Source organism: Acomys minous, assembly GCF_964271855.1.
Source record: "Acomys minous genome assembly, chromosome: 18".
In the NCBI taxonomy this organism is placed as follows: Eukaryota; Metazoa; Chordata; class Mammalia; order Rodentia; family Muridae; genus Acomys; species Acomys minous.
This window is the reverse complement of record NC_140501.1, coordinates 23,845,561-23,917,649: the sequence shown is the minus strand read 5'-3', so window position 1 is coordinate 23,917,649 and position 72,089 is coordinate 23,845,561.

Below are 72,089 nucleotides of genomic sequence, written 5' to 3'. Positions count from 1 at the left end.
TAAAAGTATGTATGCATCACAGTACTCAGAATTTCTCTATTTTTTTTTTTAAAGAAACATTTGGTTTACTTGAATCAGGATCTCAGCAAGGTCCACACACTGCACTTCTTGTTTTAATTTTAAGACTTTAATTACACTTTATCTTCCTAAATGTAAGAGTCTGAGTCTATATGATGTTACATGTATGTTTTAAGGGTTATTTGGAACTGGAAAAATCAACTGGTCTGCTCTTCCTTCTCAGCTTTACCTTGTTTCCTGCTGTCCTTTGTGCAGGGTTGAGGTCACTTGGGATTTTCCTCCATATAATTTGGCACATTTGTTTGTGTCCTCTTTGTTCAGACCATGTTTCAGCAGTCATGTAGGCACAACGTTACTGCCCTGGCTTCTGATGCTACTAGGAAGCATAATCTACAGCAAAGGCCCTGATGCTCTCTCTGGCTCCTCTAATCTCTCATCCCCCTCTTTTGCACTATTCCCTGAACTTTAGGTGTGACAGTGTTTCCTAGATGCTTCCATTGGACTGGGCTCCATAGCTCTTCATTCAGATGGGCGGTAATTTTCTGTAGTGGTCTCTTTCTGTTCCAAAGAGAAGTTCTGTTGATGAGAAGCAACAATTACACTTTATTCGTGGGTACAAAGACAGATGCTTCTGAGTTGATGTTAGGGTTTATGTTGGTTTAGTATATTAGTGGTACATTCTTCTACAATAACCATGACTTAACTAGTACTGATTAGTTAGCAAGATTTCTGGGACTAGGCTTGGTATCCCTCTTGCTTTATTGGGTCTTAAGTACAATTCGAGAGCAATTCTCTTTCTTCAAGTTACGTGAAAGGTTACCATGCAATGCTGGACATTGATGTGGTTGATAGGCATCACAGCAGGGTAGAACTGTTGGTTGCCTGCCTCCTTTGGAAGCTCTCATGATGCCTTCAGGTACCATGATAGCTAGTCCTCAAGAAGGGCTACTCAGATCATTTCCAGACAAGGGCCTTTGGGACTCAATTCTGAAATGCATGGTGTCTTCAGCAATAAAGACTTACTTTCCACCTCTGGTACATAAGCAAGGGCAAGAGCGATAGACTGTATGTTTTGAGAGTCTCTTTGATACTGTTGGCCAACAACTCAAAAGAGGGCTTTTCTTTTTTAAAATATATTTTATTAATTTATTCATATTACATCTCAATTGTTATCCCATCCCTTGTATCCTCCCATTCCTCCCTCCCTCCCATTTTCCCCTTACTCCCCTCCCCTATGACTGTGACTGAGGGGGACCTCCTCCCCCTGTATATGCTCATAGGGTATCAAGTCTCTTCTTGGTAGCCTGCTATCCTTCCTCTGTCCAGCACTGGGATTTATTAGTGGTCTTTGATTCTTGCAGTGCCATTAGTTCAAGTGAGAAAAGCTCACGGAAAGTATCTATGTATGTTTATGCACTGAATTATGTGCATAGTAGTTTTTTATAACCTTCTTTCGCTCTTTTCTCATTCTCTTGTATTTATCTCACTCTCCCTTTCTAAAGAAAGCCATGCCTTTTTCATTTCCCCCATCAGGCCACTTTTATCCTACTCATGACCTTTAAGGAGCCCAATCTTTGTTATTTAGTTGTGCCATCCTAAACTGATACACTAGAATATGCAGAAGATATGGATTTAACATGAATTTAGCCAATACCTAAGACATTGCAACTACTAAGAACACATACACAGAGTTGAAATGAATGTGACACAGACCTATTTAGTTGCCAGATAGAAAGGCATACAGTTAAAAACAAAAACAGCAATTGTGCAGAAACTGTTTTTGAATTTTGAATTTTGAATAATTATAGATTGCTCTTGGATATGTAGAGAAGTGAATGTGGCTTTACCTGGTAGCTCAGCCATATGGCTTCAGGGGGGTTTCTTAAGAGTCAGTGACTTCTCACCAACAAACTGATTACTTAACATTTATACACTTCAACTGAGAAGGTTCCAATACAAATCAAATCAACATTGTATATTTATTGCCTCAGTGTAATGAAACAAATGATGTTAATGAGATAACAAGATACACCACAGCGAATGCCATCCCGAAGAGTAAAGAAAGTTTAATCACATCAGCATCAACTCCGTTCAGGGGTCAGTAGTCTTGTGCTGTAATGGGTCTGATGGTGAATAGCATAGCCTCTGTAGGTTCTCTTGTCTGTGTTGCTAATAATCACCTTCTCCATTGCAATGTGAAATCAGCCATAGATAATACATAAATGAATTAGCGTACTGTGTCCCAACAAAGGTTTATTTCCAAAGACAGATGACAGACAAGACTTGGAGGATATTATAATAGATACATAATTAGAAAGAATTTCAGCCATTATTTTGAAAGATCATTTCTTATTTGACTTTGAAATGCACCCTTGCTGTAAAGACAAGAATGTGCCCTATAGTTGTAAATGTACTTTGTTATAAAGATAGATGACATCTGTGAACACTGGGTTGTTCAAAGATATTCTATCTGCTCTGCATCACCAGCAAGAGAGGCCTAAGCTACAAACTACTATGTTAGGTGTGGCTGGATTTCATTTACTTAAGTTCAGTGTGTGTGTGTGTGTGTGTGTGTGTGTGTGTGTGTGTGTGTGTGTGGCCTAAAATATAAATTACACTCCCAAAGTCTCAGGCAGCAAAAGAGTGAGGTAAGATAGGATAACTTTTAGAAGCACCTTTTCATTTACATTTATTGTTCCAGGCTCTAGGAATACACACACACACACACACACACACACACACACACACACACACACACACACTGCTGTCAAGGATCTTCCATCCTTCTGTGGGTTCAGGGAGCTGACATTAGTTTTATTAGTGAACACCACATGCACCGTCTTCTTTCTCAAGAAACCATTTAAACTTTTTTCCAAAGCCCCTGTATTGAAGCAGCTACAATGTCACTCCCTTCTGGTGACAAAGGTTGAGGGAGGCTTTTAGTGGTGGGCTATAATTTCATCATAATTCAAATGTTGCCTGTTCAATTTTCAATCTCATAACTCCACAGTTCTTTTCCTTCAATTAGCAAAATAAATCACTGCAGAGCGGAGCTGACAACTGGAAATTTCCAACTTGAGCCATCCATCTCTTTTTCCAGAGCGAACCTTGACATTCTTTTCTCAGAGGTCTCAATTTCCTCTCCCTCAGCACACCACTGAAGTTGTTTTCCAAAACACCAAAGAGCTGAGGATGGAGTAAAATTGTGGGGTAAGAGCTACAGGTAGAATATTATTACCTCGGGAGACAACCAGCTGAGGAATTCGCTTTGCTTTCTTTAATACAGAAAATAAAACAGCAGCACTAAGCTTCTGTTCTCCACCAGCCCAGATGCTCCTCTGCTTTTCCTTTTGATGTATATTTGTGTACGAAAGCTTCTCTCTCTTTGTTCCAGTGACTGGGGGAGTTCAGTCCTTTCAGTGCGAAGAAGAATCTACTTTCATTTGCTTCATTGAAATGGATATGTATCCCTATGAGAATGGTCCATGTTTGTCTCTGGTTCTTCCTTTCTACATCTGCACATCTCCTGGTCCTGTCTGTTTTCTTTCTTTCTTTGCTCGGAAGTCCACATGGCATCTTTCCAGTTGTGCTTATCTTCTCCAGCTAATTGACAGTCACATAAGTGCAAGTAATGCGACGTACGATTGTGAGAGATTTCTGTTTGGCTCTTTAATTAAGGAGTCGTTCACAGGTGCATACAGTTACAACAAAATTAATTGATAGCTTTCTATCGCAGTGCTTTAGCCCGCTGCTATTTGATGTTTGCAAACACAACTATTAGATTTGTCTTATCTTGCATATAGGGATTATTTCTCATTTTTCTTCCAACAGAGGTTAAGAGAGTGTGCTCTAAGTACTAAGAAAAATATATCAAAGCAGTAAAGATAATTTCACTAAGGAGGAAACAAAGTGAAAGGTTTATTTATGAAACATGTTATCACCCCTTGGAAGCACAATGAGAAGGCCCTTTATGTTTCGGGATATACTGCAAGTTTCCCGAATGTCAAAAATCATTGCTACCCAAGGCAAAGAGCTTCCTGAGAAGTCTGTGTGTTTATTTTTTTCAGGGATACTTGGGAGGTACACATATTTACAGCAGCCAACTGGCCTGTTTCAGGGCCACATTTACTCCTAGTCAGTTATCACTCTTTTTTTCTGCATTTTTATCCAAGCACCAGCAAGGCCCCTTCCCCTCCTGATTCCCAGTGTGCCTCTGCTATCTGGAAATGTTAAATGGATGCACTGATACCGGGCCTGTGCTTAATAAAATAGCTGGAGCTTAGAGGAAGAAGGCATCAAAGATTCCATTTTCTTGTGTTGGAAGCTGGGAAGTGCAAAATGCAAGGGTGGAGGGAGACTTCCTGAGTCTTTCTTGTTATTTATAGCCTGTGTGTTCGGGGCAAATGACTTATCACCTCTGTGTCTTGGTCCTTATAGGTGAAGGAAAATAATTGTGATAATCAAATGACTCAGCGAAGAAGGTGTAACGATGGCGCCTGCAGAATTACTGCTGTTATTACACTTAGTAGACTTCGGACTTGAGCAGCTGTTGTCCATGTTCTCCGTCTTGGTTTTGTCACAGCATCTCTGGATATTACTGACTTGTCATATAAATGCCATAAAATATTCATACTTTCCCTGTTGTTACTCTGAAGATTCCCTAATGCTCAGAATTATCTAGAAGCTCTGTTTGGAATTGATGTGGCAATTATTAACCACTCACTGGTTACTGTGAACACTAGCTCACTTCTAACGCCATCTCTTATCATTTCTCATCCCCATCTGCTCTCCTGCCTGTGGGTGAAGCTAATGTGGCCGGTGGTAACCACAGGTGAAACAAAGGGTTTACTATGTATGCAGAGTGGGTGGGTCTCTATGCTGAATGTCTCAGTAGTACCAAAGGTTGTGTGTCCTTCCAAATCATTTGTCTTAGCCATTTAATAGAAATGTTTAACACTTCATGACAAAAAAAATCTAAAGTTATTCAGGTTAAATATATAGATATTTAACCCTTAGGAGAAATTCCATTGGTTCGGGAACTGAGGATACACTGGGCGAGGTTGCGTTATAAGATTAGTCCCTCACTGAGAGAAGAGTATTAAGGGAGTGTGAAACTGAAGCAAAAGATTGGATTAGGGACAGAAGGGACATGCTTATTATGCCTTTAGGATGGCAATGTATTTAATTGTAACTACTGGGGCTGATTAAGCCTCCACTAGCCGATTTACTCTGGAAGGTATTTACTAGGGGTGTGTGTGTGTGTGTGTGTGTGTGTGTGTGTGTGTGTGTGTGTTCACATGAGTAGCTATAGTATAAAATCATGTTAGAGATGGAAACACAAAATGACACTAAATCTGTCATCAGCTTTAAGGACAGGATTTAGGGTCTAGAACAGATGATGGAATCTTAAAGGTCAGGAGCTTGGCAAACTCAGGGACGGAATTAGAGTAAGGGAATGGGGCAGGCAAGAGCAGAGAACAAGCCTGCTCAGTGAGCACATCATCCTATGAAATTTGCTTGTCAGTAATTTTGAGACAAAGTCTCACTGTGCCACCCAGTCAACTTACGATATTCCTGCCTCAGCCTCAAAGTTCTGAGATGATTGCCATACCCCGTCACCTTGCTGTAGGTTGTAGTCTTATTGATGCTATGTGAAAGACATAGCTGACCTGATAAACTCACATGACGCCCGGAAAAGTGACAGCACCATGCTGACCATAAATAGGACATCTGTACCACACCTACATGCCCCAATATCTCAGAAGACAAAGTAGAAATGATTTAGAGCCTGAAGATGAGGAGTAGCGCCATAAAGTGCTATGCTTTGGACATGACATGGCTGTTGGACTCAGCAGTTATAGCTATCTGAATAACCTAAACTCTTACACACAGAGCAACACAAATGGCTCAGTGTGTTGTGTGTGTGTGTGTGTACACATGTAACAATAGTAATTATGAAATAAGAGCTTGTGAACTTCAGATGGAGTGGGGGAAGGACAAGGTAGAAACTGGAGGTGGTAGAGGGGGCACAAGTGACATAAAAACAGTACTTGTAGAAGAGTCTCAAAAAAAGTAAAAACACTTACATTTTAAATGGGGCCAGAAATTTTATTTGAAAAGAAAATACGATAAAACCTAAAGAGAGCTTAGCATAGACAATGAGAGAATGTCTAGTGCATAGTGGTGGACTTTCTGAACATGGAGGGGAAATTCTCATCACAGTTCCTGCAAAGGAAACATGATTCTTGCAAGGGAAACATGGTGTTATGCGATCTCCTTTATGTGTGATAAAAGTGAAAATGTCCTCAGTATCCCTAGGGCTAGTCCTGCTAATGATTGTTGTTTCTTATTATGTTTTTTATTATGTTCCCTAATGATGTCAGTGCTGTTCTCATGAGAAAATACAGTAAAAGTAATCATTATTATACCAAAACAATGTGTGATAAGTATGCAGCTGGCACGACCTCAGAATAAAATTACAATACATAGAATAATCTGTGGATCGTATATCTTCATGAATATTGTTTTTTGAAATTAATCCTTGAGACTTGGGACATCATAGTGTTCAAGGTCGATATTATTTGACAAAAAAAATGTAGACTATGAGAATTCAGCACAGCAATTTCAAAGTGAAGTTGCATGTTTGACACTGAAAGTAACGTAAACAACACTTAAAATATGCTTTTGAAAATAAGCCATGTTGTCTTCGCTTGGAAGAGAGCCAAAATAATGACAAGAAGGGTTGAGATCATCTTCATATATTTTTCTCCATTTGCTGCAACAAACAGACATATAACGGAAATGAAAGCCACGCTAGGGTTTACCATCATTCCAACCTTTTCCTAGGCATATAATATCTATCAAACTGTGTCTATAAGCATACCACTCTTTGACAATTAACGCCAAGTGAAAGAAAGATTAATTGGCAAAATAAATCCAGAGACATCTGAATGATCTGACCTGTTACACAGAAGTGTTGGATACAAGCCAATTACTGCTGGAGAACATCTGCCAGGTTCATGATTTGAGTTTTGAACAGCTGATCTTATGCTGCTACGATTCCTAATGGAAACTGAGAAGCAACCTCTATTATATGGTGAGATATGTGCCGGCACGTGGATATCAAACCATTTCACTATGTAAAAGGGAATGCCCAAGTCCATCTCATAAGCTATTGGGGTAACAAGCAAATGTTCCAAAGTTGATTCAGGCCATTACTTAAGTATCTCAGCGATCATATCTGCAAGTTGCTAGACCTGCAACGATATCAAGATGGTCATTCTGTATAGAGAACGAACAGTCCCTCAGTTCCGTGGCATGTCAACATGCCATAATGTTCATAAGTCATCCCAGCTCCTAGTGTTACTATGACTCAACGCCAATGTCAGCATCATACAAACCACCTCACATACTTTAGGGTCTAAATCTTCATTTGTTGAATAAAATAGGACTTTGTGATAAGTTGTGGCTTTCAAAATCTGAGATTCATTCTTTTTTTTTTTTAATGGAACATCATCTTGAGAAACTTCAACTTGCAAAGTATCAAAGAACTTACCAGAACAAACTTTAGAAAGAGGACAAATTCACTTGCTTCATTTTTTAAAAAATAGCTTGTGATTGAGTGGAGAGTGAGATCTGACTCTCACACGAACTCTGGTGCCCCTTTTCTGACCATGTCCCCTGGATGGGGAGGCCTGGCGGCACTCAGAGGAGGGATAGCAAGTTACCAAGAAGAGACTCGATATCCTAAGAGCATATATAGGGGGAGGAGGTCTCCCTAAATCACAGACATAGGGAAGGGGAGAAGGGGGGAAGTGGGAGGGAGGGAAGAATGGGAGGAAACAGGGGAAGGGCTAACAATCGAGATGTAATACGAATAAATTAATAAAAAAATAAAAAAAATAAAAAGCTTGTGATCATGCTTTAAAACACAAACAAGATTCTATAGTAGCCCCCACCTACATGAGATAGTAGTGAAAGAATAAAATGAAAACAGATAAAGTATCAAGAATGAGTAAGTGCCAGTGAGTATGTGTCATAAATAATTCTTGGGATATTAAGACAACAATATTTTTAAATTTATTTATTTCTTTACTTTACTGGTCGTAGCCCTATACTTCCTCACCTCCCAAGTGCCACCCCCTCTCCTCCTCTACCTCCTCCTCCTCCTCTTCCTCTGCTATTTCTCCAACAAGGGAAACCCCTCTCCCAATCCACTCCAGCTCACCACGTTGCATCAGGACCGAGCATGCCTTTTTCCCCGTAGCCTGGCAAGGCAGTCCACCAGGGAACGGTGATGACAAATCTGCCAACAGAGTCCATTTCAGAGAAAGCCCCTATACCCTTTACCAGAGGACCTGCATGAAGCCTAGGCTGCTCATTGCCTACATCTTTGTAGAGGGGCCTAGGTCAAGTCCATGCATGGTCCTTACATGATGCTTCAGTCTCAACACGCCCCTCTGGGCCCTGGTTAGTTGGTTCTGTTGGTTTTCTTGTGGAGCTACTGTCTCCTATAAGCCTTTTTGTCCTTCTCCCCACTGTTTCACAACACCCCCTGTACATCGCCCAACGTCTGGGTGTGAGTCTCAGCATCTTTTTCTAAGCATTGCTGTGTGGAGCCTCTGAGAGGACAACTCTGCTAGGCTCCTGTCTGCAAACACAGCAGAGTACCCTTAATAGTGTCAGGGGTTAGCTTTATCCCATAGGGTAGGTCTTGGGTTGGACCGGGCATTGGTTAGACATTCTCTTAATCCTGAATGAGGTAACCCAGACTCAGAAAGATAGACATGGTATGTATTCACTTGTAAATGGATTTAGCCATATACTACAGGATAAACATACTACAATGCACAGAACCAAAGAAGATAGGTTAAAAAAAAAAAAAGGACCCAAGGAGGATGCATAAAATCTCACCCAGAGTGGAAATAAAATAGAGGTACTGTGTCAAGAGAGAGAACAAGGTAGAACAGGTAGCGCAAAGAGAAATAAGGGTGTCAAGTCTCTTCTTGATAGCCTGCCATCCTTCCTCTGAGTGCCACCAGGCCTCCCCATCCAGGGGACGTGGTCAAATATGGGGAACCAGAGTTAGTGTGAAAGTCAGACCCCACTCTCCAATCAATTGTGGAGAATTCCTGTCCATTGGGTAAATCTGTGTATGAGCATATACATGGGGAGGAAGTCCCCCTCAGTCACAGTCATAGGGGAGGGGAGTAAGGGGAAAATGGGAGGGAGGGAGGAATGGAAGGATGCAAGGGATGGGATAACAATTGAGATGTAATATGAATAAATTAATAAAATATATTTAAAAAGGAGAAATAAGTGTGGAGATCAGACCTAGGAAGGGCAGTGGGGTGGAGCAAAGGGAGGAGGACAGAAGGCCTGCAAAGAAAAGAAACTGTGGGCATTGGGGGCATCTCTGTGACAAACAAAATATTCCATGACAAAACCAAATTCAAACAGTACCAAACTGAGAACCTAAGTCAGGGAAGGCTTCTGGGAGGACAGGAGGGGACTCTAGTAGAGACTGCTAGTAGCACAGGTCAGAGCCCGAAGAGGACACCTTCTGACTAGACAGGTCTCCTAGCAGAGGGAGGGCAACACCCACCCACTCATAACAACGTCCACCCAAAATTCACGCCACCTACAAGAACCTCAACAATATTCGTAAGCTTGAGTTCTAAAATCGGATGTTCTGCTCACACGGGTGTTGGTTGGTAGCACAAGCCTGGGCAAGGCTGGCAGTCAAGCCCAGCTCAGTGAGAAGCACAGAAGGTCCCAGAGCTTGTTGAAGAGCTCATGAAGAGCTCAGAGGAGCTGATAGCTTCTGGAGGAAGGAGAGTCATTAAATATATATATATATATATATTTTTTTTAAACACACACACACACACACACACACACACACACACAGGACTCCATTTGGCTTGAATCTGTGCCGGTATTACCACCATCTCTTAATGAGGTTTACTTGTCATTTAGCTCTTTTGTACAATCTGTTCTTTTAAATAAATAAAAAATACAAATTTAAAACATCAACATTTATTTTTCCAGTCATTCTATGAAGGAAAATACTAGGGATATTCTAAATCACCTTCCTAAAAAGCCTTTAAAGAAATTGCTGATGAAGTACTAAAAAAGACTAAAAGTATTTGCATGTATAAAGGAGATTGAGAAATGTATAAAATACATCATAAATTAAGCATATTTTAGGGAAAAAAATCAGGTATACCAAATGGGAAAAATTGTGCTCAATTAACAAAACAATTCCAACCTGAAAGATAAAGAAATTACATTTATATTGTTAAGCCAAGAACAATAGAAAGGTCCTTTCTGAGAGATCAATAGACATCTAACTCCCTTCCCCACACTCCCTGGGGTTATGTCATAAGAGTAAAATATCAGACTATGCATTGTTTCTTATCTAAAAGACCACATTTAGTTCGCTCTGCAAGAATTCATTGTGCTCGACTTTTCTGGATCAAATCAGGAACGCTTCATTAAAAAAATTTGTATAAAGTAGATGTAAGCTAAAGTTAAATTTTATTTCCGTTGCCTTTTAATGAATAACAAATAATGAAAAAAGTTGTTTTTACTCTCCCAACCAAGCCTCTGATGATCTTGCAGCACGTAAGGTCTTTCTGGGGACTCAGGTGTGGTACCTTAACCGTGCCTTAAGGGAGTCGTCTCTAGATTGTACTTTTTGTAATTGACTTGGTGAGGAACTGTTGATGGAGGAGCAGGCTCACCACTACTTCCCCTTTCAGCAGCTAGCTTTACAACAACCGGCTATGTCTCATTGGCCTTGCTTCTCTGCATTACCCCAGGTAGGAAGGGTGCCTGGGTGCCAAGGAGGTGGATGTGCATGGGTTTGTCCTGCTCCCAAAAAGGGAATGTTTTTCTATAATTGATATTTTAAAAAGCCTTCAAACTAGGCAGCAGTGGCACAAGTTTTTAATCCCAGCACTCGGGAGGCAGAGGCAGGCAGATTGCTGTGAGTTTGAGGCCAGCCTGGTCTACAAAGTGAGTCCAGGAAAGCCAAGGCTACACAAATAAATCCTGTCTTGAAAAACAAAAACAAAAAAAAAACAAAAAAAAAAAAAAAAAGAAAGAAAGAAAGAAAAGAAAAGGAAAGCCTTCAAAATCAAAGTCAATTCCAGACTTTTAACAAAAAGGAGGAAGAGTTTGAGGCTCGCCATAGTTGTTTATATAGCAGCCACTTGGTTGTCATATACCAATGTGTGGATCCCAAATGGACTCCAATTTCATGTCACAAATTCTACACAACTGTCAACCTTACTCAGCTAATTACCTATGTTCACAATTGCTTCATGCTTAACCTAACACTTTGCTATTTGTCTCATGAAATTCTCAATTACGTTCACTTTGAGCCCGTGCTCTGGGTTGAAGTCTAATGGCGCAGTGAGGTAAGTGAATAATGAAAGGAAACACATTTTATGGAAAGCAACCGTTCCTGCCTCCATTTATTTGTGTGTATGTTGGGGGAGAGAGATACAGTGCGCACATGCCTAGCAAAAGGCACATGTATGTGCATGCATGTAGAAGCAATAATCAACTTCAAGTGTTACTTTCCAGGCACCATATTCCTTTTTTTTTTTTTTTTGACAAAGCATCTTATATTGCTTTAGAGATTGCCTCACAGGCCAAGCCTGACAGGTCTGTGAGCCTGTTCTGCATCCGCAGTGATGGAAGTAGTGCTGTACATCTCTGAGCTCAGTTTGTTCTTATGCTGGTTCTGGAGACAGAATTCAAGGCTTTATACTTTTTTTTTTTTTTTTTGCCAAACTGATATATTTCTGTGGCTCATTTTCATACACTTTTATGCAGTCCTCACAGTACTCAATCAGCCCTGTACTCCATGACCTGTCAGTACATGGGACTAAAAGACTAAAACCAGGGCAGAGAAGGCTTGCCACATCTCCTACTGAGTAAATGCTGCCTTCTTCAATGTGTTGTACCATCCGTTTAAACCAGAATTAGCTTCAAATTCAGGAAGAATCATAAAGAACATATTATCAATATAAAGACCTAAGGAATCTTGTATAATGTTCTACCCATCTTTGTTCTCTATACAAATGTCTGCTGAAAATGGTGACTAAGAAGAAAAACTTTGGACGCCCATAATCCCATTACATTTCAATCCATCCTCATCTAGAAGTCAGATTTTAAAAACTATGCATATTAAAATAAAAGCAAGAAAACGTGATTGAATAAATTCTGTTCTTTCCCCATTTTACTGGCAAGAACAAAATATGCATGTGCAACAAAATTAATTGCATAGTTTCTTGGAGCCTCAGTATGCAGGTAGAAATTCTTTCAGACTCGTATTTAAAACTGACAATGTACAATATAAAAATAAGTAATAGATGTATGTTAATAACTTAACATTTTGTGTTATTTATTTGATATAAAACAACAAACTTAAAATATCCGTGATAAGTCGGGAGAAATGAGAAAAACATGATATTTTAGTAGCTTCATAATCACAAAACACCCATTACTATGTGTGATGGTTGAGAAATCAGCCTTGCCACACAATTGCAAAAACCTAACAGTGTTAAACACCATAACCTTATAGTAGAGATTGTTTTTAATGGTTATAGTTGTATATAGGTATTACAATGTATGTGAGTGTGTGTGTGTGTGTGTGTGTGTGTGTGTGTATGTGTGTGTGGTGTGTGTGTGTGTGTGTGTAGGCTAAATCGTTTCCACCTTTCTTTGTTGCTGTTCCAGAAGAGAACTTAGAAGCAGAATGGCTAATGCTGGTTAGTTCCCTATGGATATCTTTTTTTTTTAATTCTTTTTTTTCTTTATTAATTTATTCTTGTTACATCTCAATGGTTATCCCATCCCTTGTATCCTCCCATTCTTCCCTTCCTCCCATTTTCCCCTTATTCCCCTCCCCTATGACTGTTCCTGAGGGGGATTTCCTCCCCCTGTATATGCTCATGGGGTATCAAGTCTCTTCTTGGTAACCTGCTGTCCTTCCTCTGAGTGCCACCAGGTCTATGGATATCTTGTCATGACTTGTAGTTGAATTCAAGAGCTGTTCATAACGCTATCTCACCTTGCCTCTTCCCTTCTCTTGCTGTTTCCCTGGCTTTCTCCCCTCATGAGGGAAAAACTTCACTCTAGCATTGACACACTGCCTAGCTGGCCTCCTAGTTCTGCATAGCTGACATGAAAGATGAGAAGGGACACAGCTCTAGGGGCCTTGCTGTGCACTTGGGGATTTTCTCTGTCCCTCCCTTAGCTGAGTTTTACCATAACTGCCACCAAGTGGTAGAATATGGAAGTACAGCCTGTCATGAAGCCACATTGGCTATGTGTATGACATATGTGTGCGAAACATATGTCAGAGTCGAGTGATAAAATTGAATGCAAGACAGAGTGCTGGGAGGATAGTGACAACAGAACAAATTCTGCCTCTTTGTAACAAACATATTGCACTATGTTCACGTTATGGTGTCTATTGTAAAGATGCTCCAAATGAGCATGCTGTGACATCATCTTGGTTTCATGAGTCCAACGTGTCTTATTTGGAAGCTGTTCTGCATCAGCGCTTTGACTTTCCAAAATCTATCATTCCAAAAGAAAAAGTTACCAGGAAAAAAGTTAAGTATAAGGCTAATTTAATTTGTAGGCAATTCTCCCTTTCCTTTAAAATTGTCTAAATGCGTAGCTAGAGAACATAGAATATAAATAAGGTATGTGAAAATAATACAAAGAAGAATTAATTCAGAACATCATGCCAGTTTGCAAAAGAAGCATCTTTCTTGTGTTCTTGGTTTGAGTTTCTTTCCATTCAAATTGGTATTGGCTATGGGCTTGCTGAAGTTGGTCTTTATTATAGGGCCCTGTGGTCCATCCATGACTTTTATTCTGAAGGCATGTTCAATTTTGTTAAAGGGCCTTTATGCATCTAATGATATGACCATGTGGTTTGGGATTTACTTTATTATTCAAAAGGTTTAAAACATTATTTTAGGTTATGTCAGTTTCATACTATGATTTCTCAAAGCACACTGACTATACATTTGATTGCAAACACATTAAATATCTGATTCTTTTTTTCCATAGGTCCATGAATTACTGTGACATGGGTTATATATTTAAATGTTTGGTCCCCAGTTGGTTGAAATTGTTTGGGAAGAATTAGGAGTTATGGCCTCGTTGAAGGAGCTGTGTCTCTAGGGTGGGCTCTTAGGTTTGAAAAAACACCATCATTCCCAGTTCAAAAGCCTGTCATTCTCTTTCTCTCTCGTTCTCTTGTTCCTCTTGCCTGTGGACCAGCATGTGAACCCCCACAACTGTCCCAGCTTCTTGTCGGCCGCCATGTTTCCCTTCATTATGATCACAGACTCTAATCCTCTGGAACCATGAGACCCCGCCCAATGTTTTCTGTTGTAAGTTACCTTGGTCATGGTGTCTCCTCACATCACTGAAGATGGTAACTGATAATAGATCTGCTTCTCTGGCAAAAATCATATTACAAGAAGTGTAAGATGAGCAAGGTGGTTTAGTATAGGATGTTATACCATCTCTAACAGTGTTAGAAATGTAGTTTGTTTATGTTTTAAATTTTATTTTATATATCTGGTATGCACAAATTGATATATAAAGTAAGATTTAAAAAGTCAAGCCAATGAACATTTCCATCGTCTTATGTAGTTACAATTGTGGGTATACGCTGTGGCAGATAGAAAGTTGTGCAGGAATGTATTGAGTAACAGTGGTAATGACCATGCCACCCTCTGATTCTGTGAAATTCACATTTAAGTTCAATTTAAATTAGACATATTTTGCGAAGCAGTGCTTTCTGAGTCATTTACCTATGTGCTTTTAATTTTTGTCTTCTATTGGAAGCAAAACAGTTTGGATTGATACTTAGACTCAGTATCTGAAATTTTAACACTGGATTAGAAATCACTAGGCTTTACTTTCAACTGCCAGTTGGCAGCTCTTCACCTTCTTCTAGACTTCAGGTTCATCACCTGTAAGATGTTTAAGAAGGATGACTTAGACTTCTTCCTGCAGCTGTACTTAGGCAGCACAAGGAAGCACATGACAAATTTGGGCATTTCCTCATCTAGGCTTCCCTAGCTACTAAGGATTCACATATTCAAGTTACAGTAGACTGTCATACAAATAAGAATTCTTGTTATCTGGGAATGGATTCAGTAAAACAGTATCATCTATAACAAGATACACCAAAGCCAAGCGCGAAGAAGAGACCAATTACTCCAAAGGCGAAATTCTCTCATACTGTGAATGGGTGCATTGAGTCATTTTTCCTCAACCTCTATTACAGGTTGTTATTAATATTTATTCCTCCTATGGTGCAGTTATTGTAACTCCTCTCCTTTTAAATTAAGACAATTTAGAAGGCGAATCTGACCGTAATATTGTCAACTTAACTAAATATAAAATATAAAATATAAAATCACTTAGGGTTGTGCCCTTAAGAGACTTTCTAGTTCTGGCAAACCTGCAAGGGAGGACCCCTGTGGTCTTTATCTAGCACTTCACAGACTGACGCCCTTGACATTCATCTCTCAACTCCTTGACCTGGGCACAATGTGAGCAACTGTCCCAAGCTCCGGTTGCCAAACATCCCCTCTAAGACACACTGTGCCCTCACACTGTGGCAAGAAACCTTTTTTCTTCCCTAAGTTGCTCTTGTCAAGTATTTTCTAACAGTCATGAGAAAAAGTGATTAATACAGGGACGACGAGAAAGTGGCCATTTTGAATGAATCACCCCTTCAGCTAGATCCCAGAGTCAGAAGCCAGTCCTGTCACATCCCTGTACCCCCACCCCCACCCCAAAGGCTTTTATTCCTTCATCCTTCCTTAGCGACCCCTCAGGCTCTGGAGTCACGTGGTCAGAAGTTTAGTTGCTCAGCATTGTCTCTAGAAGATGTCTTTAAAATGTCTTCTCATAGTCCTTTTGCCTTTGCCATTGAACCTGCTGACTCAGAAAACTCTCTGGAGCTATCAGACTATATTGAACAAGGGAACTGTTACCACTACAATAATAATAATGATTCACAGTAATAACAGCCTCCCACCGGTATAAAATGGTAAAGCATGTAAAGCAGTGTGTTGTGAACAGCAATCTATTATGCAAACCTAAGGCCCTGGGCACTCTACAGGTGTACTTTCCCCTTTCTGCTCACAGTTCTTACCACTCTTGGAACTGTTCTCATGGCACCAACATTCCAGACCTCCAAGGTCTAGAAACTAAGCATCCCTAGTTGGAGCTAGGATACGTATTCATTGTGTCAAAATTGTGAGAAAGCTGCATCGATGGGGGTGAGGGTGGGGAAATGTTTCTTTGATTTTGTCACATTGCCAATCCCCCACCCTCTGTGCACACAGGCTCTGCTTTATGTGTGGATCACATTCATTGCTAATAGGGAGCACTATGCATTTCTACATCTACTCTTTCCACATCATCCAGGACAAGCAAACCTTTCTTCTCCATCATCAATGGTTCATCCACTGCTGGATCCTGTCTGTTAGGAAAGAAATCTGATGTAATTTCTCTTGCTCTAAAACTACAACCTCCTCATATTCCTTGTCCTCCTCAGACATTCATTGCAGGTCTCAGGGTCCTCTCTCTCTCTCTCTCTCTCTCTCTCTCTCTCTCTCTCTCTCTCTCTCTCTGTCTCTCTCTCTCTATTTTGATGTTATCTAGTACAACTGATCTGGTGAAAGGGCATGCGAATAGAGTAAATCCTATGGTCAGTTGTCATCTTCAAAATCAGTGGTTCTCAAACATTGTAATCCTATGACCTTTTAATACAGTTCTTGATGTTGTGATGATCCCCAAACACAAAATTATTTTCATTGCAACTTCATAAGTGTAATTTTGCTACTGTTATGAATCACAACATAAATATCTTAGGTGACTCCTGAAACAGTCATTCAAACCACCCTGGGGTTTGCTGCCCACAGGTTGAGCCCCTCTGCAGTGAGTGGTTTTGTACAGCACCAAATCCTCTTGTCTGCTACGTATGTTATTTCCTGTTGGGTTCTGGCACCTTTAACAGGCACTTTCCTCATTGGGTTCTCCTGTCCTTTGCTGCTGCTGCTGCTGCTTCTTCTTCTTCTTCTTCTTCTTCTTCTTCTTCTTCTTCTTCTTCTTCTTCTTCTTCTTCTTCTTCTTCTTCTTTCCACACCATTTAGAATGTAGAACACAGGTATTAAGACTCATCCTTTTATCCTTTTCAAACATTTCTCCATTTTTCTTTTTTCATATTTCTCTACAGTTTCTAAATGTCAGGCACTTCCAAATTCCCATGCCTAACCTCAGCAGCTCACTAGACTGACGTATCCACCTGTTTCCTTGACATATCCACTAGTCCATTTAACAGAAATCCCTAGCTCCATATGTCTAATTATGATTCCTTAATGGCCTTTTGCCCCAAATGTATCTCCCTAGCAGTTAAGTCCATCTCAAATCGTGGCAGCTCTGTTCTTCTACTTGTTGTTAGCCATTTCTTAGCCTTATAGTGTTTGCCTTATAGCTGATGATTTTGAAAATTAAGATTTATCATTAAGATATTTCTAGAGCTTATCACTTTTCACCACTGCCATTACCACCATTTTGATCTTGGTTAGCACCATTTCTTTCTTGATTTACTGTCAGCCCCATTTTTCAAATGTGTCGTTAAGTTCGTCATTTATTTGTGTTCCTACAAAAACCATATTCTGAAGCTTGAACCACCAGCAAGACTTATCTAAGACAGAGCCTTTTAGAAGGTAAATAAGGTGAAATGGGTCCTATAATGGGGATATCATCCAGTAAAGGCAGAGTTCCTCTGAGTGACAGACATTCTGGCAATGTGCACACAGATATGAAGGCCATGAGAGGACACAGTGAGCAAGAGGACACATGCAAGCCATGGAGAGACCTCACCAGGAACCAGTTTGACCAAAGCACTTGATCTACGGCTCCTCTTACATCCATCTGCACTCTTTAGCCTTTTTTCATGACACACTTGTCCTTATAGCGCTACCAACTACCTGTCTTTATAATTTACCACTCCTCCCCACATAAGAGAGATTTGCAGCTGAATCTTTGTCTTGTTTCCCACTGCACGCTGAAGCTACAAACACAAGGTCGGAGGATACAATGTTTTTGCTGTTTTGTTTTGCTTTGAGACAGGGTTTCTCTGTGTAGACTTGGTTGTCATGGAACCCTCTTTGTAGGCCAGGCTGTTTTGGAACTCACAGAGGTCTGTCTGCCTCTGCCTCCTGAGGGCCGAGATTAAAGGCATGTGCCACCATGACCAGCTAAGAATACAGTATTCTTAGTGGTATGGAGAAAGGGAGAGAGAGTGCAAAGAAGGAAGGACATATGAATTAAATTCGTAGGCACTCAATTGTCAATTTTTAATTTGCTTAAGGACTGGGATTTTTATGTCCCAATCCCAGTGAGTAAATGATGGAGTAAAATAAGAAAAAAAAAAGTGAGAATGGCTGTGGACTGTTAATTACATACATAGCTATCCTTAATTTTGCTCACTCCCCAGTTGCTTCTAAATAGGAGTTTGGAGATTATTTAATACAGTTTTCAAAGAACAAATTTCACTCAGTGTCAAGTGTACTACAGGACATGTTCAGTAAGGCAAGAAAAAATACAACACTAAAAATAGTTGGACATTTTTCATGTTTATAATTCTCTAGATTTATGCTTAATTTTTTCATCAATATTAATAATATAATACAGTAGCTATAGATGAAATTTTACACAAGAAAGTCATTAATTTTTAGAGATATCATCTCATAATGGCCTTGGAAAATTTGGTTTCCATTGTTATTGGACAAAATTTTATAATGCAAAAGTATTACACTATATGTCAAGTTAGCTTTCGATTAAGGTTAATATTACTGAAATAACTACATCTGCTTTCCTCTCACTGTGATGTTTATCACCTAATAAAAATGCTAAAGTTACCAAGGAAAGATGTTTAATTTGTTCTCACTGCTCAGTTGTATGTTGCATCCTATTTTGTAGTAAATGGCATAATGTCCCAAGTGGGCTGCCATACTGTCAGATACATTATTTATACATAACATTACTGGTTAATCAATGAACAACAAATGCAGTAGCCTTTTCTTTCCCTCTTTATTTTTAAAGAGATAGCAATGTGAAAATGAACAAAAAGATTCTAATTTTTCTGATGTTAAATATTTTGTGATGATGAAAACATGAAGTTTGCAAATAGGGACACGATACTTAAACACATACTGTAGCACTTGCCGAAGATGAACAATTAACCAATCAAAGATAAATAAGCTTCTGTGTTGTTACAGACGCAGTGTGAGAAGCTCTTTCTATTTCAGATTGCACATTTCTATGTGTGGTTCCCCTCAGCCCAGTGCGTAAAACCCATGCTAGGAAAATCACATCTACAAGATGCCACTGGTCCAGTTTGAATCATAGGTTCTGTACCAAGCCACATTCTAGGACAGTAAACAAAAGACTAATTGTGCACATGATTAAAATGCCTCCATTTTAATCTTACTGGTAGTTTCACAACAAACCCAAATGTGTCCAACCTCACTTAATCTATGGAAAAAGCTTCAGAACTTTCCAATAGTTCCTTCTGTTATTGGGAAAAATTGTACTTGTTTTCCTCAGAAACAGTACTGTAAAACCAAAGGAGGATAATGGAGAAATCTGTCATAAATTAGTTACTTTAAAAAAATCTCGACTCATTTGTATAAGAGTGACTGCATTAAATCATAAAACATTAAGTAACAGTACATTATTTATGTTGAGAAAATGACATTGTGGTGTTTGTACTACATAAAAAACCAAACATGGACTGATAGCCAGCTGTACTGTCGCAGAATGGGTGACTCTTTTTTTCTGATAAGGGACTTGAATTTTTAAAGTGCCATATGCCACAACAGCACACTTGAAAAAAAACCAAGGATATATTTTTCTTATATATATTTTTCTTAGAATACATACATATACAGACCTTTTACAGAGTTCTACCACATGCAGGACACTGAAATTATCCATGTAGAAGCATTTAAAAATTGGATCTTAAGTACCCAGATTCCCAAATGCATAAGCATACTTTCTATGAGAATTACAATGACATTCATCAGAGCACATTAAAAAAAAAAGAGGAAAAAAGAAAGATGGTTTGTTTTTCCTTGCACTCATTCTGTTGGGTTTTTATTAATAGAAGTTTTAGATCAATACCAAATATTCTGCTCTGCTCCAGTGATTGAATGTGAATACATTATGTGCATACAAAAATAGTGATAATCTAAGTTGATACAATAGTTCATTTTGCATTAGTGTCCTAGATGGGACAATGTTAAGAAGCAATTTAAATGAAATTCATTTAAATGTCAGCTCTCATGCTTGCGATTTTTCTATAATTGGTTATTTAATTAAAATAATTCTCATAGTCATTAATTTAGACTAAAACTTGCTGTGCACTGACATGTTTTAATTACATGGTATTAACAAAATTGATATGCTTTAAAAAAGCATGGTTAAATTTTAAACAAGAATAAATTAGAAATCTCATAGATCATCCTACTTAGTGTATTTATGAGAAAGTCGGTCATTTTAAATGTTTATTACAAACAAAGCCTCAGCATTATTGTGCACATGCTGCAGTGTATGTCTCACATCCTTTGCAGGATTTCATGCACAGACAGGGCGCCCGTTCTTGGTTGACTTAAACGACACATGAATTGAACCAAATAGTAGCAGGAAACCACATATTGCTCCACAGTATGTGCTGATGAGTGAATGTTCTTGCGCTACTGAAACTCACAGAGACTTTAAAAGTATGATGCTAGACAGAAGGGCATAATGACTAAACATATATTAATGGGTTAAAGTCAATGATTTTTGTTATAGCCAGCATCTGTGAGCCTCCTCTCAAAGACAAAGACAAAGTGCATCAGTTCAGCCTTTTTAAAAGAGTGGTCTTCACATTGCTTTTGTGAGGTTATGTTTGTGAGGTTACATTCGTGACCAGTCACATCTTCGTTTCAATCTTTGTCAAAGGACTAGATAAATATTTTACCCTTTTCAAATTTCAATCGCAATCTTTGTCAGGAATATGAGAAATCAGAATTTTAGTGTTTTCTATGAATTAGAGGACTTCTATATTGCTTTGACCTTTTTAATATTCTGTAATTTAATTGGATGGACAGTCTTCTTTTACCAGGGATTGCCAGTCTTTCTATTTAATAAACTCATAGACACAAAGCACCCCTTTAAATGGCTGTTTCTCCTTTGTTCCCTGAGTTGAAGATTGGGGAGAGGTTAGGGCATCATGCTTGCTGGTTTCTATTGCTCCATTTACTTGCAGTTTGGAGATTTAAAAATTCTTATGTCTCTGGGTCCTGTGACTTAATTTGTTTCTGAATATATGACAGTTAGAGAATCAGGTGTCTAATCCAGCCTCTTGATTCTGCCCCAATTTTAGACTGGGCTAAGAGTCTGAACAGAGAAGCTCACAAGCGATGCTCTAAGATGTCCCTTTTGACACTTGTTTTGACATGAAAGTATGGGGGAATATTTTCCTTATGTCATATTTCAGCCTCTCTATTTTTCAGCTGCTGGCCACCACAAGAACATAGCATCTGTTATTTGGGCTTCTCCACTATCAGACCGAACAAAGCATTGATGGTCTGTAAGACAGAGGGACAAAAGAAAACAGTGATGTTCGTTATTTTTTTCATAACCTCATTTGCAATCAGAACCATGCAAGTACATGGAAATTGGTTTGGAGCACACTGCAACCCTTTAATGCAGTTACTCATGTTGTAGTGATCCTTCCCTAACCATAAAATTATTTCATTGCTAATTCATAACTTTAATTTGTTACTTTTATAAATCATAGTGCAAATATCTTATGTGCACAGTATCTAATATGTGACCCCCCAAAGGGTTCATAACCCACAAGTTGAGAACCACTGGCTTAAAAGGGTAACTTTGGCACTCTTCTTTGATTTCTCTTCCTCACCTAATGTTTCCTCTTTATTATAAAATTCATAACAATCCATATTATATAAACAGGTTGATAAAAATGGAAGAACATCAGGACAATGTTAGTTTTTAATTAGCAAGATCAGAGTAGGGATATTTTTTCTTTTACTTGTTGTCAAATGAAGTGATGTAGTTTTAAATACGATACAACACAGCAAGTTAGCGTAGCACTAAGCAAAAATCTGTGAATTCATCCCAGGAACTTTCAGTGGCCTCCCTTAGGCCTCCTTGGTGCTGATGCCATACACAACAGCACAGTGCAGGCACGATGAGCAGAACGATAATAATTGGCAATTCCAGTCAGATGTATTTTTAGTATTGACAGGAGAGGATAACGATGTCTGAAAGGCAACAACCAGCAGATGTGGGGGGAAGCTCGAAAACGCTTCATGTCTGAAGGTCCATTCCCCTGTGGGAGTCTCATCCACATCAGAGGCCCTGCTCTCAGCGGGCTTATTCACTCACCAACATTTTCATTCCTGTGCTGTTTCTGGCTCCCTTACATAGGAACATGTTTTTAAAAGTCCTAATTGATCTGCTTTGTAGCTCACAATTTTGGCAACCTCTTTATTTTAAAATTGAAGTCTGGCATACAGATCATGTCAGTGGCTTCTTCCTATTAAACTGGCATAATGTTCATTTCAAGTAAGAAACAGAAATGAGATGAATTTTTTTACGTTTTCAGATTCTTCTGAGGACCAGAATTCACAAGAGGACCCAAAACATTCAAGATTTCAATCCTTGCACTAACACTAGAAAATTATTTTTCTGGAAGCAGCTGATTCTTCTTCTTCTTCTTCTTCTTCTTCTTCTTCTTCTTCTTCTTCTTCTTCTTCTTCTTCTTCTTCTTCTTCTTCTTCTTCTTGGTTTTCTTGTTCGTCTTGAGCTTGTTGTTGTTGTTCTTCTTCTTCCTTCTTCTTCTTCTTCTTCTTCTTCTTCTTCTTCTTCTTATTCTTATTCTTATTATTATTATTATTATTATTATTATTCAAAAAGGCTCAATAGCAATGGGTACCTTGTACAGTTGATTATTTTCTGCCACTATTGTTATCCAAATATCCTCCATAGTTTTTATTGAAAATTGCTTTTGCAAATCCCTTATCTACTATCAGATTCTCTAGAAGAGAACCTCAACCTAGTGCGGCAGAGTGTCCAACTCACATGCAGTCTTCCAGACCCATGCATGCCTCTCTGTTAGCACTACTATTTTAATGTGAGACTCACTCTTAAGCACCACGATCAATCTCATCACCCAGGAGCATCTTTAAGAGATGATGCTTTACTTCTTAACTAAAGCATTAGTTTACATTGTAGTCTATGGCTTTGACTGGTTATTCGTAGACACACCCAAAGGTACAGAGAGCACTGAGCCTCATTCAGAAAACTATGCCATCATCATGAAATCCCAGGATCACTGCTGTGATATCAATGTTTAAAGAAAAAATTAGAAAATGGCATATTATCCACAAAATAGTATTTGCATACATATTTAAGGAGGAAAAAAATGAAAGAATATTGTCTCAAGTACAGTAATCCACAAAAAGTGACACACACAATTGCTTATGTTTATGTTTAAAAATTATGTTGAAAGAATAACAAAAATACTTAGATTCTTGCCTAGTTTTCTTATGATGAAAATAATCCTATTTAGCTTTAGTTTCATATAGATGCACATCTATTGTCTACAGAAAATTCAGTCCTATAATTAATTTGCTATAATTATCTGTATACTTAGTACAGTGTAATTAATTCCTCAAAATTTATGTTTTGCACTAAAATATCTTAATATATTTAATTTTCATAGAAGGCATCAGATGATTAAATTTAGTTGTAGTTTACTTGAAGCATAGCTCAGTTGTACTGGGTATCAGTACTGGATGGCTGTTTTGCTATCTTACTTGTATACCTAGGAGCCTGCAACTCTAACATTCCCACTCTTTTCTGTTTTATCTGTATTTCCATTTCCCTCATATGAATGTGGGCAGCACAGATATTGATTAGCACAAAAAAATATTCTTAAAAGTAGTCGATTCCCTACTACAAGTTCTTGGTATTTTCCCACATGTAAAAGACATTAGAGTTAGTATCACAGCATATATAAAGTTGTGGAGTGTGTGTTAAGTGGATTCAGTTCAATATTATGCATAAATATTTTTTAAATAGTTGAAGATTAGCATAAACAAGTTGCTTGTACAGATAGATCCAAGTGACCAATCATAGAGTTGTTTTTCCTGGAAAACAATGGCAGTGGCTGTGGAGATGGCTGTGTGGTTAAGAGTACCTGCTGCCCTTGCAGGGGACCTGTGTCAATTTCATAGCGCCCATGAGGCCATTCACAACCATCTGTAACTGCAGTTCCAGGAAACCCAATGCCCTCTTCTGGACTCTGTGGACACAGGCACCTATGATGGACATACATTCATGCAGGCAAACGCTTCTGCAGATAAACACACATAAAATAAAAGTAAAATAAAAGGTAAAAAGAAGGACAAAAAGAAAATTGTTATAATAATCACAGAAATGATGTCTGATCCAGAAACTGGTGTTAAATATTAAAATAACACTTCTGATCCACAAGACTATAAAAATTAATATCACTAGTAATATTCAGTTTTGTTAAGAATATGAAAAATAAGGGGGCTGGAGAGATGGCTCAGTGGTTAAGAGCGCCCCCTGCTCTTCCAAAGGTCCTGAGTTCAATTCCCAGCAACCGCATGGTGGCTCACAACCATCTATAATGTGATCTGATACACTCTTCTGCAGATAAAGCACTCATATACAATAAATAAATAAATTTTTTTAAAAGAATATGAAAAATAGAACATCTTATAAATTTCTTGAAGTATATATTTTTTGAGGGGTTGGATTTTCAAGAAAGGATTTCTCTTTGTAGCCCTGGATGTCCTGAAACTACCTCTGTAGATCAGGCTGGCCTTGAACTGAGAGATCAGCCTACCTCTAACTCCTAAGTGATGGAATTAAAGGCATATACATAGGCAGAATTTTAATTCTGTATGTAATTTTTAACAACTTGATCTATTAAAAAGCATGTTTAATATGAATCTACTTATATTCATCTATGAATACACATGCACAATGCTAACTTCTTTATAGCCTCACAAATAGAGACAGGGGATTATTTTGTGACAAACATTACATTTATTTAACTCTAGAAGAAAAATATGTTGTGAAGATTAAGTGATGAAACTTGGTTTTGCAGTTTAGAAATTAGAAATATTTGAAAAGATACTATAGGGAATTAAAATAAAAGGACTGTGTTAGAAAACTTCTCAATCATTAAACATTTCATTTGCTGACTTCCAGGTGGCAAAATTTATGATGTATGAAATTATTTCTGGGACATCTGGAATTTTTCACGTGAGCGCTATAAATGTACTTTTACTTATGCATTGGACTTCTGTTCTTTCATGGTGACTAGAAAACTCACTTTCCAATCTCCTTAGGTAAACTTCTCCATACAAATCAGATGGCTTTATTCCCCTGCCTGGGAAGACAGGAATGAATTATCCAGATATTAATCTACGGATTTATTCAATAAGATAAACCTCAGAAGTATACTGCGTCTGGATACTAAATTATATTCTGAAGACTCACAACAATACAGTTCCTGTATTCCTGTACACATACATATGTCTAAGCAGCCGCATCCAGTAAATGTTCTTGGAAGATCCCAACCCAGGTCACTATAGTTCTCACTGTTTGGGAGGTTGGTACAGAAGATCAATCAAGATTAGAACTTGAGGTCCAGGCTCAGCAATACAGCATGGCCCCACACATAAGACAAATAGATAAAGAGGAATTCATCTCATCTCCTTATTCTTGAAGTTAAAATGTGCTTAGATGCCTGTTGATGTAAACTATCACAATGTTAACTACGGCTTGGACCTCCAAACCTACCAAGGGATGGTCCAAGACCAAGAGATTGCTTGCTGTGTCCTCAGGTTCTACCCTGCTTCCAGTTTCTTATTGTAGAAAGAACAAGAGAATCCACTCAGACTCCTGGACAAACTCATTTGGTCTGGCATGACTTGGTTCAGCATTTCCCAGGGAACATAAGAGATTCAGCTTGGTACCATTCTCATCTGTGGTAGTAGTGAAACCGCAGAAGATTATGAGCTCTTCATGTAGCTCAGATGATTAGTGTTGTAACAAAACACTTGGTAAGAACAACTGAAAGGCAGAAGGATGCTCTCTTTAGGATCATGGTTTCAGTCTATGATTGATCACCTGACTCCTCTGATTGAAGCCTTGGGGAAGCAGAACATCAGAGTGGGCAGTGTACGGTAGGGCAAAGCTTCTCCACCCCAGCCATAAAGCAAAGAACGAATGAATAGGAATACACCACAGACAGAATATTTCCTTCTAGTCCACTACACAAGAAAATACTTCCTCCAATCAGGAACCACCTTTCATAGTTTCTGCCAATTCCCAGTAGTGCCTTCAATTAGTAACCCACCCGTGTACTAATCTGTTGGTCTGGTCAGAGAGTTCATGATGCAGCCTGTTTTCAAAACTCTCATCTGCTTCCAATCAACTGCTTTTAACACATGGGCCTTTGTTATCTCAGATTCATGCAATACTCTCACCTAAGAAACAAGAGTTGTGTATGGTAGGACAAGTTAAGAGGAGGTCTCTGCAATATGGTTCCTGAGTGGTAACTATACTCCAAGTTCATGTCCCCCTGGGGGGGGGGTGATATTCATCCTTGGGGTAAATATTCAACCCTGGGACCTGGGAGGAGGTACCTGTGTATTCTTACATCATGTGGGTGGAAGAGTTCCCTACCTCTGAGTGCTATAATCAACTGGAGTTATTTCTATCTATAACTTCCAATAACTACTTGAGGCTCCCATGTCATCGCTCCCCTAGGTTCGTTCGTATGACCTCCTGCCCCAGGCACAAGCCAGTCCTCTTTCTCTTTGTCTCCAATCCTCACTGACTGCCTGTCAAACAGTGGCACACATTTCCTCCCTGGGGAGCAAGGCTGCCAGATTACATATGTAATGGGGAAAAGGAAACGGAGAGAGAAGCAGCTTAGCCATCACTTCTGGCCTGAGCACTTCATGCCAGGCTGTGTGGCAGAAGAGTGCCTGCCTGTGTGCAAAAGCTGCTGATGAAGAATGTCACACAGCCCTGGGGATGTGAAAAATTCCAGTGTCAAGTATCTGAAGCGTGTTCTGTTTTTATAACAGTTGGGAATTGGAATTAACATTTGGACTGAAGTTTTCTTGGGCTCTAAAAAACAAAAAAAGAGCCTACATTTCTACATTCTTGTTAATGAACCTTTCATTCTCAAAGGGAATAAACATGTGAGAAAGTGGTGACCACAGACATAGATTTACTTCATGTCTATAGGTAAATAATTCAGACTTTATACAGTCTTCTGTCAATTCTTAAACTTTCTGAGGTAGACAACAAGGGTGGGAGAGGGGGAGAGAGAGAGAGAGAGAGAGAGAGAGAGAGAGAGAGAGAGGGAGGGAGGGAGGGAGGGAGGGAGGGAGGGAGGGAGGGAGGGAGGGAGGGAGACAGAGACAGAGACAGAGACAGAGACAGAGAGAGTTGGGGGGCATATGTGTGTGTTGTATTGTGGGACGGTGGGTACCTTCTTGACTAGACTGAGAAGGAAAGAAAAAGCCTTCAGGAACTTCAGCAAGGACAAAGATCAAAGTTCTAGTCTAGTATGTCAGGCTACCTTATCAGAAAGAGTCCTAGAAGATTACAACCTAGATACCATTGCAACAAAATAACCAGTGCGGGAAAAACATGGCAGCCATGCTGGCACTGTTACTTTTATAACTTAGGCTTATAAGGTGCTGCCGATTATCAGGTACCCTGATAACCCACAGAAGAAGGCTTCACTCAGGACAGAATGCATGACACATAGAAACCAAAGCAGATGAGCAACAAATGACATTGATTGAGCCAATCTCCAAAACAGTGCATGGGGTATCCATGTACTAAAAGGACTATTTGTTTTGTTTTAATTTGGGAATTCTAAATGGCTTTCTTGCACATGGAAATGTCATCTTCACTATACATCCATGCTTTCTTCAAGATCAAGTGTCTTCATAAGCAGCTTCTCTCAACAGTTTATCCTCTGGCAGTTTTTACTTTTGCAGCCTGGAGAGACCAATTCTGTGTCTTCTTGAGAGTCTTTTTGTAGTAGTAGCCAAAGGATTTAACCATAACTAAATCAGAAAGTAGATACGGCAGTCTTTAAGATAGAATTATCTTCTAGAATAGAAAAGACTGTATTTCTCATGGAAAAGACATTTTGACCTTTCTAGGGCACTTCCGGTATGTTCATTCTCACAGCCGTGGCTTGGAGTGCCGGATTCATTTTCCACTCCTGACCATAACATGTATATGGATGGAAGTCTTCAGAGAGGTCGAAAGCACCTGCATCACAGATGCGTCTCTGTTATCTGGCCTCATTAAATTGTGTCCAGAGTACTATTTGTTACTTCCCATCTCCTGTAAAATAAGGAAACAGCAAACAAATGCCAAAATGCATTTTGAGAATTAAAAGCTATGTCTGCACGCCCTTATTGGATATGGACTTATTGCCTCTCAGGTGAAGCTCATCACAGTTTCCTGAAAAGGCTGTTCATGGATTTAAAACATATAGTTTTAAAAGTCCTTGTCTCAGTCTGATTTATGCTGCTGTGATTCAAAGACAGACCAAAACCAACTTGAGTAGAAAAAGGTCTATTTCAGTTTCTAAGTCGAACACCAGGCTTGAGGGGAAGCCAGAGAAGGAAGAGAAAAAGAGGAAATTTGTGAAATGTTGGACACCAACAAATCTCCCTCTGGGCCAGATGACAGATGGTGGGTGAAGTTACAGAAGTCTGCGCTCCTGGTGACTTTGCAAAGAACTCCACATTCTCCTGCCACTCAGAGTTTACAGTTCAGGGACTGTCCAGGGGTAATCCTTCCCCATGATCTCTGACCTCCTCACGAGGGGTCCCACTTATCAGGGCCCCCATAGAGGCTTGATGAGAACAGGAGAAAATAGGTCATATCAAGAACAAAGTCATAGGGGAGGGGAACAAGGGTAAAATGGGAGGGAGGGAAGAATGGGAGGATACAAGGGATGGGATAACCATTGAAATGTAACAAGAATAAATTAATAAAAAAGGGAAAAAAAAAAAGAACAAAGAACAGCTAAGTGGAGAGACACTGGCTTGTGAGCACATGGAAAATGTCCCTTTGGGGAGCCTTTTGAAACACAATATTGTATAAACTGAATAATTTGATCCTTTTAATTCAATATAAGTTGGTTAGTATCTCATTATACCATTTTGATGGGACACTATTTCTGTTGAGAGAATCTTTAGAGTTCGGGGTTTGGGAGCTGGTTCTCATTTCTGCTACTGCTGCACTGCTGCTGTTGCTGTTTATTTTCCATGGAGAATGAAGTGTATATTAAAGATGTCTGAGCTCTTTGACTAACTTTTAAATTTTTTTTCCTACAACTTTGATGAAATATCTACTTTCTATACTGCTGTGGTTCAGACTCTGGGTTATCATTTTCCTTGGACTTTTTTTTTTTTTTTTAAAGAATCATACCTTTGATCAATGTTTGTTAGCTCTGGAACTATCCTGTAGAAAATAGAGACCTCGTAGCAATATAGCTACAAATAATGTCAGCTCCGTTCTTTAAAAACTTCAGATTATTCTTTTTTTTTTTGTTCAGCAGATCCAAATTAAATAACTTCTTCACGTGTCTTTTGTTGCCTTCCCAGCTTGACCTTACCGTCTCTGTGGTAATCCTCTCCTCCATCTGTTCACATTCTCTTCTTAGTGAGTACGACAGTTTTTTACTTCACTTGAGTCACTCCGTTCAATTTGGAATACTTTTCCAAGTTGGCTTTTATCCTTAACTCTTCTCATGGACGCGTCTGGAAAGGTCAGTTTTTTTATTGAGTACTGTGTTGCCACAATACTTTACCCCATATCTTCATCTTAGACTCCCACTTAGTATTCACAGTACTTGTTTCTACCTCTCTTTCATGATACTGTGTATTTCTTGAAGCCAAATCATCTAATTTTGACTAATAGATACAATGTTAATCTTTAAAAAAACAAATGGCCCACTCTTTTCTGAAGAGGAAACAAAGGGGGAGTAGACCTGAGGGAAAGGAGAAACGTGTGGTGGGGGGAGAGAGTGGGAGAAAAATAAAATAAACAAGGATTAAAAACAAGCCTCTAAATAATAGGTGTCTGATAAGTTTGAATTATGTAAACAAATGAAATATTCTACAAATAAACTCTTCTTCGTGTCTCAATATTTCTGTAGGTTAAGAATTTATCAATATAGGGCTGGAGAGATGGCTCAGCAGTTAAGAGCACTGACTGCTCTTCCAGAGGTCATGAGTTCAATTCCCAGCAACCACATGATGGCTCACAACCATCTATAATGTCATCTGATGCCCTCCTCTGGCCTGCAGGTGTACATGCAGGCAGAGCATTGTATATATAATAACAAATAAATAAATCTTTAAAAAAAAAGAATTTATCAATATAGTTGATTTTTAACATCCAAAATACAAATACTGTGAGTTTACAATTTTAGCAACTACTTCAAATTATTTTTATTGTGAATACTCTGGTTGTTTCTGCCCCAAGTATTTTAATAGTGAGATTATTCCACATAAAAATTGGAACTCAGAATACTTTCCCTCCGATTCTATCTCAATAAAAGAAAGAGGTCTCATTCATTCACTGCTAATATCCTCAGGAAAAGAATCATCCATATTTGACAATTTTCTAATATTGTCTAAAAGTCCATAAAGCCTGACAGTCAGAGCTACACAAAATATGTAATGGAAAATGTACTCCTACTAAAGACAGACTTGATCATCACAAAACGCAGAACTATGTGAGTAGTTACTGTGTACCAAGGATCGGTTAAGTGTTCTGTATATTTAATAAACACATGGTTATTCTATTATCCTCACTTGATAATTGGAGACAGACAAGTATATTCTCCAGCTAGTAAATAAAGAGTTAAATTCAGGAAGACTTGCCAAGTGGGTAAGCTTCTGTCCAGGAAACTGCTTACCTGTGTCTATCACTAGTTACCCAGTAGGCTCTGTAGATATGACAGGTGCCCAGAACTATCACAAGGATTGATCTCTACAGATCAAATGTCTCCCACTGATGTTGTAATGGAGGAGGTAGAGGAGAACTTGAAATGCCTATTATTAAATCTCAATGATAATTAAAAATAATGGAATTAAAAAATATATTGATTAAATCCATGTCGTCACATAAAGCGACTCACTGAGATAAGAAAAAAAGAGACTTTGTAAGATTAAAAAAGAATAAACTCATGAGAATAATACAGGAATAATGAAATGGGTGTGAATCCCACAAGAGTTAGTAATCTTAATATCAAACCTCAGAAATTATACTAGAATTACTAGAATGTAGAGTCAAAAAGCACTGAATTGAAAATTATGATGGAAAGAGCAAAATTCAGGTTACAGTTTGGTGAAACATGAGGAAAAAAGGGGTTGAGTAGAAAATTATTTCCTACTATGAGGGACTAAATGAAGCTATAGATAAAAAAGACTATATTTACAGACAGAAAATTTTATAAAATAGATTTTCAAAGTCATATTTAAGTAAGTACTATAAGGCAATACAAAGTGTACAATGACACAATTTTGAAGATAGAAGAATACAGTGGGAATTATGCCCACAACCCTTACTGCTCTGGAGAAGGAAGCAAGGACGATCCTAAGTTAGCAGGCAGCCTGGGCAACTTGGAGAAACCACGTCTCAACATCGGAAAACACAAATTGTATTGAAGGCATATCTCAGTGAAACAGTGCTTGCCCAGTATATATGAGGCTCTGCATTTCATCCACAGCACCAAACAGAAGAGGAAAAGGAAGAGAAGAAGGAGGAGAGGGAGGAAGAAAGCAGGAAGAGGTGGCGAGAAGAAAGAGCAACTGAAGCAGCTTATTAAATTCTTATGCAAACTGAAGCTAAATCCTGCTTATTTAATTCATAATATTAACAAGTAAAATAAGTTCAAATAAATTCTATGTTGTTTGTCAGTATGTGCTGTTTATTCTGCTTCAAATGGTTATACTACGGTCTCTCCAGTCTATTCACATGTCACTACATGAGCACCCTGATTATCCCCCAAAAGTCTATTAAAAAGCATTTCTCATCAAGATTAATGACTTACTTTTATAAAGCACTTTCGCTTTTACACACACACCCCACCTCACCCCCCCATATATGTGCTATAGATGCTCAACAGTATAGGAAAGGCTTATAATAAATTAATAAGGACCTCCAATCTCCAAAGCAACAAGACCATGAGGGAAGAATTAAGTGAATGTATGAAAATATGGTTGTCTTCTTGGATAACTAAAACATAATATTAAGTAATGAAAAGATACCTCATAAGTCCACAAAAGAGACCTAGAAAAATAAAGATAATCTGCTCTAGCTCTGTGGGAAGAGGTTATGATTCATCATAAAATCAAGAAAATAATTTTTTCCTATTGAAATATTTTTTTAATTCTCTGTCATTTTCATAAAAGTGAAAAGAGAGCATGTGAATCACATGACAATTTGTGTCTTACTTTGGGGGTTTTGTAATACATAAAGTCTTACAGTGACATCTAACATTCATTAGACAGGATTATAGTTTTTATGCTGATTTATTTACTTTATGCGGAGCATATGCATGTGTGCATGTGTATGTGTGGGTGCACCAATGCCACACTGAGCACATGGCAGTCAGAGGACTACTCCCATACGTTGGTTTTCGTCTTCTCCCTTGTAGATTCAAGGATTGAACTTAGGTCTTCCACCTTGGTGGCAAGCACCTTTACACGCTGAATTCTAAGTTCTTTAAGAATCTGTGAAGTGTCTCAGCAGTGAAGTCTTCCTTCCAGGTTTGTTAAAGACATGGCTGAGGTTGATGTAGTGGCATGTCTTTAAGGTTGTCTCAACTACGAAGCAGGTGGGCGCCTCTGCAGATTTCCTGAGCTGCACTGCTCCAGTTTGAGTCACTGCAGGTACTTTTACCACCCAGGATGCACCCCTGCACAGGTGTGTCTGGGTTGTGCACAGCATACAGGTTACGTGCTCAATACTTTGAATAAAAACCATTATGTTTTCTTGCTTCTGTGCCTTAGCTCATGATCTTCCTTCTGACTAGCAAGCCCTCATCTGCCTTACTTTATTTGTGTATTTAAAGTTACCCTTGAGGCTCAGTCATATGTGCTGTGTTGTGTGAACTCTCTTTTCCACCTTCGGGAGGATTCTTTTTTCTTTGGTTTGCAATTCACGTTGTAAAGCTATCAGCCAATACCCTAACCACACTCTAGTGCCATTATTTTTCTGCAAATCTCCCCATTCTATTTCCCCTCACCTCTGTATGTCTAGTACATCCTGATGTAGTGTTTAGTTCCTCATTGTTTCTTATCTGCAACAGACATCAAAAGATAACCCAGGCATACCTAAGATTTTGAATTGAATGTAAAAGTTCACTGTTTCCTTGTTCTTCTCTTTGATTATTTAAGTTTCTTGGCTGCCAATCTGGGCAGCAATTGTATTACCAGAAGTGAAGTGAGGTTCCGGGTTCAGCCACCCAATTCCTGGACCTAGCGTGGTTTACCTCTCTCTGATAAAGCATTGTCACTAGTCCTTCCCCCTTCAGTCATCACTTGTTATGCTCAGCCTTGATGTTCTTGCTTGTTTGTTTTTCTCATATGCTTTTACATTAGAAAGAACACTTTATGACGCTCAGTTCCTAGGTGTCTCTCCAGACTGTTCCTGAGAAGCAAACACTACCTGGATTCAACTAAGAACTAACAAATACAAGAGTCAAAAAGTGTAGGAGTGAGAAAGAGGTCCTAACACGGTCTCACTTTGTCCTCCTGAGCATTTTGTTTTCAACACCACCAGTGATTCCTGCTGATCTTTCTCTTGCAGTTCTGTGTCTTGTTCTTGACCTGACTATTCTCAGATTGTATGTCAAACCATCAGGAGTCCCAACCTGACATTGCACTGGAGCTAACACACATCTGGAGGCTCCTAAGGTGCGCTGGCATTTCAGGTGTTTACAAAATAAGAATGCCCAAGCACACTAGAGCTCAGTGATGAGGTTGTAAAGGCTCTAGAACAAGTTTATTGTCTGATGGAATATTACGTTCATACCAAACCTAACATATAACCTGTGATCACAACCCAGGAAAGCGACCGTGACAGATGCTTTCTCATGGATCTGCAAGAGTGTCCTATTTTTATTAGGGTGACTATTGCTGTAACAAAACGCCATGACCAAAAGCAGCTTGGGGGAAGAATGGGGTTGCCTATTTGGCGTACACTTCTATATCAGTTCATCAATGGAGGAAATCAGGGCAGGAGCTCAATTAGGACAGAAACCTGGAGGCAGGGCTTGATGCAGACGTCATGGAGCAGTGCTATTTACTGACTTGTTCTTTTTTTTTTAATTTTTTTTTCTTTATTAATTTATTCTTGTTACATCTCAATGGTTATCCCATCCCTTGTATCCTCCCATTCTTCCCTCCCTCCTCTTTTCCCCTTATTCCCCTCCCCTATGACTGTTCCTGAGCTAGAAATGATCATAATGAGTGAGTTAACCCAGAAACAGAAAGACTCAAATGGTATATACTCACTTATATCTGCATATTAGCCCAAGGGGCATGTCCCACGAAAGCCTTCACTTACCAGGAAACTGAGACAGAGGGGCGGACATTCTAGTGGGACTCTAGATGAGAGAAGCATGGGAGAATGGCAAAGTAGAAGGATCCAGAGGGTCCTAGAAACCTACAAGTAGAACATTATGATAGGCAGATTTGGGCCCAGGGGTCCCTCTCAAACTAAGGCACCAGCCAAGGACAATACAGGCGGTAAACCTTAAACCCCTACCCAGATCTAGCCAATGGACAGAGTACTGACTTGTTCTTTATGGCGTCCTCAGCCTACATCTTCATAGGACTTAGTTCCACCAGCCCAGGGATGGCGCCATTCACAATGGACTGAGCAACCCCACCCCCCGCAAAAAAAAAAAAATGACTAATAAAGTAAATGCCCTATAGGACCATCTTGAACACATCTAATGAAGGTTTTTTGTTTTTGTTTTTGTTTTTGTTTTTCAGTTGATGTTTCCTTCTTTCTGCTAAATCTAACTTAGGTCACATTGACATAAAAACTAGCCAGGACACTTATATAGAAAGGCAATATAAAAATTGCTCTGTACTTGGCCTTTCTGCATGTGGTAAGCTTCAGAGCTTCTCTTGATCACCTCTGGTGGTTTTTAGCAGGAAAGCACAGAAGCCAACACCGGTCTCATAAACAACAACCCCAAACACACCTGAAATCCAGTGGTTTTCTTACATTTCTGTCTTCTAAAATTTTTTTTAATTTGTTCACCTTACATCCTGATTGTAGCCTCCTCCCTCATTGCCTCCTCAATCCCCCTCTCTCCCTCCCTCATACTCTCTCCCTTGTTCTCCAACTCTTCCATAAGACTCTCTGTGCAACACTCCAGAGTTGGCTTTGTGTCTCAGTATCTGCTTGGATCTCTTGCTAGGTAGAATCTCTCAGAGGACCTCTATGGTAGGTTCCCTTCCTGTTCCTTCTGTTCTATTTGTCCTTCTGAATGGGAATTAGGCATTCTCTCTAGGGTCCTCCTTATTATTCCATTTCTTTAAGTCTGTGTATTATAGTGTGGTTATCCTATTTGGTTAATATCTGCTTATAAGTAAGTATATACCATGTGTGTCTTTCTGGGTCTGGGGTACCTCCCACAAGAGGATCATTTTTAGTTTCATCCATTTGCCTGAAATTTCAAAGTTTCCTTGTTTTTAATAGTTGAGTAATATTCTATTGTATAAATGTGCCACAATTTCTTTATCCATTCTTCCCTCGAGGGGCATCTATGTTGTTTCCAGATTCTGGCTATTAATAATAAAACTGCTGTGAAAATAGTTGAGCAAATGTCTCTGTGTATGGTGGAGCTTCTTTTGGGTCTATGCCGAGGAGAGGTATGGCTGGGTCTTGAGGTAGAACTATTCCCAATATTTTTAGAAAGCACCAGATTGACTTCTAACATTTTTTTTTCAAGACCGGGTCTCCCTGTGTTAGTCTTGGCTGTCCTGGACTTGCTTTGTAGACCAGGCTGGCCTCGAACTCACAACGATCCGCCTGCCTCTGCCTCCCAAGTGCTGGGATTAAAGGTATATACCACCACCGCCTGTCTACCAGATTAATTTCTAAAATGGATGCACTCCCATCAGCGATGGAAGAATGTTCCTCATTCTCCACATCATCGCCAACATGAGCTGTCACTTGCATTTTTAATCTTAGCCATTCTTATAGGTATAAGATAGAATCTCAGAGTCATTTTGATTTGCATTTCCCTGATGACTAGAGATGTTGAGCATTTTGTTTTGTTTTATTTTGTTTTGGAAACTATTTTTTATTATGTTTATTTTTAACATAGACATTTATATTATTACACGTAGGTAAAATAAACTACATACAGCAGGAAGAACCACGAGAAAGTCAGGAATGATATAAATGTTACATTCATGGTGATTTGGTCATTTGTATTTAGCAAACTTGAAGTAAACATCTTTCCTATCTTGTTGGGTCTAAATTTCTGAATGGAGATTAATATCATGTATCATCTCTATTAACTTAAAACATCTATCTTGATCTCCAAACATCTTAAACTATCAGGACTTCAAACCCATCAGAGACTTGAGAAGGGGTAAAATTTAAATACCTGAGTACACCTGGAGTGCGAGTTATCAGCTTCCAAAATGAAAAAATGACTGAGACAATTTACTGCCTGAACAGTCACCCAACACTCTCTATAATGTTGGAGCACCATAGTCAGCCTACTGGCCCAATATATCTGACAGACATATTTGTGAGGCAGGAACTATTGAGGACTTGCTTACCCTGTCTTTACAAAGTTTGGCCATCGATTCTGCCTGCATTTTTTAAAGTGTTTCTCAGCCATTCAATATTTCTCTGTTGAAAAACCTCTTTTTAGTTCTGTACTCCATTTTTAATTGAATTATTTGGTTTGGTGGTGTTTAATTTCTTGAGTTCTTCAAGAAATTAAACACCACCAAACCAAATAACCCAATTGAGAAATGGGGCATGGAACTAAACAGAGAATTCTCAACAGAGGTATATCAAATGGCTGAGAAACACTTAAAGAAATGCTCAACCTCCTTAATCATCAGGGAAATGCAAATCAAAACAACTCTGAGATTCCATCTTACACCCATCAGAATGGCTAAGATAAAAAATTCAAGCGACACCACATTGGCGAGGATGTGGGGAGATAGGAACACTCCTTCATTGCTGGTGGGAATGCAAACTAGTACAACCACTTTGGAAATCTATCTGGTGCTATCTCAGAAAAATGGGAATAGGGCTTCCTCAAGACCCAGCTATTCCACTCCTTGGAATATACCCAGAAGATGCTCCAGCACACAGCAAGAAAATTTGCTCAACCATGTTCATAGCAGCCTTATTCATAATAGCCAGAACATGGAAACAGCCTAAGTGTCCCTCAATAGAAGAATGGATAAAGAAACTGTAGTACATATACACTATGGAATCCTATTCAGCTATTAAAAACAAGGAATTCCCAAAATTTGTGGATAAATGGATTGAACTAGAAATGATCATAATGAGTGAGTTAACCCAGAAGCAGAAAGACTCAAATGATATATACTCACTTATATCTGCATATTAGCCCAAGGGGCATGTCCTACGAAAGCCTCCACTTACCAGGAAACTGAGACAGAGGGGAGGACATTCTAGTGGGACTCTAGATGAGAGAATCATGGGAGAATGGCAAAGTAGAAGGATCCAGAGCGTCCTAGAAGCCTATAAGTAGAACATTATGATAGGCAGATTTGGGCACAGGGGTCCCGCTCAAACTAAGGCACCAGCCAAGGACAATACAGGCGGTAAACCTTAAACCCCTACCCAGATCTAGACAAGGACAGAACACTCTCCACAGTAGAGTGGAGAGTGGGATATTACTTTCTCACATACTCTGGTGCCTCACCTTTGACCATGTCCCCTGGAGGGGGAGACCTGGTGGCACTCAGAGGAAGGACAGCAGGTTACCAAGAAGAGACTTGATACTCTATGAACATATACAGGGGGAGGTAATCCCCCTCAGGAACAGTCATAGGGGAGGGGAATAAGGGGAAAATGGGAGGGAGGGAAGAATGGGAGGATACAAGGGATGGGATAACCATTGAAATGTAACAAGAATAAATTAATAAAGGAGAGAAAAAAAAGGAAAAAAAATTATCTTGAGTTCTTTACATATTTTGGATATAGCCCTCAGTCTGATGTAAGGTTGGTGAAGATCTTTTTCCAGTCTGTTGGCTTTCATTTTGTTCTGTTGACACTGTCCTTTGCCTTACGGGAGCATTTCAGTTTTATGAGGTTCTGTTTATTAATTGTTGGTCTTAGAGCCTGAGCTACCGATGTTCTATTCAGGAAGTTGTCTCTTGTGCCAAAGGATTCAAGGCTCTTCCCCACTTTTTCTTCTAACAGATTTAATGTGTCTTGCTTTATATTGAGATCTTTAATCCACTTGATCTTTAATTTTGTGCATGGTGATAAGTAAGGCATCTATTTGCATTTTTCTACATGTATACGTCCTGTTGGACCAACACCACTTGTTGAATATGCTATCTTTTCCCCATTGTATGGTTTTGACTTCTTTGCCAAAAACCAAGTGTCCATAGGTGTATGGATATATTTCTGGGTCTTTGATTTGATTCCATTGATTCAGCTGTCTGTTTCTATGCCAGTACCATGCCGTTTTTATTACTGTTGCTCTATAGTACAGCTTAAGGCACAACACAGAAACTATGGAAGATAGACTGGATATATATCATCAAATATCAATTTCAAGGCATCAATGTAAATAATTCATTATTTGTTTTATAGAGAATACTCATCTTCGACTACTATCAAATTACTTGATAGGATATAATTTTATATTTAAATGTGTATCTGCCTGCATTTTCCTGATTGTGTAACTAGTAAAACTTACTGTATTACTAAGTTAGAGAGATGGCTTAGTCATTAAGAGCTTATATTGCTCCTGCAGAAGGCCAAGTTCAGTTGCCAGTACTCACAGCAGATAGCTCAAAGCTGCCTATAGTTCCTCCTGCAGGCATCTGATGCCCCCTTTTGGACTCCAGCACCTGCACTCCCAAGTACACATAACTTCCCCAGTATAAACACGGAATTAAAAATGTCAAAAAAATAATTGCTGGGCTAAGATCACACATGTTGCCCACAGAACTGCAGAAAAAATAGTGACACTAGAGTTGTGATGCTCAGTCTACAGCTACCGATGACTCTTTGGCAAACCACTCTCTCCAAAAATACTTGCATTACAATTCATAACGGTATCAAAATTACAATTATGAAGTAACAACAAAAATAGTTTTGGTTGGTGGTCACGTGACATAACAAGACCATATAACTATGCAATAGATGACTATATTAAGGGATGGGTTAGAAATGATGCGGGTAATAAGGTGAAAGTGGGAGGGAGGAGGAGAGGAAAGATACAAATTGATAGGATAACAACTGAGATGTAATCTGAATAAATTAATAATGAAAAGGAGATGAAAGGGGTGAAAATAATTTAAAATGTTATAAAATAACTGAAGTGATCTACTTTCTGCAGCAAAGTGCTAACTCCAAAAGGTAGTATAACAGCGGAGGACCATATTATAGTACATGATCCTTTGGGGGAAATGTCATATTCGAACACCATCTATTTATCTGGCTCTCTGTCTTTATATCTATATGCCTATCAATCAATCTATTTATTTGGCTCACAGGTCAGATGGAAGCTGTCCATCCTGGCAGAGAAGGCTTACCACTGAGAGTTGGTAGACCATGGTGCTGTCCAGAAAACAGAGGAAACTAGCTTTGTTAATTTTTTGCATTTTAAAATTTTTTAATTTTATTAATTTATTCAGATTACAACTCAATTGTCATCTCATCACTTGCATCCTCCCATTCCTCCCTCTCTCCTGCTTTTACACTATTTCCCTCTCATAGGTCTAAGACCAAGATGGAATTCCTCCCCCACTATATGGTCATAGGCTATCAAGTCTCATCTTGGTAACCTGCTTATTCTTTCTTTGAGTACCACCAGGCCTCCCCACCAAGAGGAGATGGTCAAATATGGAGCACCAGAGTTCATGTCAGAGTCGGTCCCCACTCTCCACCCAACTGTAAAGTATGTCCTATCCATTGGTTAGAATTAACTGTATTAAAGCATCACAGCATTAGGAAGCTTGAGAACCACTTCTCTAGACTATAATAAATATTATTTGGTGGTAACGTTATACATTGAGTTACAAACAAAATAGAAAAAGAAACCTGGTAAGGAGGGTAAAGAAATTTCGTGTAGAATGGTCCATGTAACTATGTTGCTTTAGTATTATTGCAACAGGACCACCTTCCAAAACAACTATGCTAAGTTGAGGTCTTTATAATTTAGGAACTTTAATTTCACTTCATCCTTGCCATAGTGGGTGTTATGTATTAAAATATGAATGTGAGATATTGTAGATACAATTACATTAATCTGATCATGTTTTAATATAGAATCCATTTATATATGAAGTCAGCATTGCAAAATCATATATAGGAAAAAAAATCCATGCATTACTCTAAATTTTATTTGTACTATATTTTAAGTTACAGTCTCACAAATGAACGTTTTCAAATTGTATTCATATTAAGGTGTCATCATCAAATGAATTAAAGTATAAATGTGCTAGTCTGTGTAATTTATACGATGAAGAATATTGTTGAGTTTTCTTTTTTTTATGTTCCTTCTTTTATTTATTTATTTTTTATTAATTTATTCTTGTTACATCTCAATGGTTATCCCATCCCTTATATCCTCCCATTCTTCCCTCCCTCCCATTTTCCCCTTACTCGTTCCTCTATGACTGTGACTGAGGGGGACTTCCTACCCCTGCTCATAGGGTATCAAGTCTCTTCTTGGTAGCCTGCTATCCTTCCTCTGAGTGCCACCAGGTCTCCCTATCCAGGGGACATGATCAAATATGAGGCACCAGAGTTCTTGTGAAAGTCAGACCCCACTCTCCACTCAACTGTGGAGAATGGGTAGATCTGGATAGGGGTTTGAAGGTTATGGCCTGGATTGTCCTTGGCTGGTGTCATAGTTTGAGCAGGACCCCTGGGCCCAAATCTGCCTATCATAATGTTCTTCTTGTAGGTTTCTAGGACCCTCTGGATCCTTCTACTTTGCTATTCTCCCATGCACACGAAGGCCAAAATGCAATTCAGTTGCTTGTTGTAATTCAATCAATGTGGTACCTGTTCCACCTCTGCTTGAGGGCTGTATGTCAGTCAGCTGCATAATATAACTGCCCTGACACCAAGTGCTACTAAAAAAAAATGTAGCCTTTTGGTCAGTTTGGATGTATTTCTTCACGTTTGTTTTGCTAAGTCACTGTGGTTTGACAGATTTCAGAGTTCATGAAGCATATTTCTTCCCTGCTGTTTAGAGACTAATTTTTTTTAACTGCTTGATTGTCATGATAGAAATGTGGTATCTGGAAGAACACTTCTCATTGCCTTTCATTTCACTGTAGTTAGTGGAAATGAAACAATTTCAATGTAACATTGGGCATTGGTCTTTTTTCTTAAAAGCGGTGGATTGTCATTAACTGACAAACTACTCCGCTGCCAAGATCTTGCAAGTATTGTATTTGCTGTTTGGTGCCAAACATCCTCTTTAAATGCTAATGAACAAAGTATGGTGTGCATTCTGTTCTTGATAGATTAGGGCTACACCTTCTGTGGGCAACAGAAGGGGAATCCCCGGCCCATATGATTTCCATCCTGGCGAGCTCATCTCCTCCCTCCTCACAGAGTTGTCAGCATTCAGACATACAGCTCAATCGCTTCCGCACATCGAGGAGAACATCCAGAGCTTAGTTTTATCCACGAAACTGGGAGAAACAATGCTATGAGACCACCTCCCCTGGCGCCCTACAGCTCTTCACACTGAGGATACCAGAGCTCATCTTCACTTGGCTGAATCTGAGGCACCAAATAACAGAAAGCCATGGCCACACTGCCAGCTCGTGTGGCTTTTTCTCACACAGACACTTAGGAGCAACCAAAGGATTTGAGACAACGTGGCAATGTGATTTGGTAGAAGATTAAGGCCGAGGTAGAACGTAGAAGGAGTATAAAACAAATGTGGTGGTGTTTTGTTTTGTTTTGTTTTGTTTTGTTTTGTTTTGTTTTATCATAGTCTTAACACATTCATACAAGTAGGTTTAGGAGAAGGCTGAAGAGCCCATTAACTTCAGGGGCCAGCCTAGTGTGAGTTTGTAATGATATTATATTGCCATGTTGACATTACAACAAAACCTTTAAGACCTCTGTTCTGCTATCTTACAATACAAAATTCAAAGTTATAATAAAATCTGCATGAGATAGTAATACTACAATTTGTGGCATCAGGCTTGACTTGTGGCACGCACTCGGAGTCTATAGGAATTTTCTGCTGATGGACAAAAGTTTACCGAGAATTTAACAACTCACAAACAGGCATTTTTATCGGACCATTTTCTACAGAAGAGCAAAGGACCTGTAGATTGAAGTACATAAAACTACACTCGCTAGTGAAAGTTTAAAATCCAATGTGAAGTTCTGCAGCGTCCAAGTGTTTTTCCTAATTTTATAGGAGCCCTCTGAGATGAGCACACACTGAGGCTGGTTTTGTGTGTAAGACTTTTCTATTTGCAGAAATTCTTTTTATTTTGTCCTAAAGCTTAAATTTATAAAAGAAGTCCAGGCACAAATAAGGCAGCCTTTGGCTCGGGTTCCTTCAGGGCATGCCTGTGAACTTTTCTGAGATGCAGAGCCTAACCAGCTTCATAGCTTGTGTAGTAGTTAGCAGAGTTCCCTGTCGTACTTACAGGATCGAACCCCCCACTTGCTCATAGGCTTTCGGTGAAGTTACTCAGTTCCTTACCAGGTCACGCCCCGCCAAGTCCCCTAACGTCACGGCCATGGACTTTTTCAGGCCAGTACCTTCTGAAGTTAGTTTAGGAAGTCAGAGTCTTTTTTTTTTTCCTCCTTTATTAATTTATTCTTGTTACATCTCAATGGTTATCCCATCCCTTGTATCCTCCCATTCTTCCCTCCCTCCCAATTTCCCCTTATTCCCCTCCCCTATGACTGTTCCTGAGGGGGATTACCTCCCCCTGTATATGATCATAGGGTATCAAGTCTCTTCTTGGTAACCTGCTGTCCTTCCTCTGAGTGCCACCAGGTCTCCCCGTCCAGGGGACATGGTCAAAGGTGAGGCACCAGAGTATGTGAGAAAGTAATATCCCACTCTCCACTCTACTGTGGAGAGTGTTCTGTCCATTGGCTATCTCAGAAAAATGGGAATAGGGCTTCCTCAAGACCCAGCTATTCCACTCCTTGGAATATACCCAGAAGATGCTCCAGCACACAACAAGAAAATTTGCTCAACCATGTTCATAGCAGCCTTATTCATAATAGCCAGAACATGGAAACAGCCTAAGTGTCCCTCAATAGAAGAATGGATAAAGAAACTGTGGTACATATACACTATGGAATACTATTCAGCTATTAAAAACAAGGAATTCCCGAAATTTGTGGATAAATGGATTGAGCTAGAAATGATCATAATGAGTGAGTTAACCCAGAAGCAGAAAGACTCAAATGGTATATACTCACTCATATCTGCATATTAGCCCAACAGGCATGTCCCACGAAAGCCTTCACTTACCAGGAAACTGCGACAGAGGAGAGGACATTCTAGTGGGACTCTAGATGAGAGAATCATGGGAGAAAGGCAAAGTAGAAGGACCCAGAGGGTCCTAGAAGCCTACAAGTAGAACATTATGATAGGCAGATTTGGGCCCAGGGGTCCCGCTCAAACTAAGGCACCAGCCAAGGACAATACAGGCGGTAAACCTTAAGCCCCTACCCAGAGTCTTAGAAGATAACCAAGTAAGTAAGTCTACCATCGCCTTGGTCATAGTCAGTGGATATGAAGCAAGTTATAGGTCCTATAACTCCATATTCAAGAGGGGAGTATGATATGATGATAGAGGAAATTGGATTTATTTTAGATTATGGCCTACGTAATACATAAATACACATGTTTATTATTTTTATATGTTATGGTTAGCACTTGTTCAACCTACCTTTTTGTTACCTGACAATAAGAGCTCATCTTGAATTTGCTTAAGCAAAACAATATTTCAAAAAGAGGAAGAGTCATTAAAATGTTCTGAAATTACTTAGGAAAGACTGTGCAGAACAGGGGACCATTAACGCCATGAGGAACCTGAATTGGGTCACATACCTCAGGAGACCTGATGTCACACCTGGAGGTTCCGCTGTGTGATGATGGTTTCACTGTGTTCATAGTGTTGCATTTACGCTCTCTGGCTTCTCCAGCTAATCCAGGATTTCCTGCATTAAGGTTCAGATCATCTTGGATATGTTTGAGAAGTATAGCAAGGGGCTTATGACCGATAATATGAATCTTCATAGACAGGGAACTCAAGCAAACTCAGTGGAAAATCATGAACGATTTACCAAAGCTATTGTGCCTACCAAGGATTGAAAGGAAGCCTATTAGTTTCAAAAAACAAAAAATCATCAGTGGGGCTGGCAATAGAGACAGGCAGATAGAAATCTGGTGGGGTTTTTGGTTATTTTTAATATCTCAATAAAAAAAAAGCTACAAACAGTTGTAAAAAAAAATTAAAGAATTCCATTGTAAAGACTCAGATATTCACTTCCTAATTCTAGCATCCGAAACACGTTCCTATGTTTGTTTTACTGAATGTCTTTGGTTTATTTCAAACATGTTGTAGGCATCAATACACATCTCCCCAAACACATTATCCTGGCTTTCATTAGAATTTAGAAGATTGAGTGTAATATGAAATGTCAAAACATTAGCAGTCAATTGGGTAAACTCCAATTCATAAACCTTCCCAGGTAATTACTTCTCATCAACTTGACCATTACTTTCCTAAATCTAAGCCACAAAAGACAATGGCTATATTTGGCATTTTATGAAAATGGAGAATTTGTCTGACTAGAGCTAAAATGTCCACATAATATCATCGTTAAAAGGAAAAATTACATAGTAAGCCCTGTTCGTCAATGAAGTTACAGCACAGTGTTCATATTTGTCTGCATTTATAAGTCTTTAGAAGTCTGTGCCCTTTCTAAGGAAACTCCCTAGTATTAAGATGGTGACAAACCAACTTCCACTTCTCTCTGCATCCTTACTATCCATCCCTCCAACTATTTTTTGCCTCCCAAATTACATTGTTCCCAACTCTCATGTTGCTCTGAATATGAAATTTCAATGACTCATAAATTGTCTCTGTTACTTGACAAATGTGTCTCAATTTAAAAAATGAAAATAGGTTTAGCATGCTGAAAATTGTTTGGGTTTTGTTATTCCCTCTAGCAGGATATTTTCCTTTGTTATGAAAGGGAAAACCTAACGTATTAAAGTGGTGCTCAAAGTTCAGGAAGTGCCATGTACTTTGCAAATATTTTTATTCATATTCTAAATAATACTAGGGAACATTGAATTTATTATCTCTATTTAAACTCTTATCAACTGTTTGTCTAAAATACCTGTTGATCTTGATTCTTGGCCCCATGAACCTCTGGCTCAAGGTGATATTGTCATATATTTTATGATTCTGTTATGGAATAATACTCATATGCGAGAGAAAATATTTGTTGGGTTAAAAACCTTCACTAGGGCTTCTTTGTTACAGCATTTAGCATATGACAAATTATGATATGTCATGCCAAAAAGCAATGTAGTTAATCTACCTGCAATATTTTTTACAGTATGTACCTAAAACCTAAATTGAGACTATAATGTTTAATCCAAACAAATGAAGATTACAGTTGATTAATAATTGACAACCTAATGTGTGGCTTTCTCAGTTGGATTGTTTCCTACTCCACATATATGTAGTTCTTTATGAAATAAAGGAGGGAGTTTTAAGATATACTTCTGTGCTTATTGATTATGATGTCCTGAGTACCTGGGCCATTATAAAAGACATACATTTTATTTAATTACAAATAAATACATTAGTTTTTATCCAAGAAATGTACTAGCTCCACCAACTTAGAACACAGGTTCCAAATTTTGTATAGCACAGGAATTTTAAGTATATAACCTTAAGGAGAATTGCTTTTGATTTTTATGAGTAAACACTCTCATTTTTTAATGTTTCTGGTTCATAATACAATAACATTTATACATTTGTTTTAAAGTAAATTAACCAAATTTACTAGATTACTAAGATTTCTTACAAAAGACCACTTGCAATTTCCTAGTGTAGCTCAGAAGAAACTGTGGGTATGTATAATATCATTTAAATATTAGCTACAAACTATTCGGATATAATAAAAATATATGCATCAAAAGAATTTATTATAAAAGCTTTTTCATCATTTGAATGATCTATCTTTCCTAATACACTTTACAATGAAATTCAATTTTCATAATTTCAACAGAAAAAAACCAGCACTTTATTAGTGAAATTGAAATGCATTGTATGTTCACAAATGAGAGAAAAAACTTATAAAAATGCATGCATAATTTAAGAAAAATCAATCGATATGGATTTCTCTGACAATCAAAGGTGTAGTATGAATACTTTATTGTCTAAACTTGAGGCCCCTGCGACAGCTGCTCCAAGGACACACCTACTTGTCATGGACACTGCATGGACTTAGGACACCCTGGCCTTGTAGCTATAGAATGTAAAAACCTGGACAATTTTTCATTGTCGTGTGTTAACTTTTACCTATCTTAGCCCATTTCTATATTACAATTTGAATAATTTATGCATACTTGTTAAGGGTATTAAGATTAAATAGTCCAATGTGTCTAAAAGCCCTGCCATCTTTATGTGCACACAGAAGACTTGTAGGAAGGTCATTTCCATGCCCTTGGTTTTCTGTAAAGAAATCAAGAGCTGGGTTACTTGTCTTTTATAATGACTTATTGTATATATCCAGAAAAAATATATGTAAATTAAGAATTAGACATATAGTCACAAACCTTTTGATTGACAAAGGTGTTCTGCTTGCAGAATATGGTACAGTAATAAGGACATAATGCTTGTGCAACTAACCAACCAATATCTGATTTGACTTATAGAACTCTTATCCAACACTTTTTGGGTAGTCAGGGACCTGACACAAGACAGCTCATGGAACTAGGGTAAAACCAAATACTACTATTCTTAAAAAAAACAAAAGTACCAGTAAAAGGACTCCTAATAACATTCTGCTACACTCATAGACCTGATGGTTTGTTTTTACCAAGTCCAATGTGTTAGTTTTAGTTTTATCTTAGTATTATATTTTATTAATATGTCTTAGAAGCCTGTTTGTTTTCTAACGGGAGACAGAAAAGGGTGAATCCATATGCAGATCACATATATTATGTGATAAAAAATCTTTTCTGTTGCTCAAATTCATGTTATGACCTTTGTATCTCGCCTCATAAACGATTAAATAATAAAGCAAGCCAAGAGGGGGAAAAAACCAACCAAACAAACAAACAAAAAAACCAAAATACAAGATTTTAAAAATCAGTCATAAAAAAAAAATCAGTCATATTTGAGCTTATCTCCAAATGTGGCAATGTGGAGATTCTAGAATGACAGAAGCATGGTTTCTAAGTTTTGTTTTGTTTAAGGTTTGTGCTTTTAGAAAAATGAGATGCTTCATAAGATCTCAGTCTTTTCACCTATAAAACAATAAGAATAAAGCTTTTAAAAATGGAGTTTCTTCAGTACTATGAATTTCTTAATTTGTTTTCTTTTTGCTTATACGAAGTTCTGGAATATCTGGCTGAATAGAAAATTTTAGATTTTTTTCCAGTAGAGCGTTATAGCAACATATTTCCCTGTGTAGTTTCCCTTTCAAGTCTCCTTATTCACATATAAGTGAAAAGATGAAAAATACCCCCTCTTTCTAACCACAAACTGACTTGCTTATTTTTCAGCTTAAAAAAAAAAATTTAGTCTTCAACAGCTCAGACTCACTAAAGAATTTTTAAAATACTTCCACAAGGATGACAGCAGAGCTAATCTTCTCAAGAATAATACAAATTTTACGTGTCTTTGTTTAATTGCTCTCTCTAGAGGTAGGCCTTATAGTTGGCTTGTTAATGTGGACCAAATACAAGCCTAAAACTTTATACATTTATTTATTTGTGGGTGTACATGTGTGGGTGAGTGTGTATGCACACACACACACACACACACAAACACACACTTGCAGATCAAAGGACAACTTTCAGGTGTCAAGTCTTTCTGTTTATGATGTAGATGGTTCTACATGTGAGAGTGTGAGTTGTGGAACTTGAACTCATATCCTCAGGCTTGGTAATAAGAACACCTGTCCATTGTGCTATCTCTTTGGCCCCAGAACAAACTTTGAAGACTAACTTCCCTCCCCAGCAAAGTATTGGATGGTAATAAGTACATTTATAAGCATCATTTCTATAGTGAAAAAAAAGGTTAATATGAAAGTCATTCCTCCATTCAAGAAGAACAATTTTCTCTAGTCTTCTGACTATTTATAGAAAGACCTTTACATGTGCAAACTAATTAATAAATGGGATCAATTTCAAGGTATTTTTTCTGGTTCATCACCACTTAATCATTCAATTTAAAAAACATTTTAAAGGCCAAGTCTAAAATAGATTTGCACCCACGCCCCCAGTGTGAATTTTTCATTCTTTACAACAGGCAGTAGGTACTGTATAATGACCTTTTCTCTGTTTGGAACAGGGATTAGAATAATACATTTGACCCTTTACAGTCACCTGGGAGAGATGTTAGTCTCCATGTTCAATAAACTGAAATATGTCTCAAGTGTCCCAAGGTTAAGGCCATGACTTTAAACTATTTAACATAGAGTATCATACTGATTCACTTAGACTCCCAGGCTTTGAAAAAAATGGATTAAATTATATATACTTGATCAGAACAGTTCCCTTTCTTCATACAATTAAAGCAAATATTTTACATTGGAAATACAGCAAGTTAACCCAGATGCATTGTGCATTATAATAAAATTTATAGCTGCATAAATAGCAGTGTAAACCTACAGAAAGACTAGTAATTATAGTGCCATTGATGGTCTTTGTTGCTTTAATTCTGAGGCAGCCAGAATGATTAAACTGAATCTTAATCGACTTCTCCATTAAAAATGCTGGCAGAGGAGCTCTTTTAACCTTTCCCATTGATTGAACACAACAATCACCATTCAATTATAATGCAAAAGGACATTTGTTATAATGTAGAAAAGATGCATGAGCCATTTCCTTTTACTCAAGACAATCAATGCAATGACTCCTACTTCTGCAAAGGTGAGAATGCTCTACCTGGGAGTCTGATAAAGTCAAAAACTGAACAGAAACCTCCCCAGTGTACAGAGGAGCAGAGGGCATGCAGCCGAAACTCTTCTGGAAGAGATTCATTAAAAGGAAATGTATTTCCTATTACTATTTACAATAGCTACAGCTAGCCTTGATTCATTGTTTTTCTTCCTAGGGTTTCAAAGTACTTAAATTACCGTGATCAAAGGTTTAATGGTGAATTAATGAGGGTGGTTACTGGGCTTTTTCTATGTGCTTTTGGTGCATGCCCAATAATACAAATCAAGGCAATACTACTGGTAATTGGAGTAACTGAATTTTAGACTAGGAAGGAACCTTCAAGATTAACTGATTTACCTAAGGTCAGACAGCTAATTGTAACAAACCCTGACTAGGATCCAGTCAATCAATTCCCCATTCACTATTTGCTGCATTTGTCACCTCTAAAGCACACTTCACTTTTAGTTATGCTTTCCCCCAATTCTATACTTGTGTGGAATGCTCAGCTTTGGCACTTACTCCATACCACCGCCTAGAATTTATCTCCAACTGCCCAAGCATAGAGAGAGCCACAACAGACCTCTGTTAGGGAATTTCCATGGTGCAAATCTGGTACTGAAAGAATTGCTAGCAACCTTACAATAGAAAAATACGGCTACTTTTTTCCAGCCAAAATCATTAGTGGTATTAGGATGCGTATGACTGTGCCCAATCAAACTTAAAAATGGCTCACCACAGAACTGCAGGAGAAACTTGGATATATCAACTAAACAGGACAGGCCTCATTTGCATGGTGGGAGGTACATGATTGGGGGCCTAAACCAAAAGAGGATGTTCTAAATAAATCCACCACAGAGCTTTGTCTCCCCAAGGGCAGTCAGTTCGGCTACCATCCTAGCACATTTCTTCTTTGTAGTGTCTTCAATAAACTTGTCTTTTTTTTTTCTTTTACACTGGAGGTGTGAAATACTTAAATTCACTGATTTCCTGTGAATCTCCCTTCATAGCATCTAAACCTGTGTTGTCACAAATATATAGTGAGCCCACCATTGATTCTTTACTATTCCCTCCATTGCAGAGATATTTAATGCATGGCAAAGTTAGTGAGTGCCAATTGGTCATAACATTCAGTAGCAGCACATAAATTTCATGTTATGAATTTGATTTGGAGTATGATGCAGATATTTGGAGTATTTGCTTGTCTAATCACTATAGCAAGGATTATTAGACACACAACAATTATTTTGCATGCACTTAAGCAACTGTGTATTTAGAACCAGCTCTATATTCCCATTTCACTCTTTTAAAAGTGATTTTTAAAAAATTTGAATGTACACCTGATAACAATTAGCATGTTCTTAAAGCAAATAATTATAATCTACTGAAACAATAAGGCAGTTCTGAAAGGAAACACAAGAAAAAGAAGAAGAAGAAGAAGAAGAAGAAGAAGAAGAAGAAGAAGAAGAAGAAGGAGAAGAAGAAGAAAAGAAAGAAAGAAAGAAAGAGAAAACCTCTAACTGCTATTTCTGTAAAAATCCTGGGACTTACACAAAATTTTCTAAATCAAGAGCACCATGTTTCAAATTTCAGGTTTAAAAAACAAATAAATTTTGTGTGTGTGTTTATATTATTTTATTAATTATGTTTAATAAAAATAAACAATTTTTATTAAATATGTTTTACACAGACATTTGTATTAGTTTTTTCTTCTTGTTATTTAATTAATTTATTCAGAGTACATCTCAATTGTTATTTCATCCCTTGTATCATCCAGTTTCTCCCTCCCTCCCACTTTACCCTATTCCCCTACCCTATGTCTGTGACCAAGGGGGACCTCCTATATGGTCATAGGCTAAAAAGTCTCATCTTGGTAGGCTGCTTATTCTTTCTCTGAGTGCCGCCAGGCCTCCCCATAATGGGAAGTGGTCAAATATGGGGCACCAGAGCTCACATCCAAGTCAGTCGTCTCTCTCCACTCAACTGTGGAGAACGTCTTGTCTGTTGGCTAGATCTGAGAAAGGGTTCTGTGTTTACAGCAAGTATTGTCCTTGATTGGTTCAGTAGTATATACAGTAAACCACCTACAGCAAGAAGAACCATGAAACAATCAGGAATTATATAAATGTTCTATTTATAGTGTTTTGCCTATTATTTTTGACATCCTTGAAGAAAACATCTTTCCTAATCTTGGTGAGTCTAAAATTCTGAATGTAAATCAATATCTATCATGTCTGGGTATTACGAACTTAAAACATCTCTCTAGACCTAAAAACATCTTAACCCCTAAACAGCTAATTGTAAAACTAAACTATCAGGTCTTCAACCCTATCAGAGACTTGAGAAGGAATAAAATTAATTACCTGAGTATACCGGGAGTGCAGGTTAGCAGTTTTCCAAATGAGAAGATGACAGAGATGGTTTGCTGCCTGAACAGTCACCTAAAATTCTCTATGATGTTGAAACATCATCTTCAGCCTTCGGCCACAATATATCTGACAGATATTTTTGTGCGATGTTAAAGGAGGAGGGCTCCCCTTTCTGAGGACTAGAGGAGGAAGAAGGTATGAGGGAGGGAGTTGTGAGGGAGGGGATTCAATCAGGATGTGGAGAATTCAAACTGTAGAAAAGCAAATAAATGTTTATATTGGAATGGAACTTTAAAAATAGCATAAATTATTAAGTCAGCTACCATCTCATTCTATTCTCATTAATGGCATAAAAAGGTTTTTTGCTATTGAAATAATAAATAGATTACCTTGTAGTTGGTTATCTCTAAAATCATATACATACGGATAACATTACACAGACTGAGCCATATGTATATGTATATTTATATGTGAAAAATTGAAGAAAAAGAAGCCAGCCAAATGTGGTGATGCATGATGTTAATCTCAGCACTGGGGAAGCAGAGGCAAGAGGTTCTTTATGAATCCAAGGCTAGCCTGGACAGCCAAGACTACACAGAGAGTTCTTGTCTTAAAAAAGCAAAATAAACCAAAACCTAAAAACCAAAAGAAGAGGAGGAAGAGGAGGAGGAGGAGGAGGAGGAGGAGGAGGAGGAGGAAGAAGAAGAAGAAGAAGAAGAAGAAGAAGAAGAAGAAGAAGAAGAAGAAGAAGAAGAAAAAGAAGAAGAAGAAAGAGACACGAACTTGAAAGAGAGCAATGGGAGTATAAGAGAGAAAATGATGTAATTAAAAATTCTAAAAACAAAAAGTATAAAAATTAGAATACCTTGTAACATCAATAGCCTTATTTAGAGAAAAGGACATTTACTTTTGATAAAGCTGTGATGTGTGGAGGCAGTCTAGGGTTCACATTTGTCAACCATGTCCTTCTAGGGTGTACCTGGAGGTCTCCTAAATCTCAAAGGAATAAAACTCTTCCATAACCCATACACTTGGGCAGTAGGTTGAAGTCTAGCTTCTTGGGACATTTTCAGTTACTGCTTGTGATTGAAAATTCCATACAAGTCTCTGAAATGCCTCTCCAAGAGGTCTACTTATATTTCAGTTTGTATGCTCATATCATTACTGTACTAATCATTTTCCAGGTGTTAAAAATAAAGGCTGCGTCTTTAAAGTGTTTTAAAAAATATGTCACCTGTAATAGGAATGTGTCCCACACACCTCTTGGGAAAGCAAGTGTCATAGAAAGAACACTATTGCTAAGTTGAACAGTAGTCCTAAAGGGGCTTGGGGTGTTGAAGATGGCAGGCGAGATCTCTGGTCCAGAACACACAGGATAGATCCGGGAAATACCCAAGGCCGACTCTGGGCACAGGGACTTCCAAGGCAGTTCTTTTTGTGAGTGGGTGGTGAACTGATAAATTCTTTTCTGTGGGTGGAGAGATTTACCCCCAAGCTTAGGAAACAGAGCAAGCCCTGTCTCGTATAATAGGTTCTGATTGTATCACTTGTGAAACAGAAAACGTCGATGGGTGGGTGATTGCCCCAAGAATTACAGAGCTTTGTAAGTCGGCCCTTTTGCACCACTTTTCACAGACAATGGCTTTGAAAGTCTGTCTTGGCCACGTAGAGATAGAGATGAGCCTCTGGCATCCCTCTATTGTTAAGTTTTATACTAGATCCTGGATCCTAGACCCATTTTGGTGTGCCAATTCACCCTGTGTCATTATATATAATGGGGGTAAAAGGGAGGGGTTTTTTTTATTAAGCTTAAGATACATTATAGTTATCAATTTAAGAATTTGTTCAGAAAAAAAAATATTTCCAGTGTCTATCCTCTGATCCCGACTTCTCTGAAAGGTTAGGTTCTAGTTTAACTCTTTCCTGTCAGAACTTACGTGACTCAGAGAATAGTTATTCCACAACTTGCCAGAGAGATATAAAATAAGTTCCAGCCAGCTTACCTGGTTAACCTGGCTTCATTATCTGGCCCCTAGCATCTGAGCACAACTGGAAGACAAACTTTTGTGGAAGAAGTTCATTTTGCAGGTTATATTGGTTTTGCAATTTGGTTGGTTCAGTTAACGTTTTCATTGTCAGCAAATTGAAACGTTTTATATGCAAATTGAACATCCTTATCTTAACTATATCTGAAAGTAGTAAAGTCCAGGATCTAAGTGTCATCAGTGATGAAATAATGTCTTGCATCAACATGTTCACTTATTAAACTATAATAAATACTAACAAGCAGTTTTATGTCAGCGAGGACCAAATTGTATAACAGAAGGGAACCACCAGTTGAAAAGGAGCAGGGTACCAAAAGGATACATCCATGAAGAGTAAACACCAAAAAAAAAAGTGTCCTAGAGGTGGCATATGTCTCCTGGGGGATGCGAATTAGGAAGCCAGTAGGCGATTCTTGAAAGCAAGTGTAGAAGTTTGATAAGTGAGTGCTGCATTGAGAAAGAGAGAAGTATCCTTGGGAGATAATGAAAAGAATAAAAGGAGTAAAGTCTGATGACATAAAAGGATTTATATATTCCTTTACAAAAGAACTTATAAACATGCATATTTTTCTTTAAAGATAAAAATTTTAAATGCCTGTAAATCCATTGGAACTAAAAATACTAACAAACAAGTGAGAGTAAATGCTCAGGCATGCTAGAAGCAGGCTTTATTGATAGAAATTCAGAAACATTGATAGCTGGAGTATTTGGGCCCTCAGTACAAGAAATGAATCAGTCCAAACCAAGCCAACTTGGGCAATGGGGCTCTTACATAATTTCATTACGGAAGCTATGCCATGCTCTTGACATGAGCAGGGTTTGGGCAGGAAAATAAGACTGATGGGTATCTTAGCTGCATTCTCATTTTTCCCACATAGTGTAGTATTTAAAACAAGTCGGCTAGCTTTCCCTGACTTACTCAGCTACCTAAGACGCTACCTTCTGACCACAAGTGGAGGGATAGGCTATCTGTCATCAGGAGAACTGATTTTGCTCATAAGTGTGTACAGTAAATGCTTCCTGGCAGGGCAGGATAGAGTTGGATGCAAGCTTTGCCCTTGGCTATGTTTGAATAGTCCAAATCCTTGCAATCCAAGTTCCTTCAGAGCCCAGTTCTTGAAACATCAGTCTTGGACCTGTTTCTGAATACTCATTGAAAAGCATCCAAAGGTCAAAAATTCCAGACCTTTTCTTTTTCTTTTTCTTTTCTGGGTTTTAGAGACAGGGTTTCTCTGTGGAACTTTGCCTGTACTGGACTCACTTTGTAGTCCAGGTTGGCCTCGAACTCATAGTGGTCCTCCTGCCTCCCTGAATGCTGAGATTAGAGGAGTGCACTACCATACCCGGCTCATTCCAGATTATTTTAAAGAAGGATCTTCCTACACAATTTGTATAAACACTAGGGGTTTTTTTGTTTGTTTGTTTGTTTGTTTGTTTGTTTGTTTGCTTTTACTGTAAAATCAAATTTTAAAAGAAAATCAGGGAATCACCTGAATGCCCGAGAAGATTAAACTAATAATTACTTTTTGGTTTGGGGGTTTTGTTTTGTTTTGTTTTGTTTTATATTAGTCAATTTTATACAACTTTGGGAGACAGTTCTTAGTGGTTATATTTGAATTTAAGACCTGGCTAGATTCTTTATTCAAATTTGTCTGATTTTATATTTACGATTCCTATAATCTCTTGACGAATGTTTCCCTGGCATAACTGATTCATGATGTCCTTTTTTTTTTTTTAACATTTTTTATTTTTTACATGTAAATTTATTTTATTACATGTGTATACAATAAACTACTTATAGCAAGAAGAACCATGACACTATTGGGAATTATATAAATGTTACATGCTTAGTGTTTTGGCTATTTGTATTTGACAGCCTTGAAGAAAGCATCTTTCCTATCTTGGTGCATCTAAAATTCTGAATGTAAATCAATCTCCATCACATCTTCTCATTATCAACTAAAAACATCTATCTAGACCTGAAAACATTTTAACCACTAAACAGCTAAATTTCATTGTAAAACTAAGCTACCTGGTTTTCAACTCCATCAGAGACTTGAGAAGGAATAAAATTGATTACCTGGGTAGGCTGGAGTGCAAGTTAGTAGCTTTCCAGATGAGAAGATGACAGAGACAGTTTTATACCTGAATAGTCACCCAAAACTCTCTATTATGTTGGAACATCTTCAATCTTCTGGCCCAATATATCTTACAGACATATTTGTGAGGCAGGAACTATTGAGGACTTGCTTACCCTATCTTGGCAGAGTTTGGCCGTAGACTCTTTCTGCATCCAAGTTTGCTCTTTTATATGTAGAACTCTGCCTATGGTAGAAATGAGGACATTTTACCCAATGGCTTGTTTGCCACATGTGATGCCATCTCCATAAGGAAGTTCTTTGATGCTCATCATTCTCCTTGAAGTAGGCTGGGTGTTGCCAGGAGTTAACCTGCCTCATTGTCAGTGAGTTTTTAAAATAATAAAAACATTTTAAATGCCATATTCTTCATGTCTCTGAGATTTTTGAAGACCTTATCTAACTATCCTACCTTATCTTTCTATAAAAGCATATCTATCTGGCACACCTAAGATGTATATTCTTGTGATAAATGTAGATTTGTACCCGTATAACTCAATTATAATACAAGGTTTACTTCCAATACTTTGAAAGTGCTGCTGAAGACTGTTTAGGATAAATAATGTTATACAAGTTGATTATTAGTTGCTCAGATCATGGTCATGTCAATTACTGGTCTACTTTCATCAAATGATTTTCTTTTTAATCTTACAGAAGCCAAGTATTGTTAGATGATTTCTAATATTGATTTTTACGTTATCCAATCAGGACATTTTTCTCTTTTGCAACAAATGAAACATTTTTATATCTAAATCGTAAATTGGTAGATTTAAGAGATAGCTCTTTACACAGTCCCCTCTATTACAACATCTTGCAAAATTGTAGTATCACAAATAGCTTGTTGACATTGATGAACATAATCAAGACATAGATTATTTCGATCAACAATAGGTCTTTTATAGAGCAGATATTTTAAATTTTGGTGCTGGCAACTGTAGCAAGTTTTTCTACTAGAGATTATTATTGTGATGTTAATTATAAGAATGTTTTATATTCTTAGACTCTTCAAATTTTTATCCTGTTTTTATTTAAAAAATTATTTACATATTACACTTGAAGCCTAATATATATTGAGTTAATATACTTTGCGTCATGCAAGCTATGACTCTTAAGTTAAAGTTTTTTATTGTTTTTGTTTATAGGTATCCACTTTCTCCAACACCAGTTGTTGAAAAGTGTATTGTTTCACATTTTCCTAAAAACTTCATCTGCCATGTTTTCAGGACTATTTCTGCATGTTCTACTCTGCCCCATTGTGTCTAATTTGTAACCATGCAGTCCTCTGTATAGTGTGTGTGTGTGTGTGTGTGTATGTGTGTTTTCATGTCTGTGGGTGTGTCAACCTCCTCAGTCATGCCCTGCCTTTTTTATTTTTAACTGAGACAGGCTTTCTCATTAGCCTATACTTCACCAGATAGGCTGTGTTAGCTGTCATTGGGCTGTGAGTTGCAGGATCTGTCTAGCTTCATGCCCTCCTACCAAGCACTGGGACTATAAGCGCAGAGTACCCATGCCCAGTTGTTTTCATTTGTTAGTTTGTACAAGGTTTCTGGGCATGTTAGAATCTCAAGATGAAACTCCATCAGGTCCCCATGCTTGCATGGGTGACCATGCTACACCCCTCCTTCCTGTACCATGTAATTGTGAATACTGGCCTTTGTAATTAGTCTGAAAATTAGGTAAGGTAGGTTCTCTTACCTTACTTATCCTATTGCTATAGAGATTCTAGTTCCTTTACCTTTTCTTAAAAATCCTATATTAATCTTTTTAATATCTCCAAAAAAAATCTTACTGAGACTAAGAAGAACTACATTAAGCTTATATTTAGATTGGGAGAGATTTGAGTCTGATGCTGTGAAAATAATACCTCCAGAGTTTTAAATTCTATTCCTGGGCAATGTGTGTTTATCAACAGATAAGCCTCATTATCATTTTATAAAATATGTTGAAGTATTTTGATTAATAGCATTCTATTTTTAATTAATGTCCGTGTTTTGGACAGTGAATAGAAATACTGTTGACTTTTATATGATTATCTTTTGAGCTATTAACTTCATTTATTCATTGTAGATTTAGGGAGAATCGCTAGGATTTTCATGTGCCAAATTCAAACAACAACTATTTTCTCTCTATGTTTATTTGCATAATCCTTTATTGTCATGACCACCTTTTCCTTATTTCACTGTGTAGATTATATAATAGTACACTATATAAATTATTGTGAGCATATGTATGTTGCAATGTTATGATATTTTACTTCAACCATCGAACTTATTTTTGACATTCAAGGAAAGAGTGTAATATGTTTATCAATATTTTCTCATTATATAATATACATATGTGTGTGTATATATACACACACACATATATATATATATGCATATATATGTCCATCCTAATGTGTCATGGCTCTTTACTCAGTTGGTCTCATTTGTTTAGTGTTTCCTTTTGCCATTCTTTTGACAAGTTATTTTAGCTTCATTCATTAAGAATGGCTTGATTTTTTTCCTTTATTCCTGAAGAATAGTTTTATTTGACATAGGGGCTCAGCAGCATTGACTCTTCATGTTAAAAATAAAAAATAGTTCCATTTTCTCCTGATGCCTTTGGGTTCAGTTGAGAAATCAATAGCCACCCCAATCATCTCCCCATTAGCTAGAGTGTCCCTTTGCCATAGTGCTTTCAATACTTTTTTTTTCTTAATTATTTCCAAAACGTTAACTTCTAAGATGGTAAATTTAAGTTTAGTCTGCTTGGGGTTCACTCATATTCCAAAATCTGTATACAGGTTTATGTCACATCAGACCTGGGAGAACTTTTGACATCGTTTCACAGTGAAATTTTATTGCTATATCTCTCTCAGTGCAGTTGTAAAGACATAAATATGAACTGTCTTTCAACCCCATGAATCTGTGTGACCGGGCTTAGGTTTTGGGTTTGTTTTGTTTTTCAGTCTTATTTTCCTTTAGCTCAGCCTGAGCCATTTCTACAGTGAACTGTAGTTAGATTGGCTTTTCCTTCTCTTTTCTGGCAGGGAAAGTCAAGGAAGTCTCAATGTTTTTACCACTATGTGGACATAGGTAGATAAGTTGACAACAACATCCTGGTAGAAATCTAAGGGCCCCTACTTTGAGGAAAAGCAATCCAAGCCCACTACTCAGACACACATGATCTTTACTGTCACCATAGTGGAAATGACCTCATCAAATGGATGATGATGAGAATTTATCTCTCCAGTGGGATCTCCTCCAACACCATCCCAGTGAGGATGGTCACTGGAATCTAAATATCTGTTCCTAATGAAGTGAGAAAATCAACCCATGAGGTAAGGGGCTAATTTTAGCTTATTAAAAATTCCATAAGAATATACTCCATTGTTGGAGCAGCCATGGCAGCAGGCAGGGAAGGCATGCTACTAAGGGCAGGTGATTAGCTGGTCACATTGTATCTGTATTCAGGAAGCAGAGACTCAAAGGAAGTAGGGCTAGAACATAAAGTCTCAGGACTAGGCTCAAGCAGCTCATTATCTCCAGTGAGAACTCACCTTCCAAAGGTTCAACAGCCTACCAGCACCTGGGGACCAAGTGTTCAGATAGATGAGTCTATCAGACATACTTCACATTTAAACAAAATGTCTGGTTACAGACAAAGGGATGGATCTTCAGGACCTACATTTGGTTTAGTGACGTCATGGTAGTATCCTCATAACCAGCAATGAAAATCCCAATGCTTCCATTGTATTTGTCTGCTTTCTCCTGGTGATGGTATTTGGTACTTCATTGCTACTTATTCTAAGTGGAGTCTAAGCTAGGACTACCTCTTGGCTTTGTCTGGCTTGAGTAAAAGTCGACCATAATTTTTTCTGTGTTATCTTAGCAGAGATTTAATGATCTAAACGTCTTTTTTTTTTTTCAGAACCTGTCACTCCTGGCATACTTTAGATGAAGAGAGTAAATACTGTATTTTCTTCTTGTTATTTTCCTTTATGGATACCCACCAACACTCTGGAGACGATAGTCCTTTAGCTCTGAGCATAAAATATGAAAAGGGGACTGGAACTTCAGATAATTAACCATTATGTCATGCTACAGTTTTTGAGGTTCTTTGGGTCTGTTGTTATCTGCAGCATAACACAACCCCTTTATTTCTGCTTGGTAGGAGCAGTAGGGAAAACACAGAGTTTTCTCATCCTGCAGGCAGAAGTTCAGTTATTGCCTTTAATAGAACATTCTTATAACTTTTAATTTATTATGGTCTATATATCACTTTATAGTTTTTATTATATTAGTGTGTGCATGCATGTGCATGTTTGAATTTGCATTAATGTAGACTTAGATGCCACAGTCCCTGTGTAGAGATCAGAGAGCAACTTGTAGAATTCAGTTCTATCCTTCTACTCTGTGGACACCAAGGATCAAATTTACTTCACCCATGTGGGTCTCAGGGAGTGAACTCATGTTTTCAGGCTTGGCAATGAGCATCGTACCCTTCTGAGCCATCTCACTGACCCTACATATCATTTTACACTTCTTGAATTATGTATGCTTTACTATGTTTGTGTTACTTCATATTCTTATATTTTTCTTTAAGAACACATGATTTTTAAGTGTTTCTATCAACATCTAACTCCGTGTATTTTAAAAATAATAATTAGAACAAAGTTGAGGAAATTCCTATGAGAAGGATATAAAGAATAGTTAGGATAAAGTCATTAGAATCTTTTCAAATAGAGAAAAACCTCCCCAGTGGTTTGGGCTATGTTCTTATTCCTGAATAATACTTTAACCAGTGATAAGTGCCCAGTTGATGAATCATACAATAAAAGAAATAAGTTTATAAAACCTATAACCACCAAAATATTTATGATTGATGTTATATGAAAATGAAAAGAACATAGTCAGTTTTTGGTAAAAAAAAAAAAATACTGACAGAAAAAGGAGAAAGGTTGAATGAGTTTTAAAGTGAAGTTTCTGGTTTCTTTAAAAACTCAGTTGTGTCATGTGAAGTTTCTCTGGAAACTCCTGTGAGAGAGTACATGATGTTGAGAAAGATTATATAAAGAACCTCACAGACAGTGAGATGACGCTTTTGCATTCCTACACCTGTGCAATGCTTCACTGGTCTCTGCTGGTCCTCGCTAGTCTTCACTTTGTAGAGAGAAATTTACCAGAAAGCTTCTCATCATATTCCAGGTGATTCTAGCTGCTCATGCTGACTTATACTGATTCAGCAGAGCCTTGTTGTTTCTGCAGGGTGATGCCGTGGCTACTGATTTGTTTTGCTGGTTGGTGTTTGCTATTTGACTGGACTGATGGCACCTGACAATGAAGAGTGGAATCTTCCAATGAATTACTTCTTTTTAAAAATATATATTTTATTAATTTATTCATATTACATCTCAATGGTTATCCCATCCCTTGTATCCTTCCATTCCTCCCTCCCTCCCATTTTCCCCTTATTCCCCTCCCCTATGACTGTGATTGAGGGGGACCTCCTCCCCCTGTATATGCTCATAGAGTATCAAGTCTCTTCTTGGTAGCCTGCTATCCTTCCCCTGAGTGTCACCAGGCCTCCTCATCCAGGGGAGGTGGTCAAATATGGGGCACCAGAGTTCGTGTGAAAGTCAGACCCCACTTTCCACACAATTGTGGAGAATGTTCTGTCCATTGGCTAGATCTGGGTAGGGGTTTGAAGTTTACTGCACATATTGTCCAAGGAATTACTTCTAAACAAGTCCACAATCCCCTTTTCCTATTAACCTTCTTTCTTCCCTACCTCTGGTCTGTGGGTTAAAAAGAAGGTTGAAACATTGGAGAACCCTAAACAAAGTAGGATTTGAAAAATCCTACAGAACCTGATGCTCAGAGTATGTAGAAGCAGGAAGGGAGCAAATAAAGATGCAAAGGAAGAAATGAAAATTCAAAGAATAACCAGAGCAAGAATACCTTAATACCAGGAAACATGCATAGTAGGATGCATGGCAGATGGGATTACTTCTGGATTTCAGATATTTTCTGTAGGCACATGATATGAATTGTCTTATGTTTTGACAGGTACATTCTATCTCCGATATCTGGGTTATATTTAAAGAAATCCATGGTACAAATACCAAGAATTAGAAAACAAAGAATAATGACATGCCTGTTTGTATCAGTTAGAAACTTCAAGCAATTATAAGAGGAAAGGTCCTTAAATGCCATCTTATAGAAGGAATCTCTTGTCAGCCTAAGCCTAAGACAGGAAATAAGTGAGACTTCCATCAGCCTGAAGAGATTCTGGATTAGAGACAGGAACATAGAATTCAGCCACCAAGATGTGAGGAAGATGAATGCATAGTGCAGAACTTAGGTTAATCTATGGGTTATTTTATGTTATGAGCTAGTCACAGAAGAGCTCAGCTATATGGCCTAGGTATTTATATAATATTTAATAAGTCTCACAAGTCATCATTCCAGAGGAGACAAGAAGAAAAAAACCTACCAAAACATAATGGTGTCCTCCTACTCCATCCTAGTGATGCACATTTGTAATCTCAGCATTCCTGAGAAGTTAGGAGAGTCAGAGTCGAGAGTTCAAAGGCTGCCTGCCCTATGTGCCATGTAGCAAAGCCCTCTTACAAAAGAAAGTGACCTGAAAATAGTTTCCCAAGCATCCATGCAAGCGTACTTTCATTATTTATAAAGCTCTGCATTATGTCTTCAGAGAACAATGTGAGAGCACCAAGATCATCAGGGTATGTGACTCTTCATCCCTTGATCTCTTGATCCATCATACTTGCTAGTGCCTCAGCTCTCAGACATGAATTGCAAGGCATTGAGAGCTCACACGTGGTTTCTATTATGGACACCTCCTGACATTCCTCTAAGATGTGCAATGGCCCTACATGGATGGAATTGACTTGTTGTCAGCCTAGGTGATCCTTTAGCCGAACCATTGGCCTACAGTGTTGTTCCTGGGACTAAGGAAAGAATGGCTATTAGGAGGCAGCTAGCCATGCTACATGTTCTGCTCTCTGACCATGCTTACACCATCTTCTAAAAATTTTGCATTTACATGGCTCCAAGCTTACAGTTCTGTTATGGATAAAATTCCATGATGATTTCACCTGAATTGCTTTCAGAAACTAATTGAAATTCTTTCATGACACTGGAGAGATGGCTCAGAGGTTAAGAGCACTAGATGTTCTACCAAAGTCCTTAGGTAAATTCCCAGCAACCACATGGTGATTCATAACCGACTATAATGAGTTCTGGTTCCCTCTTCCGGCCTGCTGGCTCACATGCAGGCAGAACACTGTATAAATAATAAATAAATAGAACTTTAAAAAAGAAAGTCTTTCATGGTTTCATAGGATGAAAGTCTGCACCAGTTTCTAAATCTTCATTATATAAGATGACATTTCATTTCTGAATAATGGTGTGCCAGCTCTCTAGCCTTTGAAGCTATGTGTATTTTTCTTCTTCTCTTTGGACATGCTGTCATCGTGAGAATGTGCTATGTCTGGCATCCTGAAAAGGAGAGACATATAGAGCAGAGTCCAGGGAACGTGGACCAGTAAACCTAAGTCAGCACACATAGATCCTCAAAGAGAATAGACCTAGCCAAGATCAGGAGTTACTGGACTCCTAGATGCCTAAATGAGCACTTGCTTTTGTATATCACTGAGTGTGAAGGGTTGATATCAAACATTATATTGATAATTGACAATTAATACAATTATGATTAGAATTACTCCTTTTTGTTTCAACGAATCAACTTTAACCCTTGTACAATACTTAAGTAGTCATATCGATTTGTAAAGTCCTTTTTAAATTTTGATCTTATTGATATTGTAATGCTATATATTTTGAATAAATTTCCACAGTATGTTTGTCAACATATATATTTATTGATTTACATATAATGACAACAAAATATTATTTTGTATTGTCAGATAGGATCTGTTCTGTGTTCATTGCAAAAAGCCACAGATTATCAGTTAAACTTCAAATAATCTCTGCTATGTTTTCCAAGAGGTTGAGTTTCCCTTTTTTTGTATCCACAAAAATAAAGAGAACCTGATAAATCCCATGCTAACAAAATAAAAAATATACATAAGACATATCCCACATTAAGAAAATGTAAATGTGTGATATAATTTAATGGTATAAAGACATAAAAGATTTCTAAAATCCAGTATGGTGCAATTACTACCTTCAAATCAAATTACACATAATTTTAAAACAGTAATATATGTTCCTGAAGGGTTTTTTATTTTTTAAGTTGATGCATCTGTTTAAGAAAAATGTGCCTGTGGTATACACAATGCCAGGCAGCTTTCTTCCTTAGACTTCTGAATTTTCTAATGTTCTTCCTTTTTGCTTTTGGGTTCAGCAGATTAAAAGGCACTTCGTCATTAAATATCTTTGAAGATAGTTATCTGAAGATTTGACTTTGGGGTACAAATATACAGGAACAATTTGTAACCTGGGAAAGTGGAGGTATTAAAGAGTAATATTTGAACAAAGATTGCTGGAGGAGGAATTTCCTACTTCAGACAGGCATCAATAGCAGATGGTGAGACCCACTGGGAAATAAGTTCAAGTATTGGGAAAGGGAATACAGTGTTGTAGCAAATATAAGATCTGATACAGCAGAAACCTCTCTCTGGAAACTGAAGTTAAATTGCCCATTAATGTTTTATAAACACTTTTTGTATGGAAGAGCTAAAAATTAATCAGAAAAGAAGAAGGGGTTTTGATGGCATGATTTTTTTCCAAGAATATCTCAAAATTTGCTGTAGGTTATCTCTCTATAATGTATAAAATGTTTACATTGACAGCTCAACTATTTATATTGTATTAGACTTTAAGTCTTAGGCAAAGCCACAGAATATGGCTGTTATCAGCATGATGAATTATATGTGGCTGGCTAGTATTATGTTTTGAGGACATAAGGAGAAACAATGAAAAAGTAAATTTAAATACTAAATATTTAAAGTATAATAGGGAAGATATGTCTAATGTAAACATAATCTGACAAGTATTTCCAGCATCTTTTACATATAAAATAGATTTTCAACGAATCTCTGGCAGAATTAGCATCATAACGTTTACTGAAACAGGAGATATGCCAGAAATATGAGTGACACAAGGAGCCCTTCCCAAATAAAATCCATGGTTAAGACAAACACTCAGACACTGCTCAGGGTTGGACTGCACCACCCCTTTCGAGTTCATATATAGAAGCCATTACTCCGAGAAGCACAGAATGTGACTGTATTTGAAGATAAAGATTTTAAAGAGGTAATTAAGGTTAAATGCTGGTAATTAGAATGAGCTTCAATCTGATATGCCCAGTGTCCTCATAAAGAGAGAGATGAGGACACGGAGGGAAGCAGGGAGTCGATGACCTTCCTTGTGCCCAAGCGAAGGGCCTCTTAAGAAAGCATACCTGCTGCCACCTTTACCTTGGCATTCTGGTCTCCAAAATTCTGCAGAATTAACTTTTGGTTATTAAATTGCACAGGCTATGGTAAGTGGTTATGTTGGCACAAAGAGTGTAATGCAAATATCAACAAAAGATGAAATTCTTTCCATGTAAGAAAATGTATTCTTGTTAGTTTCATAATAAAAACCTTAGAAAAGGCTGTTTCCTTTGCTATCACTTGTTACCCAGTGTTATAATTTAGGAGAGAATCTGCAGTGCTTGGGAAAGTGTCTACATGTGTATATGAAGTATCTTCACACTCTCTTTTCCCAGCTCAGCTCCATCATTCCTTCCATTAAAATAGTAAGCTGGGTCGTATATCCAAAATCATATCTCATCATAGTAAGTCTGAATTTGAAGCAAGTGCCTGAATTCGATAGCTTAAAATTCCTTTCATGTTTCCAAAAACTCCCTTGGAGGGACTTTCCCCTTTCTTAATGAGCCAGTTGTTTTCATTAACCACTAATTGCTTTTTCTAAGCATAGGGGTATATGTGACAAAGATGATGAAAGTACATGGGAAAATATTACACTGATAATTGGAAAATATTATACCAGCCTCAAATAGCAAACATGCAGGAAATTATTACAGTAAGGTCATAGAAACTTGAAAAGATTTGTCCTGAAGGATCATTATTGTAATATGAAGACTGAAGGCTTACTTCAGTGCTATTATTTTAAAAGCATATCACTATGCTACTGTTCCACTGCTACAATGAATTTCGTATTTTATTCAGTGTAAAAGCCTCACTAGAATATTTTTACCACATTACATTTGTTGAGCCAGAGTTTCACTGTGTTAATGCCTTTAGCAAGTACATAGCGGACAGCTGATCATCATCGTCCTATCAAACACAAGGCAGGTGTTGTGTTATATATATATACTAAACCTTAGTGGACAATAGGAAATAAACAATCACTCCAACAGTTTCCCAAAGCAAGCTAAAGTTTAGTAAACCAAGAAACCTAGAAACCCCTATTTGGCTGAATTTCAATCTTGGAGAACACCTTCCCACCTACGAGGTTGTAAGGGTCATAAAATTTCTAGCAATGGGCATTTCAGAAGTTCAGGATGCTGAGGACAGTACTCTGAAACTGTTCCCATAAACACAGAAGACATGTAAATTTATCCCATTTCAAAGAGTCAGCACCATGGTAAAGACTTAAATTAACCTGAAGGTAGATCCACCTGCACTAGGGGAATCTGAGAGCAACCAGAGATTGTCATTGGTGATTCAGAATTAAAAGTTGCTGTCCAATCCTGCTTCCTCAGCAGCATTGTTAAGTAAGTAGACTAAAAGTGGGTCAGAAAAAACAAGTTCATTCGAGAACATGGAGGGCTTGAAAAATGCATCTTATGTCTTCAAGTAGCTCATGTCAAGTGTTTGCTTAGACATATTATACTGGTTTTTAGAAATTCTACTATTCCAAAGCACTCTGAAGAGAATTATAACAATGAGTGTTCTCAATAACACTTGTTAAATTGAACGCAAAAAGAAAAGCTTAGAAACAAAGTTGGCAGAATGCTTGTCTAGCAATACAGGAGGCCTGCGTTCAGGTTCCAGCACCATGGAAACCAAATATGGCTCCACATACCCACAATCACAATAGCTATGGGATGAAAAGGTCAAGGTCATCCTCAGGAAATTTCAAGTTTAAAGCCAGTCTAGATTACATGAGACTTGGTTCAGAGAAAGAGAGGAAAGGGGAGAGGAGGAAGAGAGAGAAAGGGAGAAATAGAGAGAGGGGAGGAGGGAGAGGCAGAAAGAGGCAGAGAAGGAGACAGAGAGAGGGACGGATGGAGAGAGAAAAGAGATGATTTTATGTTAATACCTAATCTTGTTAAGACATAGGAGAGTGTTGAGTGTTGGATTAGAAATACCAGTTATTAGTTATAGAATGATGCATATATGCACTAAAACAGCCCAGAGGAAGGACTAAGGCAGCACTGCAGCTGGAAGACAGTTTCCCAGCTGAATGATAACAGCATTGGGCCTTACTGCTTGGGGAAGTGAAGTCTTTTGAGAAAAATTAGTTGTTTGACTCATGTTTTAAAACCCACGTTTATTGTGAGATCAACACTCTTGACTTTGGCTGTCTGTTACCATGAACACAAGCGGGCCTACTTCATTGTTAAGAGTATATGGTCCCCAAACAAGCTATACTGAAAATCCTAGCAGTTTCTGGCTATTTAGTTTAAGACTTAGTTGTCTCATGTGACAACAGGAAAATTAGCGATAATTACTCTAACCCAATGGAGAAGCAGATGATCAATTCAAGTAATATGCTTCCCGGAGTCTGCTACAAACAAAGACAATAAACAATAGGCATTATGATTTAACAATCTGATCGCTATTTAATTCACAAATAAAGTAGATAAAAGCAAAATCCTCTCATGTGAGAAAAAAGATGTTTAGGCTGACCATGTACATATTTGACACTATAAAATGGCTTAAACAGAATTTATCTATTTGAATATAAACCTGTAGTGATAAAATATCCTCACTAAAGGCCTAGGACAGAAATCAAAGACTTCAAAATGACCACAATATCTTCTTTATTGCTGCTTTCAAAAGACTTTATTTCCTCAAGTGCTAAGGTCCCTTTTTTATCTTCCAGCTGACCAAGTGTTTTCCAGCTGCTGTCCTGCCTTAGTCCTTCCTCCAAGCTTGCTATTTTAATGCTTATACACATCACTCTATTACTAATAATTGATGCTTTCTCTAGTTTTCAGTTTTCACTCCATTGGGCCTGTCCCATTACTATAAACATTGTCTAATGATTCTACGACCACTTCCAAAAGATACATGAAATAAAAACAAACAGACCAAAGAATCGGAATGTTCTTTTCCAACTTTTTTTTCTAATTAGCATGTAAAGCTAACAGTCATAGTACACCCACAGTAACAGAGAGAGGGGGACAGGGAGGGAGAGTGAGAGAGGGGGATGGAAAGGGGGGGGAGGAGAGGAGAGAGAAACAGAGAGAGACTCAATTCTTCTCTAAGAAGAATTAAAAACAGCTGTGAAGTCTGGATCCCAAGAGGATGAAGTAAGCATACAGGTGCTGTCTTTGGCTGCCAGTTCAGTAAAATAATATTGGATTAAAATAAATAAATAGATAGATGAATATATATGACTGATCTAATTATCAAGGAGGCAGGTTTTAGAAAAGACGTGCCAAGCCACATATGAGTACCCATGTCATATGTCACCTGGCTTTTAATTCCATGCCTGCTGCTTATCAGTCTGATGCTTTCCTTTAATGATGACCACTCAGCTATCCAGAGCAGAACTGGCATGAGAGAACCTGAGAACTGTGATGTGTTCTTGCTTTTCTCATTATTTCTTTCCTACATTGACTTCTCAGAATTCTGTGTGGAAAAAAATTTTTATTTATATTTTTAGACATGTTAATTCTAGTCATCTTTCACTTTCATTCTTTCTGCATTCATTAGAACAACCCTAGATTAAAATATAAGAATCTATATATTTCTGTCTCTGAACAAATCAGCACAAAATGTGTTATCGTATGGAATTTTTTAAAACATTTACATGAAACAATAGGGAAATTCAGGTAGTTAAATCAAAATTTCAGCACACAGTTATATTATGTATGGGCAGCTACACTTGATTTTTATGATTCTAGCCAGAACTCTAAGTTTTCCTCTGTTCTTGAAAGGGTTATTACTAGGAAGCAAGTCATGAGAGAAAGGAATGCCAAGTGAGAAAACTCATCTTTAGCTGAATAAGTGGAAGTATATACTGGAAATAATTGATCATTTTGCTCCAAAAACAAAGTGCAGCCTAAGAGCGTGGGCAGAGAGCCACCTCACAGCCAGACAGAGCAACTGGCAAGGTAGAAAGGAAATTGTTAAGCCTTCAAGGATCTGATAATGAGGAAACTTGGCATCGAGACAACTGATCACCATGACTGTGATAAACAGGTGGGAAAATAGAACTCAAGATACATGAAGGACCTGGAGAATTTCAAGAGGGTGCAATTCAAAATTTGGAAATAGTTGTGAGTTATGATGAAGTAGAGGCTGTGGCGTTCTGTGGTGATCAATTTTGTCAGCTTTATTATATAGAGAAACATAGGGAAAATTATTAGGGGAACCTCTAGGTGTGTCTGTGGGGGGGCTTTTTCAGAAAGGAATGAATAGGATGGGAGCACCTACCTTGAACATGAGTAGGTCCATTCTGTTTGCTCTGGGACTAGACGAAACAAAAATGGGGAAAGAGGAAAGGCTCTGAGAACCAACACAGCTTTTTCTGTGCTTCCTGGCTGCGTTGATGTGAGCTGCTTTCTTCCACCGCTTGAAGGCTCACAGACCATTAGCACAAATAAATACGTTCCTTTCTTATTTTCTCACTTATTTATCACACTGACAAAATATTAGCCAGGCATTCTGTTGTCAGGTAATTGGCAACATAGAAACCAGTGTATTTAAAGATAAAAAGAGAAAGATAATAAAAGTCAGTGTTCGCTATGTTAATGCTAAAGTTGGGTTTAAGGAAATAAGTGTAGGGAAGGACTCTGCTCCAAGGCAAGGAACACATCAAAACAGTCTCTGTTCATCCTGGTTTCTTGTATTTAATAACAATGAGACCACTCAACTGTGGAGAACATCCTGTCCATTGGGTAGATCTGGGTAAGGGTTTGAAGTTTATTGTACATATTGTCCTTGGCTGGTGCCATAGTTTGAGCAGGACCCCTGGGCCCAAATCTGCCTATCATAATGTTCTTCTTATAGGTTTCTAGGACCCTCTGGATCCTTCTATTTCCCCATTCTCCCATACTTCTCTTACCTAGAATCACAATAGGATGTCCTCCCATCTGTCCCAGTTTCCTGGTAAGTGAAGACTTTCATGGGACATGCCCCTTGGGCTAGTGTCCAGATATAAGTGAGTATATATCATTTGACTCTTTCTGCTCCTGGGTTAACTCACTCATTATGAGTGGAGAGTGGGGTCTGACTTTCACACGAACTCTGATGCCCTATATTTGACCACATCCCCTGGATGGAGAGGCCTGGTGGCACTGAGAGGAAGGATAGCAGGTTACCAAGAAGAGACTTGATAGCCTATGAGTATATACAGGGGGAGGAGGTCCCCCTCAGTCACAGTCATAGGGGAGGGAAGTAAGGGCAAAATGGGAGGGAGGGAGGAATGGGAGGATACAAGGATGGGATAACCTTTGAGATGTTAATATGAATAAATTAATAAAATATATTTTAAAATAATAATAACAATGAGACCTAGTAAAAGACAGTGCAAAGGAAACTGTTAGCTTACAAGAAAAAAAGTGCTAAAGAAATGATGATCAAGAACTAGCCACAATCTGTAAGCTCTCCAACCTCTATCTATCTAGTTGTCTGTCTGTCTCTCTCTGTGTCTCTTTCCCCCTCCCTTCCTCTATGACCAGTCTTTAGATCTTGGCATCACATTTGCTTTATCTAATCATGCCATATATGGGTAAATATTTAGAAAAACATGTTTTTATTTCTTCCTGTCCTCATGTTAGCTGTCATACTAATTCACTTCCTCCTGGGGTAATTCTGAAAACCAAGCCTAATGTAATAATATACTGAAATTTGATAAAGAAGCAGACATAAAGGTGACAGCATTTCCACTTAGGCACATGTCCCTTCATCTCATAGGTCTGTTAGGAACTGCACACAATTCAAGGGCTCAATACAACAAAAATGTCTTTTCTTATAACTCTGGGGAGTTCATGCTTTGTTCCCAGAGAATAGTCCTTCTGTGACCCAGAGAATAATAATGTTTTGCCTGTTCCTATCCTCTGGCAGTACAATGGGAAACACCCATCCTGGGCTTGCTGCTGCACCCGTTCAGTTCTGCCTATGCCATTGCCCCGAGCAGTCACCATGTGCGTCTGTGTTCAAATCGCTCCCCTTACAAGGACACAGGATACATTTGGTTAATGATACACTCTTGTATAAGCTCATTTTACTTGACAGCATCTACAATAATCATATACATGTATATGATTATATAATCATATATATATATACATCTATATGCTATATTCTGAATTTCTAGGGCCTAGGACTTAAATATTTCCTTGGAGAGCAAAGATGAAGCCATGATAACTCACTACAACAGGAACCGGGGGGTAGGGGGAGGGGAATGACTTCTGAGTAAGAGTATCCCTCCTCCTGCATCATATAAGCAACAACAGCAAGTCATTTGTAATGTGCAGAACAAAGACTGCTAGAAGACTATTACAGTCAAAACTAGAACAAGGATAGAAAAGTAAGGCAGCATGAAGGTAGAAGGTAGAAGAAGGCACTAACTGACACTGTGCCGTTTGATTTGATCTCAGTAACAACTGCAACAACGTCTGACAGCTGAGGATCAGGATGTGCACACTTGAGGGCTAGTCAGTTATAATGCAGTTATAATGCTTGTTGAGCAAGAAGTACTTTTTA